At 42.0% G+C, this 72089-nt stretch overlaps 1 protein-coding gene and 2 long non-coding RNA genes across 3 annotated transcripts; all 3 read left to right on the forward strand.

The window, feature by feature from the left end:
• The first annotated feature begins 907 nt into the window (after window positions 1-907).
• LOC308296166 lies at window positions 908-13319 on the forward strand. Its single transcript, XR_013962607.1, has 4 exons — window positions 908-1194; window positions 10126-10239; window positions 10575-10627; window positions 12296-13319. It is a non-coding gene; the product is annotated as an uncharacterized lncRNA (long non-coding RNA).
• Window positions 13320-15088: 1769 nt separating this feature from the next.
• LOC308296165 lies at window positions 15089-20402 on the forward strand. Its single transcript, XR_013962606.1, has 3 exons — window positions 15089-16637; window positions 19493-19616; window positions 19826-20402. It is a non-coding gene; the product is annotated as an uncharacterized lncRNA (long non-coding RNA).
• A 4411-nt stretch (window positions 20403-24813) lies between these two features.
• On the forward strand, window positions 24814-30160 carry LOC308296162 (C-C motif chemokine 20-like). The gene is made up of 4 exons (XM_080739317.1): window positions 24814-24944; window positions 26451-26574; window positions 27963-28077; window positions 28692-30160. The coding sequence occupies exons 1-4, from the start codon at window positions 24881-24883 to the stop codon at window positions 28722-28724; spliced, it is 336 nt and encodes a 111-aa protein (XP_080595443.1). The 5' UTR covers window positions 24814-24880; the 3' UTR covers window positions 28725-30160.
• Window positions 30161-72089: the final 41929 nt, after the last annotated feature.

The raw sequence follows: 72089 nt of genomic DNA on the forward strand, positions 1-72089 counted from the left end.
TTACATTTTTGCACAAACAACACAACAAAAGCCCATGCCACAATGTAGTCACAGCAGTTAGGGCCTCAACCTAGGGACGCTTCCCAGCACACAGTGACCTCTCTGGCCTGGGCCTCGGGGCATAGCTCTCTATAGGAACCAGCTGTATTTTCTCTGACACACACGGCACCCCAGCACACATCCCAGTTTAGGTTCGTGCGCACCGGTCAAAAAGGAGACACCCTATAGACACACGTTAGTGCATGCACGCGCATGAATTCTCGCGCACTATAAGGCGCACGTACTGTAGCTCACACCCGATACCCGAGCAAAACATGTTATTGGGTCCCTCTACACATGTGGTTCGAATCTCGGCACATGTCGAACGTAAACAACTCACCTATGTATTACTGGTAGACCAGTTGGTACCGGTTGTTCGCAGAGATGGGAAGTAACGAAGTACAAATACTTCGTTACTGTAACGAAGTACATTTTTCAGTACTTTGTACTTTACTGAGTATTTATTTTTCTGGGTACTTTTTACTTTTATCCGTTACATTTTCACACAAGTATCTGTACTTTTACTCCGTTACATTTTCAAAACAGGCTCGCTACTTTGGTTTTAAATGAATGTTGTGCCGCTGCACGGCAGATGAAACGAAACAATAAAATACTCAAGTAGAAATACCAGTAGCATTGTCGTAAGCGGATCCATGCTGGAGTTCAGGGAACTCCAGCATGTTATGCTATGTTCAGTCGTAAGACGGTGGTGCGCATCGAAAATAGCAGATCTATAAGCTCACAGCGCTGCTAACCGCGACGCATTGTGAATTTGTAAGTCTGCTGCAGGTCTGCTGACACCATTTCCGCATACAACGTCTCACAGCCAATCAATGACTCCTATTTCACGCATCCCTCTCTGTGATTGGATGGGATACTGTCCGGCTGTTGTTGTTGTTATTCAACGTGAAGAAAGTTGGGTGAAAACAGTGGCTATTTATTACGTTTCTGTTGGGAAATAAAAGCCAATAATCTGATTTAGGAACGCTGTATCTGCCTTTGATTACAATGGCAGCACTGATAAGTTTAACACCAACAAATAGGTTCAGTGGCGATTATGGAATATTTACAACATCTGAAAGGAAAACTGCACACAACACAAGGCAGAAGGAGATATGCATGATGAAGGCTTACACACGCTATTTCTACAAAACGGTAAGCAAAAGGCAGTCCTTATAAAGTGGCTTGTTTAAGCCATTGGTTCTCAAAGTGGGGTCCGGGGACCTACAGGCGTCCTTGAGGGAGTTCCAACCCAGGGGGTCCCCAGCTAAATGATAGTTAAGAAACCAAATGGACCCTTATGGATCTGTAGAGTGTACACAATTGAAATGCACCCCCTTGCAGCTAAATGCTAGTTTGGAAACAAATGTACAATGGGTCTGTAACTCTCACAGTGTACACTCCCAGAGTTAAATTAACATTGATTTTACCCAATAAATGGGGGTCCGTAGCCTAATGCATGTCAAACTGGGGGTCCTTGGAATTAAAATGGTTGAGCAGTGATGCTTGGTGGTCCATGGGCTAAGTAATAAGTGTCATTTTGGGCAGGGCCGTGCTTAGCGATTTGGAGGCCCCAGGCAAACCCCAGTTTGAGGCCCCTGGGTCGGGAGCCATATGCGGGTCGCGGACCAATTTCTAGGGGTCGCGAATAAATACTCCCTTATGTTTTGTTTCCTATATTTTAGCTTTTAATTATTTGAAAATATATATATATATTTTTTTTTTAATAACACAAGTTTAATAGCCTATAAACTCTAGCACTTTTTCAAAAGAATTCCAGAGAAAATAATAACAGGAGGAGGGAGAAAACAGGGGTTGGGTGTTTTACTCAGGGACACTGCAACACATTGCTAACCTGGCCTGGAATCGTACCTGTGACAACCAGGGATCTGGTTCCCTTGGCAGGCTCACTAACCACTCAGCTATGGATGGCCACAATGTTTGACATATAGAACATAAAGAATGAGCTTCAACTTCTCTCACCAGAAGCAACTTACACAGGACAGGTAAAGTAATAAGAATAAGAATACTGAGTTAAACATTACATTACATGACCATGTTAACAGCCTTTTGTTAAGGGCCCTTTTACTATTTATATATGAGGGTATTGAGAGCTTGAGTTTGAGAGCTGGTGGGGCACCAAATGAATTTGGGGGCCATCAAAACGTTAAATATAAATATATACAGTATAAATCTTGTTTATATTTTTAAGGAGACTAAAGTAACTTGTGACATTAAAGCTCTTTTCAGATAATCAGAGCCCATTGTTGCAGCGACAGGCCAACTTCTTTCAGGTGGTAATTAGCTGCATGTCTGTGGCAGAAATGTCATCTAAGGATGGTTGCTTCATGTTAAATAACACACTTCAGCTCAAGTTTCATACACTATTAAACCTATGAATTGAATCAGTGTTATTACTTATAGTGTTTTAAAAAAAAACGTAATTTTAATAAGAATAAGAATAACTTTTAAGTGCATGTTTTGCAGTGGTTTTCAAAGACAAAGTTTGTCTCACAGGACAGTCAGTGGGTTAAGGCTATACATATCCATTCGAAGTTAAACACATACATTACATGACTATGTTAAGGGCCTTTTTACTGTTTATTTATATTTGACGATAACTCATGGAGCCCCCTGGGTGTTTCTGTTTGAGGCGACCGAGTATTTCCCGGTGAATCTGTGCGCAACGGTGGGGGCTTGGGAGTGTGGGGGACACGAATCACTGACTATTGCTGATGATGGAGAGGTTATATAGCTTAGCTTTTATGTATTATGTTATGTAATGTAATCTTGCCGATTTAGTAAGAGACTCGTCGCCAATTGCAAGATATTTAAAAGTTATTTGGGGCCATGATGATATCCATTCTTCCCACAACAAGGATTTATATTGTCTGTGTTATTGTTTACAACCACAATTATTCACGTGTGGCAAGATCGCGGTTCACTAGTTTTAGTAGGCTATAGACTCGAGGTGGGTGAAGCCTTTTCAGAAGTTAATTTAATGTTTTCCATTTAATGATTTCCTTTATCCTCATCTAATCTTGCGCTAATGCACGCAACTGTTTTTGCCATGTTTTAAGGCCGTGTATGCTTTTCAGAAGTTAATTTAATGTTTTCCATTAAAGGATTTCCTTTATCGTCATCTTCCGCTAATGCACGCAACTGTTTTCGCCAGGTTTTAAGGTCTTATTTTAGTTGTTTCTCATAAGCTCGCAACCCTCCTTGCCCATCGGCCCCCACCTTTGCGCACAGATTCACCGGGAAATACTCGGTCGCCTGTTTGAGAGATTGAGAGGCCCCAAATGGATATATTTGGGCCCCTCAAAATGTTAAATATAAATAAACAGTATACAAACTATGCGTGCCATCTTTAAGAAGCCCCAGTAAACCCTGTGAAAGTATTTCAAGTTAAACATCACATTTCATGTTAAGGCCCTTTTTACCCTTCTTTTATATTGATCTCATCCCGGGCCCCACTTCAAACTATCTGGGGCCCCCAAAATGAAATGGAATTGATACACATATATTATATGTATATATAAATATGGGGGCCCTCAAAACTTTTTTTAAATATAAATATATACACACACTTTAGAAATAATGTATCCATTCCCTGCATCGATCCTTCTTAAAGTTAAAGTAATGTACGTGACATCACAGAACAGACACAAAAGAACCGCTTGGGTAATCAGGACCATTGTTCTCTGGTCACACCTTTGAGAGCCACACTCTTTTCAGATTCTAATGAGCTAATGTTAACCCTCACCCTCACTTCAACTGTTCTCTGTCTCACAGTTGAGAGCTCAACTGGGGCCCCCTGATGGCCATGTTGGTTAAAAAATAAAATAATAATAATAATCTCATGAGGCCCCCAGGCTGTGAGGGGGCCCCAGGCGGCTGCCTAGTTTGCCTGTATGGTAAGCACGGCCCTGATTTTGGGTGTCCTTGACATGAAAAAGGGGTGTAACTTGGTGGGCGCTGGTGCTTCTCACTTGTTTAGCCTCGGATCAAGACAGTCTTGTATCGAGGCTGGTTATGGATTGTTATGAGTAAAACGTGATTTTATTTATTTTTTGATGGGAGAACGGAAGCTGGTCGTTCTCAGCAATACATCTATTTCTTATATATGCCTACAGTACAGTATATGTACATTATACATTTGGCCATTGCTTAAAAAGTACCAGTCATTTGGATATAAAGCTATTAGTTTTTCTTTATTTTGTTAGTAGGAATACTTTTGCCTTCTGTGTACTGTGCCTGTCTATGAATAGGATGGGGAAGGTGTACGCTATACTGTATTTTAACATGGTGGTACTTGGAGAGACAAATATTTTCTGAGTGGTACTGGTAAAAAAAATAAGGTTGAGAAACTGATCTAACCTATTATATTTTCTGAACATGCAGTAGTTTGTGTGAATTACAGTATGTGTACAAGTGGACTATTGTGTTATACAGTATGTGATTCTTTAAAATTAGATATTTTATGATAAAACTGTTAACAGTCATCATAAATTGACTAACTGAAAGTAAATAGTAGTTACTTTTAAAATTGCAGTAATCGAATTGCGTTACTGACTACAATTTTTTGGGATCGTGGGATATGTATAGGCCTATATATTTTTTATATAAGTGGTACTCAGTCTAAAAAGGTAGAAAACCTTTGCTGTATTTAGATTTCACATCATAGTTTGGAAACCAATCCTGGGCCAGTTTTTGGTGGGGATCTTTTAAGTTTATTATCCTTCAAATTCTATTGGCTTTGCACAGAAACATACGGTAAAAATACTTTTACTTTTACTTTAAAAGTACTTTTCAAAGCCTGTACTTTTTACTTTTTACTTGAGTAATTATCTGAATGGAGTACTTTTACTTTTACCAAAGTCGTTTTTTTCACAAGTACTTTTACTTCTACTTAAGTACGGAATGCGAGTACTTTTCCCATCTCTGGTTGTTCGTGCACGACATGTATGCGCATTAACTGCGAGGAACCGCTGACCTCACCGGTGCACTGATTCTGTACCCCACACACACGAATATGACAACAGGGGAGACATGTATGCGCGCCGCTCAGCGTGCGCCCGATGTGCCCAGGCGTAGACACAAGTTACAGAATACAGTATAAAAGAGAGGTGCATGCATTGGTCTGGGCCTTTTTCTTGACAAACTCTCGCCACATCGAAGCTTGAAGAATTTGTGCCCGCCAACTGACTGTAACTGCTTGATTTTGTAATAAACCAGACTTTGTCCATTTGGCAAGGGAAGCTGGACCACTCTGTTTCTCTCATCTGTCTCAGCCGCCGGGGAAAGCAAGACTTCTACCACTCATAATATACTACAACAACAAGCCCACATAATATATATTATTGTTTTACATATTAACCTGTTATCAGTTCACTTTGACAAACATTCACGTCAAGTTGCATACCTATTTAAAGCTACAGGTCTTGTGGTTACAGAACTGCAAACCATGTGTTTGTAGCATCGAAACTCGCTATAATATCAACGTTGCAGTCCGACATACACAAACAAAGAAATGTTCATAAAGTTGCAGCTGCTACTCACGTTTGTTCAAAGCTGGATTCTAGTCCACCTACACGATCTATTTCCACAATAATGATATATATATTCCTTTGGCTTTGTTATTCCTTCTCCATGCTGTTTTGTTTTGACGCACTGTCTGTGACGCACGGGGAGAGAGTCGTCATATGGGCTACATTGAGAGAGCTATTTCCTCCTTCCTCTCAAAGGTGCCGGTGCGCATTTCAAAACAAGAGTCTATTTTATTTTCAATTATACTATTGATCATTCAACACACGTTTTATTTTGAAATTATACCGGAAATAGTAGTAGTAGTTGAGACTGCTTCATGCTCGGGACAGGGAGGTAGAAAAAAGGAACCTGCTGACTGAAATGTAATTATCAATCAGCCCAGCAGGGGGCCCCCTCTGCCCGGGGGCTCTACGCAGGTGCGTAGTGTGCGTAGAGCAAATGACCGCCGCTGTGTGTTCCTTTAAGAAACCTTTCCCCTGTGCCTACGTGTGAGATTGGGAGCGTGGACTGATAGGGTAACTCGTTGGCCGCGGTGGCCAATACAGAGACACTGATGTCATTGCCAGCCAATGAGTGACTGGCGGAGCGGAGGGGCGGCCCTCTTAAGCCGAGAGGGGCTCATTCTAAGGTTGAACGGCAAGGAGAGCAGACGTACGGTGTGGCGCTCTGTGAGAGCAGGTTGAGGCAGAGCAGCAGGACAGTTAACGGCTCGTGGCGCCGGCTAACTGTGTAGCCTCAGAGCAACGAAACTGAACTTGAATGAACTTTATACTGAACTTGAGCTAGACTCTATACTACAGAACAGCGATTCCAGATCGTGATCGGGGTGTCCAGGAGTGCCAGCGGTGTCAGCCATCCACCTTCGGGACCAGGCGGTGCCAGCCGAGGGGGTCCGCAGGCGAGCGAACCAGTCTACCCAGGCCGACGAGAGGGGTCCGCAGTGGCTTTGGTAGTGTCGTGCGAAACTCTCGCAACGGCAGGCCAAAAGCCTGCCTGTCTGTGAGTATTGATTCCTGGACACTACTATTATTATAGTCACTGACCTAGAAGTTGAGCGTTCCATTGGAAGCGACAGAGATACTGGCGTCTTTTCTGTATTCACAGAACGGTGGCCAGAAGAAGCAGACGGGCGGAAGATTGGCTGTGTCCCGCTGTGTGCATCCCATACCTGCTGTAGACGTTATCCATTGTTATCCATTATTATCCATACCTGCTTAATTACCGTTGCTTATTACTTAGATATTATACGCATTCTCCTTGCCAAGTATTAATTATAGTATCTATGTCCACTATAAGTTAAGGCTGTCACAGGCCGGGGAGGGCTAACGTAAAACAAGTGCACTTTAACTGTTGCAACGAATGTGATAAAGGGGGGTTAAAGAAGGTTTTATTGTTATTTTAGGTTTTTAGCTTAGTGGCGCCGTAGGATTGTTAGGGTTTATTTCTTTTATTTTAACTATTGTGTTTTATGGCGTATAGAAGCCCCTGTAATTGGCAAATAAAGAATGTTCATACTTTTCTAACTTGGTGTCCGGGTCCATTCTCTCCACAATATATTGCTCTGGTACTCCGAAAATACGAACCTGTGTGTCTTATAAGGTGTCACCGATTTAGTGCACCTTTTTCTCTTTTCCTCTTTAACAGAGGTGGCGTTGTCGGAAGTCTTGTAATGATAACATGCTAATGGTAATACTTAAATAATACACTATAATTCAAAAGGGTATAAATACAATTATTTATTAGCAAGTGAAGATATAAGGTGTTGACAAGGGTACCAGTTTTAACACTGGCTGTTAATGTGAGTGGGCCAGCGTCACATACACAGGAAGTCAGATTTTAAAGGAGAATTTCTGGGAAAAAACGGCTTTCCTACCTTTTTAAAAGTATCTATCTTTTTTTAAGAAGCAATATGCCTTTATTCCATTTTGGATCACATGTCCATACAGGACCGCACGTTAAATTGTTAATCCGGTTATTTTGGTCGCTTGAAAGTCCATTTTTCACTACATGTCTGTGGCATATTGCCTAGAGCCTGTTTGTTTACATGCAGCTCTGCCATTATTGACGTAAAGCTTTCATGGGACTTCCGTTGTAATGCAAGGGAATGGGGGTGTAACGATATAGTAACTGTATCGAAATATCGTTTTTGAGCGGTGGTCCCGCCGCTCCTGTGATTCGCTTTCAAGATGTTACTGGCTGGCTGGCTGGCTGGCTGGATGGCCGGCCGTGTATGTCTGTCGCCTGACTCGCCTGCCATACCTCTCCTGACCACACACACAGACCACACACACACACGTTAAAGGAGGGGCGCTATTGAGCAGGGCACGCAGACAACACACTCTCTCTCTCTCTCTCTCTCTCTCTCTCTCACACACACGCGCACACACACACACACACACACACACACACACACACACACACACACACACACACACACACACACACACACACACACACAGGCAGTGATGGGCAGTAGCGACCCTACATAGCTTAACTACATTTGTCAGTAGCGTCACGGTAGCGCAGCTCCTTTTGAACCAGCGTAGCTGTAGCGTAGCGTAGCTATTTTTAGACTCCAGTAGTGACGTAGCGTGCAACAAACGCTACACGTTACCATCCCGGCGAAATTTGACTGCTAAATAAAGTTTGTGAGGAAAATAATTCCCAACAGATCCCCAAACATGTTGTTCTGCACAGCGCTGCTTTCACTTCATTTCAACGAACCTCCTCTGTGTTGAGAAGCGACAGCGTAAAGCGAGACACTTCACCCTGCAACTAGAGGGATTTATGGCTCTTTGAAGTGAGACCGAGCCAAGGATCTGTCTCACTATGCGCTCTCTACTTCGCACTCTCTACTGCGCGAACCGGATCCCATCGTTCACTTCAAAGAACCGTTCAAAAGATTCGATTCGTTCGCGAACGTCCCACCTCTGCCTGCACCGTGTTCAGGGAACGTCTGAGAACAACTGACATACAAGCTCACATCGCGTTGCAAATGCCAACATTGTGAGCTTGTACATCTCCGGGGGCGGAGTATAAATCAGGCTTCAGCCAGAGATGGACAGTAGGCTACTCGACCCAAGTACTTGAGTAAGAGTACAGAGTACTCCTGGTCAAACTCCAATCCACAGTAAACTCAGTCAAAATGTTACAAGTAAGAGTAAAAAAAAAGTAGGCCTACTTAATTATATTCACTTGTAAACCTTTTGTAATAAATATCATTGCATTTATTTTGTGCTGAAGTCTCTTTTAAGTTGAAATATTAATGAAAGAACAATTGTTTGCCATAACCTTACTGTCTCTGTATCACACTCACCTTGCTTTTGGCCCCACTGCTATACCAGCACCATTTACTTCCAACATCTGGCTGACCTATACCTTCAAGTGCCTCTGTTGAGCAATCTTGAAATGCATTTATTTGACCCATAAGTACTGCAACCCCCGCTGCACCCACCCAGTAATGCTGTTGCGCAGCCTCCACAACCACCGCTCACTTCACACGGGTGTGATTTTATTAACTTAAAAAATCGAAGTATATCGAAATGAAAACAGCTAAAATCGAATCGTATCGTTTTATTTTGTATCGTATCGAATCGGCAGTGCAAAGAATCGATTGTATCGATACTACCTACTTGTCCAATGTATTTAGCATTTTTAAGAAGAAAAAATTAAAAGGGGTGGTTTAATTACTTTTCCTTTCCATATAGCTACTCTGGTCTATCGATAAATGTGTGTAATCTCTGGGTTCATGTCAAGGTGCGGGTTTGTCAATATACAATGTCCATGTATTTGGCAGATAATTACTTATTTATATTCATAATAATACATGTTTCCCTTAAAAACCTGCACTATCCACATCTTTCACACAGATTTAATTTCTTTGCTAAATAGTTACTATATCGATTTTAAATCATCGAATCGTATTGTATCGCCATGAATGAACCAATATCGTCCATGTATCGTATCGTCAACCATGTATCGTGATATGTATCGAACCGCTATTAAAATGTATCGTTACACCCCTACAAGGGAACAGGCTCTGTATGCCATATACCACAGGCATGTAGTGAAAAATGGACTTTCGAGTGAGATAAATAACCGGATTAACAGTTCAGAGCAGCGGTCCTGTATGGAGCCCGGGACATTCAATCCAAAATGGAATATATTGCTTCTTTTGAAGAAAAAAAAATGAAAAAAACAACTGCTGGAGCATCATTTTGATGACAAAAAAGATACTTTTAAAAGGTAGGAAATATGTTTTTCCCCAGAAATTCTCCTTTAACTGAAGCTGCCTTAATGCGGATGGAATGAGAATAGAAGACAAACTGGATTAAAAGCAAGATTGTGTCTGGATTTTGTTTTGTTTTGTATAGGAAATGAAAACCATCTAACTGTGGAAGTACATGACCCTTTGGATTGGTCAAGATAAATATATTCATGTCATCAGGAGGGTCTGGAGTTTTTATTTCAGAGAATTTCAAATGCTCCATGCAGTGACCATTCTAAACATTGAACTGTTCCTTATCTTCCTGTCAGGGTTGACCAGCAGAGAGCAGAGTCTCCTGAACCCAGCTGTGTCTCCATGAAGAGTGACCACTCCAAGGGAGGACAACATGATTTCAAAGATGAACACCACTCTACTGATCAGAGGTCAGTATGTAAAACTATCAGAAAACAACACATTTAGATTCATTAAACTCTACTTATCAAAGGTCAGAAGTCCTGAGATTATTGGACCCACTCTTTATATTCTTGACATTTCTTTTAGTCTTACACTGTGATTCTGCCTGAGGCGAGTCGTCTATAAGAGTAGACGACTGGCAACTGGAGTGTAGTCCACAGAATATGTTACTTGTTACTTATATGAGTGTGTGTGTGTGTGTGTGTGTGTGTGTGTGTGTGTGTGTGTGTGTGTGTGTGTGTGTGTGTGTGTGTGTGTGTGTGTGTGCGCACGCGCGCACACGTGCATGCGTGATATATGTCAGAGGTCCGTCCGACCATGGTGGAGAGAGCAGGCTGACACCAGGAGTGAAGAAGTGTAAGTGTTTATTCTGTTTTATCCCATCCCATCCCAGCACAACAACTGGGTAATGTTCGCCCATTCCGGACACATCGGTCGTGTAGGAAGTCACCCATTACGCAGAAAAATCTATAATCATGATATAAATTGAATCGGCGAAAGGGCGGATATCATTCACCCATATTTGGGTGAACGTGATGACGTCTCTCAACGAACAGTGCTCACTCAGAAGGAGGGAAGTCAAACATGGGCTAATGTCCACTCATCAATATTGACATAATACATGACATAGTCGATTGTTGAAAATTGATGTTTTTCCCCTTTAATCCCCAGACATTTTACACAATAAACGTTGTGTAAACGTGCATTTCTTTTTTACGATATATATTTCTTTTATATACAAATATATAGGTCATGACCTAATAGAAGGCTACAATGCAATGCAAGATTTCGGAGCATTTAAAAGCAATGAATAGATGAAGAACTATGACTGTTTTTAATTTTTCTCAGCAGACTGTTCTGAGACCAACGCTACTGCATCAAATAGATATACTGTATAATATCTAGTAGTAGCTTGTGGCAGCAAGACACAATACATAAATAATAGTAAAGAGAATAGAGAAAAGACTCCGGCAATGGCCTGATAATTGCACAGTAAGCGTTTTTTTTAGCTACAGCACGGGTCCCACAACGTTACTCTGGTCTAGCCAGTATGAGAGTGAGACAGATAGATTAAATGAACTACTCACATTATGCTGCGGGATTCCAAAAGTTTAACGTAGGGTACTGGGTACTTCCAAAGTCGCAGATGTTGTTTTCAAGTCACAGATGCATAGTGTTGTCTAGAATCTTGTGTTTAATCCATTTGGGTCCTTGTTTACATAGTTAAACTAGCGTTTTCATCATCATTACAACTTGTCGTATGTAAACATGCGTCATGGCAGCTGGATTACAGTTATAATAGATACGTACTTCCTCTAAAACCGGCGGATTTCAAAATAAGATCCACTCGTAATGATTAGTTACCACCAGTTTTATTTCTAAGTCTACTTACAGGAAGTATGTGCAGTCCGTGCAGTACTTGGAAACAGAGTTAGTATAAAAAAAAGAGGGAGGTAGTGCGCGAGGCGCTTCATTCCGTCTTATCTGCGACGCAACATTATTTTGACCACTTGCGCACCAGTTATGGGCACCCCTAGATAGGCCATATTTAGGCCAGATGTAGACCACACTTCAGTTTACTTAAGCCCCGAACATTTTTGCACACGTCTTTCCCATCATTTTTGGACCGGACAAAGAGTGTTGGAAAAATGTTGAATCATTTTAAATTTCTTAACATAAACCTTGTCTACAGATGGTGGTCCGTGGCCAAATATAAATTTGGGGGCATGAAAAAGATTGGGAACCATGCACTGAATTTTGATTACCAACACTTAACATGTGAAATTCACTATTTCACATCCTACTCCGAAGGAAAATGATAATAACCATAATGTTAGACTAATACAGTATGTGATATTAACAAAAGGATACCTCTAAGCACTAATCTACGCACACACACACACACACACACACACACACACACACACACACACACACACACACACACACACACACACAGAGTAGTTGTTGTTATTATGTGTGATTTTAAACTGGTTCTGTATTGTATGTTGTTCCTTCCCTCAGATTTGTGTGAACTCACACTGGATCCAAACACCGCACACAGAGAGCTCTCTCTGTCTGAGAACAATAAGAAAGTGACATGTTTGTTGTGTGAGGATCAGAATTATCCTGGCCATCCAGACAGATTTGAGGACACGCACCAGGTGATGTGTAGAGAGAGTCTGACTGAACGTTGTTACTGGGAGGTAGAGTGGAGTAGATTTGTTAATATAGCAGTGACATACAAAGGAATCAACAGACAGGGTGATGACAGTTGGTTTGGAGACAATAACATTTCCTGGAGTCTGGACTGTGATGGTGTCAGTAATAGCAGTTACACTGTGTATCACAATAAGAAGAAAACTCTCCTCCCTGTCAGTCCCTCCTCCAACAGAGTAGCAGTGTATGTAGACTGTCCTGCTGGGACTCTGTCCTTCTATGAAGTGTCCTCTGACACACTGACACACCTGTACACCTTCCAGTCCTCATTCACTGAACCTCTCTATGCTGGGTTCTGCTGCTTGTGGCATGACTCCTCAGTGTCTCTGTGTGTCTGATGAGGAGGAGGACGACAACAACAACACATGCGTTGTAAGGACACACATTGTGAATCTGCAAATTTCACTTTATTCAATTTACATTTGAGACTTAACACCATTTGCATTGAAGTTAAGCAAATTATATGTTTTATGCATATTGTTCTGAACACCTCAGTGCATTTTGTAAATGAAAAGTGTAATTTAGTTTCAGGACAGTGACCAATTAGGCCATCAGACCCCCATAAGTCTGATAGTATACAAATGGAACCAAATGGACCCGTTACAGTCCTTGGTTCCATAAAATGTTGTACACTCTGAGTTGGTTCACAACTATTGCTTTGCTGGGAAACCTCTGCAACCCCCTCAAGGACCCCTCTTTGAAAACCCCTCTTGTAAAATACACTTCTGTTTGGAGAAATATGCTCAAGCAAAAAAAAAAAAAAAAAAGTTTTATTAAAAAATGTAATTTAATTTTCTTTTATGTTCATTGTTTTGTAACAGCTTTTTACTGTGGTGTAAGAAGTACTCAGATTGTTATTGTTATTATAAAAAAAATACTATTATTGTTACTATAAAGGCATTCCCATATGAAGTCCTTTTAGATATGAGCTTAATATTGATGACATCAGGGATATCCATATATGGGCATAAAAGGGATTCTGTTAGTGTGGTTCCCCTGACATCAGAGTGATGTCAGTTTTTATCCACACGGGGGTGCTACTGTACCATGTAATGTAGCATGGGTATAGTCAATGGGAGGCTCAGGCTGTAATAAAACTGCAGATATTCTCAGAGTTTCCTTATGATTGGGCCTTATGGGCCAGAATGAAACCATTTGTGGAGGTATAATTGCATAAGCCAACAGATTGAGGGTTGGTCATGTTTGTGTAGCTTGATGCCTTTTAATTGAATGTGCATGTGACAGCCTCAGAGCAATATGTAAACACTGCATCTTAAACGTACTGTACACATTGTACCTTACCTGGGGGAGCCTGGTCTGAAAAGCCAGTTTTGTGCACAGAACAGGACTATTAACCCATTAAGAGTTGAGGTTGATTCTGCAAATGCCCTCTAAATCGATATTGGCTAAAAAAAAACATGGCAAGGTTAACCTGATGGCATCAATACAAGCAAACACTACAGATCCATCTACAAACATATATATTGTGTAAAAGTAAATTTTCTTCTGTAATGTTTTAATTTAGATTTTTATCTATCCAAATCCATATCCCAAAATATAGAATATTACTTATAATGTATGCACTCAGTACTTGGTCCTTTGAACAAATGTCTCCATCAATGGGGCGTGACATGAAGGTGGTCAGCCTGTGGTGGTACTGCTGAGGTGTTATGGAAGCCCAGGTTTGCTTTGATAGAGGCCTTAAGCTCATCTGTGTAGTTGAGTCTGGTGTCTCTCATATATTCTTCTTGACAACGCAACACAGAACCCCTGTGGGGTTCAGATCAGGCCAGTTTGCTGGTCAGATAAGCCCAGTAATACAATGGTCAGGTCAGTACACCAGTTACTAGTTACTAAAGAAAATCATCATCTCCATAAAGCTTGTCAACCTATGGAAGCACAAAGTGCTCTAAAATCCCAGTAGTCGGGGGCGTTAGGGAGATGACATGGTAATTTCAAATCTTGCACAGATGTAGCCCAGGTTATGCTCTAATGATTTAGCTAGGGCGCCCGAGTCTGCGACATTCGGGGTCGCCACAGCGGCCAAATCAAGTTGGACTCAATGTTCCCTCTAAACTGCGCGCATGCGCGCCCGCGCGCAACTCAGGACGCTGTCGCGCACGACAAATCTTTGTAGCGCACGGCAGATTAACACCAATAGATTTGTGAAACGCAGCAGTTGATTATTTTGTGTACTCAGACTCTGTCTGCAGTGCCTGCATATGCATAGGCATAGGCAGCGCTAGGTCTCTCTCTCCCTCTCCCTCTCTCTCTCTCTCTCTCTCTCTCTCTCTCTCTCTCTCTCTCTTTCGGTGCCTCGGCTGCCTCCCCCCTCTCGCCAAATTATCTCCCTCTCGCTCTCTGTCTCCGTCTCTCGAGTCGATTCTCGCTCGCCTCCCCCCTCCTCTCTATCTCTCTCTCTCACACACACACGCACGCAGGCACGTGTGGTAAACAGAGACTTCTTCGCCTCGGACTAAATTGTTTTATTGCCGTCATAAAAATTACATTTTCAATGTGTTGATTGACTGACTGATTGATTGATTGATTGATTGATTGATTGATTGATTGATTTTATTAGAGGGTTGCATAGGAAAAAGTACAGTTTCATGACTGTACAGTTCACTGCTACAGGCTCAACTAAAAGGAGATCATGGTAAGCTCATTTATACAGGATCCCTTTATGTATCTCATATAACATTTAAAGACAGACGGATAAAATGCAATACTTTGCATAGGATATCTTCAATGACAAAAAAGAAAGAAGCAGTTAAGAAGAAGATAAAAAAAAAGATAAAAATAAAGATAAGGATGGGCTTAGTCAATTACAGGTTTTGAGTTACAGCCGTCTGTAGGTGACTTTTCAGGTCGATTTTGAAGGAAGCTAGGGATTTGCACTCCTTTAGGGCCTGCGGTAGGACGAATTAGAGCCTTTTTTAGAGTCAAATCTGGATTGAACGTGATTTGTGGAGCTGCCTATGTCGTAATTGTGGACATCCTTGATGTTTAGGAAGTATTTTGTCAGGTACATAGGTATCTTGGTGGAGTAGTGTATCTTGTACACCAGGCCCATTAGAAGATGCTGTATACTGTCAGCTACTGTGAGCCACCCCACGCTTTTATAGTGATAAGCGGTGAGGTGGGCCCGAGAAGGAAGGCCAAGCAGGACCCTAATCAGTTTATTTTGGGCTGTTTGGAGTTTTGACTTTAAGGCAATTGGGGCATCGCGATACCATATGAGGACTCCAGAGTCAAGGAAGGGAAGAATAAGTACTCCTGTTAGAGTTTTCCGTGTTTTGCTATTGATCAGTGGGGCGACCCTCTGCAAGAAACAAATTCGTTGGTTGACTTTTTTGATTACCGTGGTAGTCATTTTCTCACTGGAAAGGTTTGCCTCTAGGATGCAACCCAGGTGTTAGATTTGTTCTTGTTATCACAGTATCACCTACTTTCATTGTGAAGCTATCGACTTTGCTGAGTTTATGCCTAGACCCAAAGATGATGGATTGCAGGGGTACAGCCATGAGAAATGCAACTCTGTATTGATTGATTGATTCAATTATTTATTAGCAGTTTGTATAGGAAAAGTCATGACAGTTCAGATATGAGGTCTACTAATAGGATTTAAACCCAAGAAAGCACTATGACTTGTTTACATTGGGGTCCTTTGTATGCAATTCATTGAGAATGTACATTTTATAAATATTCTTCACTAAACCCATTCATCGTTACCACCATAGCTTTTTGACTAGTGAAATGAGGCCAACAATGGAACGCTGATCCCAAAACTCTTCAGGAATAACACAGAGATTGATATTGATGGCCTAGGGGGGAATAATTCTGGCATACAAACGGGAGGTATACTGGCAGAGGTGGGTACGTGGGTTTGGTTTTACGGGATAAAGGTAGAGAATTACACATAGTGAAACTGAAACTTTGCAACTGCCATACGGGCTGATAGGGCTGTACCTGATGAAATCCAGTATAAATACAGGGGACTCAGACCTACTTTCTCCACACAACACCTCTCTCTCACTCTCAAACACACCTGCAGGAGACAAGCAGCAGATCTCACCTACAAGACATGACATCCAAAATAGCAGGACTCCTTCTGGTGGCAGTTGTCTGCATCAGCTTTGCATGCAAAGTAAGGAGCAACCATGCACCGTGCACACACACACACACACACACACACACACACACACACACACACACACACACACACACACACACACACACACACACACACACACACACACACAGAAAATCAGAGACATAGGCCTATTTGTAATTGTTGTTAGTCATGGCTCATGGTTGATGATGCTTACAAGGTCTAACCTCAGACTACAGGTGTATGGTTTGCATCTCTCATTTTGTAACAGAATCCACTGTACACTTCACGTTAATATTGAGCCTTAATATTTTCGCTCTTCAGTAGATAGGCCTTCCTTTTATTTCCATATCTCAGAGTAATAATATTAAGTAACGAATATAGTATAGGTATATTAGATAAAATAATCTACCATTCAACCGTTCTATATGTGGGTGGGTGACGTGACGTAACGTTTTCGCTGTCCTCGGTGTCAAACATGTATAAATAAACAATATATTTGTCAAAAACCTTCTGAATATTGTGCAGGACATTAAGCTTTATGTGAACTTACTCAAGATTAAAGCATTTCATTCCTCATTTCTTCAGAATGTTCAACCAAACATGGCAAAACTCATATGGTGTGACTGTCCTGACCTTGTTTCTCAAAGTGGGAACTTGAATAAAACTAAGAAAAAGAATTGCTAAAAATCATTTGAAAATGAATTTAGGCTAAAAAAATGTCTATTTGTGAGCCTATATCTTTTCAAAGTCAAAGCATAATGTTTTCAGTCATTTCTGATCAAAAACATTTTGTCCCCCAAACCAAAATCATTTGGTGTGACACTAGTTTGGACAAATTAAACAGGCAATTATTTGGACACCTATTGGCTAGAGAGGTCCTTCTTCTGTAAGGCTATTCAGCACTCCCAGCACAACTGCAAGACAGGTGTCTGAGGTGAGTTATGATTTTAACATTTTCATGAAATGCCATCTTGTTGAAACTTTGACAAACTCACCACTTTGGATGTCTGTTGGTGTGACACCTTTTCATTAAAAAAAGCTTAAGTTATTTGAAGTTTTGGTCATATTTCCATGTAGATCTAGGTTGCTTTGTTATAGCTAGCATGCTGTTAGCATGCTAATGTGTACATAGTAGCCTCAAGGTAAACCTAAATGCAGAAAAACGTAATATGGTGTGACACTTAATCATAATGGTGTGACATCTGCTTGTCACGCCATATGACTTGATTGTCACACCATATGATTTATACTGTATTTAACTACAGATATAACAATAAATAACAAAGTTCCATGTTTCTTTTGTACATTTAAACATTTGTTTTAAACATTTCTACATAAAATGTAATTTAGCTTCATTCAGTGATACTTCAAATTCATCAGACAGAGCAGAAACCCCTTCACAGAAACCTTAACATATTGTTTCAATCTAAACAATATTTTCTCTTTGTCTTAAACTATACATTCCATTTTCTTTAGTCAGCTGGAAAATGACAAGTGCTGAGAGAACGAGAAAGTACAGGGAGAAACTAAACAATGACCCAGCAAGGAGAGAGGAGCCAAAGGGGCGAGACTGCATTTTCTACGAAGAGCAGGAGGTTGTCTGTGGCATAGCAGAACCGCAACAAGGCAGCCGGTTTGCTACCCTCACCAAATACGACTGGCTGATGTACAATACAGTCTAAATGTATAATCTAATCTGATCTAATACTTTTGTACTTTCACTCACTGGACTGGACAGTGGACAGTGTTAAGGTAGGACCCGAGACAAAACTAGCGAAAATAGCTGATCTACAAGCTCTCAACACGTTGTGCTGCGAGAGCTTGTAGATCAGCTATTTTTGGAGTTGCGCAACCCAGCACTCTTTAGCTAGTGGAGATGTGGTGTAATGTCATGATTCCTAATTACATTTGTTCAACACAAAATGCTGTGTTCAAGTTCAGGAGACTTCGGAAAAAAGCAATTTACCTGAATGCTGAGTTCTGTTTCCACTAATTGGTGTTAATAAAATGTTGCCTTGGCTCCAAGTGTGGCTATGCGCCTTATTGTCTCTTTAGGATCCTTCTGCCGTGGGCCGGCAGAAGACTATGTGCGTAGCATTCCTGTGCACATCCTCATCATCCATCTACTACTACAATTCTTTCTTATCCCATGTTAAAGCCCTACAATAATATCCTGTTCAGAAATATTAAGGCCATGTTATCCTGGGTAATTGTTTAATCAATCAGTAAAGTTCAGTACTCACTAATAGGTAGGTTAAAACACAGTTTGCTTTGACACATGAAGATATGATCATACGGTGTGACACTAAATAATTTGGTGTGACATTCCAAATAGTGAAAAATCATACCTTTATTAATGATTAAACCAAAAAAATGTTTATGGATTACATAGAGAATATTATCAGGAAGAGTCACAAATATTTGTGTAATTTTAGACAAAGTTTTGACAGAATACATTTAAAATATGTTGTAAGATCATGAACATGGGCCTCACACAGAGTGTCGATTATGAAAAAAATATACAGATATAATTAATTTTCAAAAAACTATAGTGGATCACTGGTTAGTTATGATAAAGGACTTTGATAAAGTGAGTAACTTAAGAAAGATGTACTCCATTTTCATTTTATAAACAATTATTTTCATGTCACACCATATGACGATTTTAGGCACAAGTACAACAAACTGCTGAATAAAGTCTGATTCCAATAAAATATCTAAAAACAAAATGTATTTCCATAAGGTTGAGAGTGAGTAGAACAAAAGTAAATCACTTTTATGCCTGCATTTTAAAGTTTTTTTAAAAACAAATTTTTTGGGGCGTCACGTCACTGACCCACGTATAATGGTGTCCTTTGTCTCTCTCTCTCTCTCTCTTTCTCTTGCAGCTCAAATGGACCCTCTTTTTGATTGCTGTCCTGAGAGAACAGACAAGCCCCCTGGTCGTGGATTCAACCCCAAGTCCTACACCATCATCGAGGCGGGGGAAGGCTGCAAAGAAGGCGCCACTGTGTATGTGACACATTTTCCACTAAATATTTGTCATGGAACTGTTTCTTGCTACTTGCTAGTGATGTTACTACATGTACATCCTAGCTACTTGCAAAACAATCCAAATAAGAGTGAAATAATAAGTCTTCACAGTTACATGAAAATGTTAAATGTCCCTGGATTTGGACACTTGTCATTAACAGCTGCTCTCTTGGTTGTCTTGCTTGCAGGAGGGAAAAAACACACAACTGAGGCAGATCATTTCAAAAGTGTGACCACTGAAGATAAGGATGAATCTATGACCACCCTCGTGCCTGCAAGGAACACTGTACATCCACAGCATTCATTTGAGTGTACTTTGAATACTAGTCATATGAAAGCTACTATCTGCATAATGGAGCCAATATGATGCATTATTAAGTTATATCTATAAGTTGCTATTAAATTATGTGTTTGCTGTCGGTTGTGTGGTAAAGCAGTTCCTTTGCAAGAGTACACTATATGTAGCATACTCAGTCTTTTAAGCTCATATTTTTACTACATCAATGTACTGTATTTGTCTTCCTTTTGCCAGGGATTACATGTTTTTTTTTTTTGTTTTTTTTAACTTTGTTTATTTGATTTTCAAATGAAGCATTTAAGGCAATGAAGTGGTACAATAATAAGAGTAGCAGCTTCTTTTTGTACAAACATCAAATATACAACAGTACATGTTTTTAATGTTTATAACTGTACTGTATGTATGTGTTGTGTATACATTTCAGGAAACTATTGTCAAAATTGTTGTTTTATTTTTTATTTTTTTACTTTGATATTCAGTTTTAAAAGATGAACCTATTAAGTGAGTCTGTGGTGAGTGTTGCCTTGTACTTGAAAAATAAAATGATATAAAAAAGATGAATATCTTATTTTTTTTTAATCACAAGCACGTATTGCACAAATGTATAATGTCCAAAAGTAATGAGACTATGATAGGAAATATGCACATGATTCATGATAGCAAATATGAAATATTCTTGAAATGAAATATGAAATATATACTAGCATGTATGATTTCATCATGCAAAAGCATGCAGTTCACCTGTACTAGCATCTCATGGTGTGCAGAACAGACAGGTTTTGATGACAGTGTTTTGATGACAGAGGTTTCCTTATTATACAGGATAGGATATGATATTGATTATTAATATGAATAATTCATTAAAGATTTTTTTTTTATAGATATTTTAAATAGCAATTGTTGCTACACCATCTAGGCATTTTTAGAGCATCCAGGCGAGCACCAGCAGGATATTTGACAGCTTAAAACAAAGCAGATGTACATGCTCGTAGCGCGGCACAGAGTGCTGCGCTACGAGCTTGTAGATCTGCTATTTTTGAAAAACTTGAAAATGTTTCAAATCTGAATATATATATATATTCTTTTAAGTGTAACGCAGATCTTTCTTTCTCTGGGTCCCTGGAATAACATATTTTTGAGATGGGGTCCGCAGTCAAATACATATAATTCTAGGGGTCCTTGATATTAGGTTTGAGCACCACTTATGATAGAAACATGAGTTTTTCAAAAACCTTAGAATGATTTAGAAGACATTTAGAGAATTGTGTCAAAATATTCAAAGACGTGCACAAATTGTCATGATTTTTCAAAAATAGCAGATCTACAAGATTTTACAAGCTCACAGTGCGGCCACGCTGTTAATAGCTAAAGCATACAATAATGGTTCAAGTAATAATGGGTCCAGGTCTTAATGGGTTTTAAACTGCATTCATTCACGTTCTAGTGAGCATGCCATGAATAGATGATAAACCAGTGTTGGTCGTTGCCCCTCATGTCCAACTTCAGGCATCATTTGGATGTGCTCAGGTGACTATTTATTTACACTGTTTCTAAATAGTAATAAATACAAATGCAGCTACATGTGTACACAAGGCATAAATATTTCTAGTTTCTAGAGGAAACACTCTTCAGTTTTTTCCCCTCCTTTCTGTGTAAAATGTGGCCCTTTTTTTGGGAACTCTTGATCTCGGTATTAAACACCGGTTTCCCAAGTTCAACACTTACTGTAAATCAGGGGTCTTCAAAGTTTTACTGGTCAAGGACCCCTTAGCTGGGGACCAGCTCAGTGGCCTTGCGGTTAGAGTGTCCGCCCTGAGACTGGGAGGTCGGGGTTCGATCAGGTTATACAAAGACTCTGAAAAATGGGACCCAGTGCCTCCCTTGGCGCTCAGCATCAAGGGTTGGATTGGGGGCAACTGGGCAAGACCCTGTGACATACTAGCTTCATGTCCAAGGGGTGTACCTTTACATCAAGCTGCCTCACACTATAGATACATGAGATGGGCTCCTGCCCTGTGGGCCTCATGGCTCGGCAAGGCTTACAGTACTACCACTTAGCTGAGAGAGAAATTTAGATAGAATTGGGTTGCAGATCAAATCATAGACTTGTTTGACAGCACTATCGTTGTATAGTGTTGTGTTGTGTTCATGTTCATGTTAATGTGTATTTTCAGACAGTTAGCCACTTAGCAAATACTTTACTTGGCCTTCAAAACTACACACTAAGTGGACAATGATATTAAAGAGGTGGGGCCATAGTTTTGTACGTTTTGTATGTGGAGTTAACATTTCTCCAATAGACCCCCTGGTGAATATGCAAATATCTCTTCCCTGCGTATTTTTGGTTACTTCATGAAAGCTTCATAAAAATGTATACATCATAAAATCATCCCCTCCCCTCTTTACCATGCAGCAACACTGTGGGTGCGGCTAACTTCAGCTGGGTCGCTACACACACCTGAAAGCCAGGTATACTTAAATAGGTGGGTGTGGCCACATAAAACAATATTTTAACAATTTCTGTACACTTTTTTGAAAAATAAATCTTCCTCCAAGTATAATCATAATACCTGATGATTATGTTGAAGGGGGGAACACAAATCCCGGCACCCTGCCTTTAACAGAAACACATAAAGAGATAGCCCTGAATGACCATGTTCAAATGGAAACAAATGGACCCGCAAATAAAATGTTTGAGAAGCACTGTCCTAGTGGACTCATAATGTGCCATAGTGGCGCAAACCTGGAGACTTGACATTCAGTAATTGGGGATTATGATCAAAATAACATTATAAAGTTGTGTAAAACAGAAAATTCCAACGGACAAGGCCAAATACGGACATTGATTATGACCCCTGATTATGACGTATGATAAGGACGCTAGGGTTCATGTGGTTAAGGAGACTGAACCCATGGGGTTTCAGGTCCAAGGTTCAACAACATTTTATCACTCTGCTCCAGCAGTTTTTTTAATGATGTTGGCTCCGTGCCAGTCTGATACTCATCTCTGGCACTGGTTGTACGTATTTCCTATTTTGTTTGCTCATCATGAACGGTAAACACAGTGGGGAAAATCCTAAAAGGAAATAACTGAAACCTATCGCGCATGATTTACAAGAAAACAAATCTTCATCTGTAACATGCACCTTGTGTAGGCCTATTTTGCAACGTCCAGCCACTTCAAAGCTCCATTTACCACCTAGTCAAATATTTGCACAACATGCCTATTTAAATATTTAGCTCCTGTTATCCTCCTAAAGTAAGTTGTTTGTAGGCACAAATAATTATGTCAATAGAAGCTCAGATCCTGTTTAATTTATAATAATAATTAACTTAAGTGAGGCTGGCAGTGACCACGGACCGTTCCAGTAAATTCAGAGGTTTCAATTTTAGTTTCTTATCAATCCTCCACACTAGACTCTTATGAGAATTCATAGTAATGCATTATGCAGTGTTTCCCAAACAATGGGTCACGGCCAATTTTGACTCGCAGACCCTTTATGGTCTAAAGAATTCCATACATCTCAAAAAAAAAACATTTAAGAAATAGTGTAGCAGATGTACAAGCTCACAACACGTCATATCGCAATGTGACAGCTATTTTCACTATATTAAATAGGGCTTAAGTGGTTAGTTAATTCAGAATGTGTTATTGTACGTTTAGGTCCCGGGGTAGACTGACAAAGTTTGGGAACCCCTGGCATGATGTGTGGAAGTGTTTGGCTTGTCTGTTTTGCAGTAGTTTGGAAAACTGAATGGCAGCAAATAAGTATGAGCAAAATGCGTGGCAAACTGTCAATCAGTCATATGAAACACTTAAGCCCTAGAATAATTTGTTAGCTCTGATATGCAATCGTCCTCCTCGAACAAATCAAATATCGGTTATAATATTGGTTTTACGTCAATAGACGCTCATGTCATGTCAACGTCAGAGTGGCTGACCACGAACAGTTCCAGTAAATCCAGTGGTTTCAATTTGTTTTTCTTACTAATCCTCCGCTCAAGACTCACGTGAGAATCCATAGTAAGGCAATATGCAGTGTTTTCCAATGTACTTCGTTTGGGGTCTGTACTGGGCCTCTCAGTTTCTCCCTCTACAGTCTATACCAAATCTCTTCGGCTCACGCCCCCTCATTTGTGAGCTTGTATCATTCGTTAAAGTTTCTGCATTATAAAATACTCATAAAGACAGTATAGTGCTTTATGAGTGTGTGTGTGTGTGTGTGTGCGTGCGTGCGTGCGTGCGTGTGTGCGTGTGCGTGTGTGTGTGTATGGGTGTGTGTGTGTGCTGGTATTCAGACGGTAGCATTGTGCCGATGGGGCCCCTGGGGCCCCTGGCTGTGGGCCACACGTGAACCCTGGTGTGACTATTCTCCAGTGTTGGAAAAAAGTACTCATATTTCTTACTTAAATAAAAGTATCAATACTGCAGTATAGAAATACTGTTATACTTGAGCTGAGTAAAAGTTGATCATCTCTTTTCAAATAGCCTAGGTCTAAAATAGAACTAAAGTGATTAATGTACGTTTTCTAATAGTATAATCTATATCTTCAAAGTAACTAGTAACTAAAGTTTTCAAATAGTTGTAGTGGAGTAAACATACAATATTACTGTACTGAAAACTGGGAATATACCTCAAAATTGTACTTACAGTAAGTACAGTACTTAACCATTCTCATCACAGTGTTTGTGCCAAATGTGGTGTATTTTGTTTGTAACTCCCCCCTCCAGCACCCCCCCCAGCCTCCTTGGAAGTCCCCTGAGGAGTGTAATTCCTTGAAAGAGGAGTGTCACTTATGGCAAATAAAAGAAGGCTAAAGCCTTTATAAGCGGTGTTGCACCAGCTGCAGGCAGCATCCCTCTGGTCAGACCTTTAACTGTACACTGTTGAGTGCAGGACGACAGGCAGCATCACAGACATTCATTCCACCTCGTTCAGCAGCCATGGCTCTCGGACCCCCTACCAAGACACTGCTGTGTCTCCTGGTCGTGTACTGCTGCGCCGCAGGTGAGTTCTCTCACACAGTTCTCTCTCAAGATATGGACGCCCGAGTACATTTTTACAGGCTTTCAAAAAATGCTGTGCTCCAGTGTTTTCATTTATATGTTATATCTTTGACATTAAGACTTGCATCTTGTGAATGGAAGTATTTCTTGCAGACAGTTGATTCTAATGTTTATATCGAATATGCAATTAAGAATTCGTATTATAATTCAATTTACTTTATATTCATTATATGCCATTTATAGTGTATTTTAATGCTGTACCTTACTTGATGATGAGACACATTTTGTCAGATGAAACTGAGCAGAACTTGTGACTTGTGAGTCCGGGCCCGATTCATCAATCTGGTCGTACATTTAGTGTAAACAAAGTGACTAAATCTGGTTTATAATTCTGTTTTACATTCAAAATCCCTTCAAAGATCAAAATATGGGTGTAATTTGTCTGTAAAGTGCTTGATTAATCGGGTGCAGTGTCCTTACAATACTGTTATTGCGGATGCACGTTGTGGGCGCTTAGTACTGTTAGTGTTTGTTGAAGAAAAGTGTTGTTTAATACTGGACCACTGCCAATATGCCTTCTCTTCAGCCATGTGTGATGCCTGGTGTAATTTGTTAATGTTTAACAAATCATCAGAATAGCTATTCCACTTGTATGCAACCGTTTTTCTCTCTCTCTCTCTCTCTCTCTCTCTCTCTCTCTCTCTCTCTCTCTCTCTCTCTCTCTCTCTCTCTCTCTCTCTCTCTCTCTCTCTCTCTCTCTCTCTCTCTCTCTCTCTCTCTCTCTCTCTCTCTCTCTCTCTCACTTGACCCCATGGGCTGGAACATGTCTTGACTGTTCTGTATCAGGCAAGCCAAAGTAATCTGAAGCAAATTGACACTCCTTCTAAATGTTTAGAGTTACAGCAAAGGACATATTGTGTTCCATATTATGTTTCTAAATCTCACCGGCCACATGTTGGAACACTGTGGTGACATACAGTACCGGTACTGAAATTCAGCTTTTGAAAGCGAAACAATCAGTCATTCACTCACTCATGGTCTTGTGTGATTGAGCACACGCATGCACACTAAGGAATGGGTTGATATCTCTGTCAACAACTACAACAATGATAATAATAACAACAACAATAATAATAATGCCATTGACGAATGCTTTGTTAAAAACAAATCTCTTTAACCTGCTTATGGATTGACTTGATGCTATATGTGCCAATTTGTCTTATGAATACATATGGTATTCATAAGACAATATGTGTAACACCCGGAATCCGAACCCGTGTGGAAGTCCAATATCTTAACCACTAGACCAAAGGAATATCCTTATAGACTGCGGGAGACGTTAGACTTTTAATTCATCAGGCTGAGGCAGTGAGTCACTCTGCTACATATACAGTATAGTCTATTAACAATGAGTGTTTGATAGAATAAATGCATAGCCGATCAATCAGTCAATCAGTATTTCAGTAAGTAATCAGCTATTTCTGTCTCATCATGTGTCTTTTCACAGTGACAGAAGGCGAACAACTGATTGACTGCTGTACAAAGGTCGGGGACAAGCAGATTGGCAAACGATTGGTTAAAGACTACAGACACCAGGTTGCCGGACAGGGCTGTGACAGAGATGCCACCATGTACGTATTTTACTAATACATACAGTTTTAAGATAATGGTAAACTCGTAAGACACCTCAGGGTGACATGAGACCTGCCCTAAAGGGCGAGGTCGCGCCAATTCTTGGCCATCTGGCCAGTGATGTATATTGGACCAGTTACCCATATATGGAGACCCCTGCATGATAGTCAACAATGTGATGTCAGAACATGCCCTTATATGGGCATTAACAAATATGGCCATTCCCAGATATGCCCTTAATATTGATGACATCGGGACAGGGATCTCCATAATGGGCATAAAAGGGACATCAAGTCAGAGCGTGATGTCAGAGCGACAAACCCATACTGTTAAGAGTGGTTACCCTGACATCACAGTGACATTAAAGCATGATATTAGAGCGACAAACCCATAGAACCACAGACAAACCCATAGAACCACAGTGTCAGATGTGACGTACAGAGATACGTGGACAAGATGTGTCGTTTTCATAGTTAACTTGTGACCTATGGTCGCAATAATCACACAATTGGCCTTCGGGTGGCGCAATCTCTGCCCACCAGCGTGAAGGTTGTGGGTTCAAATCCACCATGGTGCATCCGGCTTTGTCAGGTGTCTACACAAACACAATTGGAAACCGCGTTCAGGCCTCCCCTGAACGCGGGTGGGGAGGAGGGTGATAATTGTCACTGCGGTACTGCTACAGGCTGGGCGGCACCTGTCAGCGAGGGAGTGTTGGGCGGGAGGAGTAGGACGAAGGCTCTGCGTCCTCCCGGTGGGGGCTCCTCACTGGCAGGTGAGCCAGTAGGATGCATCAGCAGACAACACAGAAAGGAGGAATCAATTGGCATAAGGACTAAATTCGAGAAAAATAATTGGTTACTCTTAAAAAAAAAAAAAACTAACCCCAATGGTCTAAATGTGCCCTTAAATTCCAATTGTCATACTCGCTGATGATTAACTGTAATTATAGCCCCGGCTGGGAAGCAAACCCGGGACCTAAGAATCCAATGGCTCGTAATGTATGTTACAACTCGACTAAAGAGCCTGGCTCGCTAGTGAGCAGCAACGCTCACACCGTATAGCCTACAGTTGCGTCCACGTGCGGCAGGCAGGAGCTAGGCTCGACTGACCGGGCGGACCTCCGCAACTAGGCAAGTAACGCGCTGTCGACTACCAGGCTTTAGGTCTACAACGCCCGAGGAACTGACAGGGTACTCCGACAGAACCTATTTGTACCACTGCCACCAATGTAGCCTCAGCCAGGAGGTGAACTGAGGACCTAATGTATCCGATGGCGTGTACGGTACATTACCACTCGACTAAAGAGCCAGGCTCGCTAGTGAGCAGCAACACACATATTGTATAGACTATAATTAACACTGATGATTGTGATGACTGTCCTCAGCTTCACGACCAGAAGGGACTTAGTGCTGTGTGCACCACCAAATGAGACTTGGGTCCACGAGCTGATGAAGCACGTGGACGCGCTGAAGATAAAGTGCACCAACAACAACTACAAGGTATTAATGGTTTAAATGTGACGTATAACATTACAGAGGCGTAGTTGTTAACTGACCTTTCAATTCAATATGTTCCTGAAACAGGAGCTTCACTGTGGCTAACGTGTCATTCGCAGCTTTGGTTTAGGCCCCTATGTACCATTTGTAGGGACTATAGGGAGTGAAGCAAAACCCTGCTATACAGAAATGACATAATGATGCTGGGGCTTCTAGATGTAGTCACAAAATACCCCAGTGTAGTGTGAGATGCTTCCTATATTATGCAAGTCGGATTCCACTCATTTATGTTTGTCCGTTTCAGCACAGTTTCCTCTGACACAGTTTGCACTAAATTCTCAATTATGCGCATCAATTGGCGCATTGTGAGCTTGTAGATGTAGAACTGCTATTTCCGCTATTTGGGGAAAATGGCAAAAATCTTTCAATGTGGAAACGATACGGACGGTCATTCAAAACAATTGTGATTATCTCAAATAATTGCGATTATGTAATAATTGTAACAGACATAATGTAATTCATGTGGGACAAACTCAGATAATGAGAGAAAAGAGAAAGAAGCGGTAGTAGAAAAGTAAAATTATATATTGAACCACCTCCTCTCTCTCTGCCTGCAGGGTAAAGCGTGCCACGGACTGAAGCCCAACTGAAGTGAAACTGATCCACCATCATTGTCCAGTTCACCATAACTACAGAGTCTCACATAGTGATTTGATTGCAGATATAGCCTAAAGGCAAATGCAGAAGGGCACCTTTTTCTATTATCTATTTATTTTCTATCTATCTATTTTCCTTGAATCGGGAATGGCAAACATTAGACATTGTTAATAACTACCACTCTGACTAGTACATTTCCAGCTGTTTGAAGTTTATTTTCTTTCCACATGGGAGCGCTATACTGTACAATGTAATGTAGCACATGCATATCGGCGTTGTCGGGTGGAAACCTTGTAGGATATGTCCAAAACCGTTTGTTTTGCATTTATCATTTTAAAAATTATTTAAACTAGTGAAAACAGCCGATCTACAAGTGCGAGGCGTTGTGTGCTTTAGATCTGCTGTTTTCACTACTTTTGTGCGACGGCCTTGTATGATGAAGCAGGGCTTTACTTTGCGAAAAAACGTACAAAACTTCGGGATACAAGGTTTTCTACCTCCGTGAAGTTGGCACCCCATATGTTGAAAACATATATAAAAATGGTGTCATTATTTAGTGCTGGATTTGTGCTGAATTGTGCCTTAAATTTTATAATTTGTGCTGCTATCATTATTGAGATATTCTACAAAACACCACTGTTCTGCTCCTATCTTCTACCATGAAACACTGCTGCTCTACACCGCCCTCTGTAGGTCAATCAGTATACTGCTGCTAAATCTGCTAATTCAACCATATAAATATGTATATATATAAATATATATAAAAGCACATTTGATGATTTCAATGGCACAAATTAGAGCACATCCAGCACTAAAGATTGAGCCCATTTTTTTCCCGATTTGGAGCCAAAAAATTCGGGGTGCAAGCCTCAGCAAGACTATAACTTTTTAAATTTTTAACTTTACGGCACAATTCAGCACAAATCCAGCACTAAATAATGACACCATTTTTATATATGTTTTCAACATATGGGGTGCCAACTTCACGGAGGTAAGGTAGCCTTCCTGCTCGACAGCGACGATATGTGAGGCCGTAATAAAACTGCAAATATTTTCAGGGTTTACTTATGATTGAGCCAGAATTAAAAATGTCCTATCCATCTTGGAAATAAACATTGGACATTTTGTAAAACAATTCTCCAATCATTGATCTGTCCAAATCACTGCCCAAGTATTAAACACGGGACATGCAACATAACAATTAATCAGGGTGACTTACACTGCAATGCTTAGCTCCAAGAACCTGCTTGTGAACTAAACGATAATAGTTTCAGTTTACCTGTTTTCAGACAGCTTTTGTCTCCACCAGGCCGAAGGCATGGGGAGAATATGTTTTCGCCCCTGTCCGTCCGTGCGTGTGTCCGTCAGTCTGTTCGTGTGTCCGTCCGTCCGTCCGTCTGTTACCAGCTAATCTCCGGCCCGGTCGCTGCCAAACTGTGCAGACACACTCCCTGGATGCCAATTCAGAACCTCATCTTCATTATTCGGTCGATCGAGGCCTATTTGTGACCCTCAAATAAAAGTCATAGCAATTTGTAGCTTGTCTTCTTTTTGTTGTGCTGGGAAAAATAAAATGGAAAAAGTGATTTTCAAAAGAACATAATGGCACAAATAACCAAAGAATAAATTAGGGCTTAAGTGGTCAATGATCAATAATCACATAACATGATGTAGGCCTATATATGATTCTGACATTCTGTATAATGAGTACTTTTACTTTTGCTACTTTTAGTAGGCTACATTTCTGTGCTAATGCTTTTGGCACTTTCTTTTATACTTCTAACAAAAACTGTGGTAGGCCTAAATCGGCTACTTTTTACTTTAAGTCCACAATCTGAGTACCTCTTCCAGTGCTGCTGTTGGTGTCATGGTCAAGGTTCCAAGAAAGTTGAACGGCACTGGTTCTTGAACCAAGGTTCTTTTGGTGGAAAAGGCCCCAGAGAGTGTACACATTTGTACACTCTCTGGTGTACATAGTGCATCATTCATAGTGCTAGTAGTGTACAGTCAAACACACATTTTCACCTCAGAATTGTGTCCAGAGTTGGAGTCAAACTAAAGAGATTACAGGCTGAGTAACCAGATGCTTTCATTCCACTAGGTGGTGGTGTTGACTTGGTATTGAGAACTGTTTGAGCGCCCCAAGGTGAACTAATCTATTTACTATAAAAGTAATGGTTTGAAATTATGCAACTCTAATGATAAATGGCAGTAGTCATCAATACCATAGATACCAGAAATGTGTGAACAAGTGTGGAAAAATAGTAGTACAATTGAAAAGTATGGAATAGATGTAGTTTTGTGATTTTTGTGAATAAAAAGTTTAAAGGCACAGATAACACAATGAACCTTATTCAAACACATTGAACATAAGTCTTTGGATTCATGATTTCAAAAGCACAAATGCTCATCATCATCATCATTTAAAATTGTTAGAACTCATTGTGCTGCTCATTGCAATACGTTTTCATCTTCAATTAAGAGGTCTGAATGAATCTACTGTATGAGACAACTAAAATGTTGTCAGGGGTTGGCACTGTAGCCTACTATGGGAATGTGCAATGTGCATGCATTAAGTGAATGGCAAATCGAGTAGCAAAGTGAGTGGCTAAGTGAATTAATGCTGTTTAACGTTAACGGATGCAACCAGATAGGACTTTTCTGTTTGGATGTATGAGCTGTCAAGGCCAGAAAGCCATTTTTGGAGCTGTGTGGAACACAAGCTCCCTATACGTGGCCGTGTGTGTGGGTCTCCGTCCGTCCGTCCGTCCGTCCGTCCGTCCGTGTCTGTATGTAGCATAAACTTCGGCACGCTACTAGTCCCGCACCATTTACGCCACCCCCGCAATATATACATCAAAACGTGCGGCCGGGAATGGTGTGCTAGTAACTTTCTTTCCGATCCGCCTTACAATGGCGACATAATCGGCAAAAAACGACGCTGAATTGTCCCCATTGACTTATAATGGGACAATGCAAGACATCACATTCAAGTATTTTTCTCTCGCAAAGCATAGGAGCTACAGTTTCAAACCTCGGAGAGGAGATTCATAATGATTTTAAGAATGAATCGAAAAATAATTACATCACTCGGCCTCATGGTGGCGCTATAACGGCCCACTTTGCGTTTTGCCCCGTAACTCTTGAACCGTAGAACGGAAAATGAAAATTATTTTTTCCCTGGATTCCTTGGGTCAAGACGCATCTCCCCATATAGGCCTAAACCCTAACCCTTGCGCCAGGATAGATTTTCCGCCATCTTGAATTTTCTCCAAAACACACTTTTTGCTCCTTTTCCTACATATTTTCTTCAAATGTCACAAAAATCGGTACACATGATCCTGGGTGACCAGAGAGGTGCTGTTGAGTCTAGCCTGCCCTGAGCATCAACTGCAATACACACACACACACACACACACACACACACACACACACACACACACACACACACACACACACACACACACACACACACACACACACACACACACACACACACACACACACACACACACACACAGCTCCACTTCGAACAGAGGTTCGATTTTTTTAACCACTTATGCCTCATTCACATACAGAAAAGCCAAGCTAATGGTTTGCTTGGTTATTCAATGTATTCTCTATGCAAACCAGCTTTTAAAATTTTCAAGCTGGAAAAAAAAGCTTGGACATTTTTAAAGATGGTTTGCATAGAGAATACATTGAACTAGAAAAATATTGTTCCTTCGAAACAATTGTGGGCTCGCTTCAAGCCAGAAAACAATGGCTATAAAAGTACAAAATGTCAAGATCGCAGGCAGTGCTCTCTTTGACGTTACTGACGTCAAAGATTGGTCCATTTTGTTCCAAAAATGTGTTGTGCAAAAGTTGACCCGCTGGTGGCGCTATAACAGGCCAATGTAAGAAGGGTGGTATCCGTTCCTTGACCTATTGGGAATGTGCTTGCAAGATTTCACGCACATTGCAGGCTGTGTTCATGATTTGAGGTGTTTTTGGCTTTGGCCACTTTATCGCTGCTTGCAGCTATATTCATTATTATTTATTTTTTTGTGTGTGTGCACTTCATAGGCATATTAGATAAAGGTCCTTAGATTGTGTGTAGAATGTTTCATGCAAATTGCAAAAAAAAATCCGGGTTTAAGCGTTTCACAAACTGCTCAAAATGATATAGCGCCCCCCTTTGGCCAATTGGGGTAAGATTGGTTTTAGTGATATTTGGACTAACACTCTACATCTTTGCCAAATGCCATGAACATGTTACTTTGCATGTATGATTTAGAGGCAGAAGAATAATTTGCATAAAACTGCAATATTCATTGAATTTATTTAAAAAAGCATGTTTCAATTTTAAAGAAATCCGATCTGACAGATCTTTAGATATCGGTCCAAAGTTCACGTAAAAAAAGTTTTGTGCACGTGGAGCGAAAATTCCAGAATAAAAGCGGGTTTACGCGTTTTACAAACTGCTCAAAATGGCGGAAAATCGAAGGGCGGAGCTTACTTAACAAAGACACAGATGTCTTCCGCTCGAGTCAAAGCACGCGTGTAACAAGTTGCATGTCTTCAAACGAAACGAGGCATGACTTATGCCCGTTTAAAGTTTGAATTTTCAAACGCTTCGTATAGCGCCCCCCTTTGGCCGATTGGAATAAAATTGGTTTCAGTGATACTTTGACTAACCCTCCACATCTTTGCCAAATGCCATGAACGTGTAACTTTGCATGTATGATTTAGAGGCCGAAGAATAATTTGCATAAAACCGCAATATTGATTGAATTATTAAAAAATTATATTTCACTTTAAAAGAAATCCGACCAGACAGTCTGACCGTATTGGTCCAAAGTTCATGTGAAAAAAGTTTTGTGCACTTGACGCAAAAATCCCAGGAGGAGATAGATTTTTACTGTTTTTCATATAATTCCGAATTGTGGGAGACCTAAAGGTCAGAGGTCAAAAGTTAGAGGGTAAAAGTTGTTCGGCATGAGGAGACGCATACGTCTATACAGGTTTCATGGCTGTATGTATAACACAGCATGAGCTATAACTGTTCAAAGATCGCACTTTCGAAGGCTTCCTACAGCGCCACCATTTGGCCGATTGCTTTAAAAAATAATAGCACACTTCGCCACTGTAAACCGAACACATTGATGTTTTTATTTTCATTTTCTCACTAAGTATGTAGGAGTAGAAAGGAACCGAAGTTTTGAGGAGAACTTGATATAGTATAGCATAGTATAGAAACTAGAAAATATTGTTCCTTCGAAACAATTGTGGGCTCGCTTCAAGCCAGAAAACAATGGCTATAAAAGTACAAAATGTCAAGATCGCAGGCAGAGCTCTCTTTGACGTTACTGATGTCAAAGATTGGTCCATTTTGTTCCAAAAATGTGTTGTGAAAAAGTTGACCCGCTGGTGGCGCTATAACAGGCCAATGTGAGAAGGGTGGTATCTGTTCCTTGACCTATTGGGAATGTGCTTGCAAGATTTCACGAACATTGCAGGCTGTGTTCATGATTTGAGGTGTTTTTGGCTTTGGCCACTTTTTCGCTGCTTGCAGCTATATTTATTATTATTATTATTATTTTTTGTGTGTGTGCACTTCATAGGCATATTAGATAAAGGTCCTTAGATTGTGTGTAGAATGTTTCATGCAAATTGTAAAAAAAAAAAACGGGTTTAAGCGTTTCACAAACTGCTCAAAATTATATAGCGCCCCCCTTTGGCCAATTGGAGTAAGATTGGTTTTAGTGATATTTGGACTAACACTCTACATCTTTGCCAAATGCCATGAACATGTTACTTTGCATGTATGATTTAGAGGCAGAAGAATAATTTGCATAAAACTGCAATATTCATTGAATTATTAAAAAAGCATGTTTCAATTTAAAAAAAGAAATCCGATCTGACAGATCTTTAGATATTGGTCCAAAGTTCATGTAAAAAAAGTTTTGTGGACGTGACGCGAAAATTCCAGAATAAAAGCGGGTTTAAGCGTTTTACAAACTGCTCAAAATGGCGGAAAATATAAGGGCGGAGCTTACTTAACAAAGACACAGATGTCTTCCGCTTGAGTCAAAGCACGCGTGTAAGCAAGTTGCATGTCTTCAAACGAAACGAGTCATGTCATATGCCCGTTTGAAGTTTGAATTTTCAAACGCTTTGTATAGCGCCCCCCTTTGGCCGATTGGAATAAAATTGGTTTCAGTGATACTTTGACTAACCCTCTACATCTTTGCCAAATGCCATGAACGTGTAACTTTGCATGCATGATTTAGAGGCAGAAGAATAATTTGCATAAAACCGCAATATTTATTGAATTATTAAAAAATAATGTTTCACTTTAAAAGAAATCCGACCAGACAGTTTGACCGTATTGGTCCAAAGTTCCTGTGAAAAAAGTTTTGTGCGCGTCACACAAAAATCCCAGGAGGAGATAGATTTTGACTGTTTTTCATATACTTCCAAATTTTGGGGGATCTAAAGGTCAGAGGTCAAAAGTCAGAGCGTAAAAGTTGTTCGGCATGAGGAGACACATACGTGTATACAGGTTTCATGGCTGTACTTATAACAGAGCATGAGCTCTACCTGTTCAAAGTTCGCACTTTTGAAGGCTTCCTACAGCGCCCCCCTTTGGCCGATTGGAATAAAATTGGCTTCAGTGATACTTTGACTAACCCTCTACATCTTTGCCAAATGCCATGAACGTGTAACTTTGCATGTATGATTTAGAGGCCGAAGAATAATTTGCATAAAACCGCAATATCGATTGAATTATTAAAAAATTATATTTCACTTTAAAAGAAATCCGACCAGACAGTTTGACCGTATTGGTCCAAAGTTCATGTGAAAAAGGTTTTGTGCACGTAACGCGAATATCCCAGGAGGAGATAGATTTTTACTGTTTCTCATATAATTCCAAATTGTGGGAGATCTAAAGGTCAAAGGTCAAAAGTTAGAGCGTAAAAGTTGTTTGGCATGAGGAGACGCATACGTGTATACAAGTTTCATGGCTGTACCTCAAACACAGCATGAGCTATATCTGTTCAAAGTTCGCACTTTCGAAGGCTTCCTACAGCGCCACCATTTGGCCGATTGCTGTATAAAGTAATAGCACACGTCGCCACTGTAAGCTGAACACATTGATGTGTTTATTTTCATTTTCTCACTAAGTATGTAGGAGTAGAAAGGAACCGAAGTTTTGAGGAGAATCTTGATATGTATAGTATAGTATAGAAATAAACTAGAATTGACAGAGTCAATTTTTACAAGTGTGCCTGCAGCTCGCTAAATGCGCGACCTTGTGTAGCGGTTTGGACTGTGAGACCATCCGCCAAGTCGTCTGCGTTTCGTTGTGAGAGGGTCGTTCCCCGTGAAAAACGCGTTCTGGCACGAAACGGTTACGTTTTGCGCGTTTGTGACGCCCCCTAGGGGTCGAAGTGGAAATGCTTTTGGGGATTCGTTGAGTATGCCACCCCCGACCAGTGGTTGAAATTCAGTGTTGACTCGACCTATTGTTTGTGATTTATGGCTATTGTTTGCGAAACGTGCCCCTCCCGCTAACTTTGGAAACGCGTTACGAACGAATGGTACGGACTATCGAAATATCCTTTGACTATGTTTATCGCATGGCTTCATAGATCATGTGTACCGGTTTTTAAGACATTTGAAGAAAATATGTAGGAAAAGGAGCAAAAAGTGTGTTTTGGAGAAAATTCAAGATGGTGAAAAATCTTCCCATGTGCAAATTGGCGTGTCCTATATGGAGAGATGCGTCGTGACCCAAGGAATCCAGGGAAAAAAGAATTTTAATTCTCCGACCTACGGTTCAAGAGTTACGAGGCAAGTGGTCCGTTATAGCGCCACCATGTGGCCAAGTGGAAATGCTTTTGGGGATTCGTTGAGTATGCCACCCGCTACTTGTGTTTAAAATTCAGTGTTGACTCGACGATTTGTTTGTGATTTATGGCTATTGTTTGGGAAACGGGCCCCTCCTGCTAACTTTAGAAGCGCGTTACGAACGAACGGTATGGACTATCAAAATATCCCTTGAGTATGTTCATTGCGTGGGTTCCTAGATCACGTGTACCGCTTTTTGTGAGATTTGAAGAAAATATGTGGGAAAAGGAGCAAAAAGTGTGTTTTGGAGAAAATTCAAGATGGCGGAAAATCTATCCTGGCGCAAATGGGCGTGGCCTGTATCGGGTGATGCGTCTTGACCCAAGGAATCCAGGGAAAAAAGAATTTTAATTTTCCGACCTACGGTTCAACAGTTACAGGCCAAAACGTAAACTGGGCTGTTATAGCGCCACCATGAGGCCAAATGAAACTATTATTTTTTTATTTAATCCTTGAAATCATTATGAACCTCCTCTCCAAGTCTTGAAACTGTAGCCCCTATGGTTTGCGAGAGAAAAATAATTGAATGTGAGTTTTTGCGATTCCCATTATAAGTCAATGGGGAAAATTAATTCACTAATAAATTAATATCAATTAAACTATAGAACCTTTCTCTTAGCAAGTTAATAGCACACGATTCCCGAGTAAGCCGGTCGATTTGACATATGGCGCGAGTGTGTGGTGCAAAAACTGTGGGAGGAGTAGCGTGCCAAACTTTGGGGAAAAGTATGGACAGAAAGAAAGACTGACTTAAATAAATATGAGCGATAACAATAAGTTGCCCATGCTATGCATAGGCACACTTAATAATGACAACATCTAGAGTGTGCTCGCCTTACAGGCGAGCCCACAACTAGAAAATATTGTTCCTTCGAAACAATTGTGGGCTCGCTTCAAGCCAGAAAACAATGGCTATAAAAGTACAAAATGTCAAGATCGCAGGCGGTGCTCTCTTTGACGTTACTGACGTCAAAGATTGGTCCATTTTGTTCCAAAAATGTGTTGTGCAAAAGTTGACCCGCTGGTGGCGCTATAACAGGCCAATGTGAGAAGGGTGGTATCTGGTCCTTACCTATTGGGAATGTGCTTGCAAGATTTCACGCACATTGCAGGCTGTGTTCATGATTTGAGGTGTTTTTGGCTTTGGCCACTTTATCGCTGCTTGCAGCTATATTCATTATTATTTTTGTGTGTGTGTGTGTGTGTGTGTGCACTTCATAGGCATATTAGATAAAGGTCCTTAGATTGTGTGTAGAATGTTTCATGCAAATTGCAAAAAAAAAATCCTAACGGGTTTAAGCGTTTCACAAACTGCTCAAAATGATATAGCGCCCCCCTTTGGCCAATTGGAGTAAGATTGGTTTTAGTGATATTTGGACTAACACTCTACATCTTTGCCAAATGCCATGAACATGTTATTTTGCATGTATGATTTAGAGGCAGAAGAATAATTTGCATAAAACTGCTAAGATTGGTCAGATCGGATTTTTTTTTTAAATTAAAAATGCATGTTTCAATTTAAAAAAAAAATCCGATCTGACAGATCTTTAGATATTGGTCCAAAGTTCATGTAAAAAAAGTTTTGTGGACGTGACGCGAAAATTCCAGAATAAAAGCGGGTTTAAGCGTTTTACAAACTGCTCAAAATGGCGGAAAATCTAAGGGCGGAGCTTACTCAACAAAGACACAGATGTCTTCCGCTTGAGTCAAAGCACGCGTGTAAGCAAGTTGCTTGTCTTCAAACGAAACGAGTCATGACTTATGCCCGTTTGAAGTTTGAATTTTCAAATGCTTCGTATAGCGCCCCCCTTTGGCCGATTGGAATAAGATTGCATGTATGATTTAGAGGCAGAAGAATAATTTGCATAAAACCGCAATATTTATTGAATTATTAAAAAATAATCTTTCGCTTTAAAAGAAATCCGACAGTTTGACCGTATTGGTCCAAAGTTCATGTGAAAAAAGCTTTGTGTGCCTAACGCAAAAATCCCAGGAGGAGATAGATTTTTACAGTTTTTCATATAATTCAAAATTCTGGGGGATCTAAAGGTCAGAGGTTAAAAGTCAGAGCGTAACAGTTGTTCGGCATGAGGAGACGTATACGTGTATACAGGTTTCATGGCTGTACTTAAAACAGAGCATGATCTATACCTTCGCACTTTCGAAGGCTTCCTACAGCGCCACCATTTGGCCGATTGCTGTACAAAGTAATAGCACACGTCGCCACTGTAAGCTGAACACATTGATGTTTTTATTTTCATTTTCTGTCGAAGTATACAGGAGTAGAAAGGTGCCAAAATATTGAGGAGAACTGTCTGACTGACCTACTAGATAAATAAATAATGACAATATCTAAATTGTGCTCGCCTTACAGGTGAGCCCACAAATACTGTTCCTACGAAACAGTGTGGGCTCGCATGCAACACCATGTATGGGCACAAAGATCTACCCTTTACATCATTTTGAGGAGAACTTGATTGACATATTACGTCATTTTGAGGAGAACTTGACTGATAGATTTCCGACTTATTTCCGATTGGAAATGCATTGGATGCTTAAAGTTAAATATTTCAAAAACTACAAAAGATTTCATGTGGGTGTTGTTATTTATCTCAGGTCGCACTTGTTGGTGGTGATGTCACCAAGAACGCTGCTACCTCATTGGCTAAACCTTGTACTGTCGGCCAGTTTTGAGGAGAATAACCTTACTATATAAATATTTGGGAGAACATACTGGTCTCGCTTTCAGCGGGCCCACAATTAAAGAGAATTAGATCACAATATATTAAAGGTCATTAGTGCTATGGTTATTCTGATATTCCTTGTGTTACAGCAGATCAGTGGTCCAAGGTACAGCAACACCATCTCATACTGTATGTTGTCGTTAAAATGGCCTGTCTTGGTTTAAAGCCCACTCACCACGACAAGGTTCAGGCCGAGAGTGGGGGACACACGGGGGAGAGGGGACACAGGACAGAACACATGGGGAGGGGTGACAAGACAAGACAAACTCTGGCGAGACAACATGAAACAGATATGTATACAACATGGTTACAATAAGATACATATTTACACATATCCATCCAAACATTCATGTACATGAGATTTCAAGGAAGGTGCATGAGACAAACAATACAAACAATTAACTTAAGTGGCTGTCTCACAGATGAGGCACATCTTGTCAAAGGATCTTTCCAGTGTGGTTTGTCTTTGTATTATCCTGCACACATCTGACACGCCCCTTTGCATCAGGTATCATCTGTGTGACTACTCTGTCTCTTCCAAAACAAGTCAGCAAGACACTTCACTTGCTTCCAACTTTAGCGTGCATCCTTTGTGAACATTCCAAGCGGCATGACAGTCTGTTCCTTCATTAGCAATAGTTAGAAGTCAATGGCTCAAGATCTGTTGGATGATCTGATGACTTGGTAAGTGGTCTGCCATTTAATATTGATTCCACTACGCAAAACAATGTTCATAAACGTTCATTGTCGATGCTTTGCTCCTTCAGAACATACTATTATTTTCCTCTCAGAACAAATCTGTCTCTCCCAGATCCCTCCAAAGTGATACCTGGCAGGTGGATTGAACACAGAAGAGCTGGCAGGAGGATTGAATAGCCACTGTATTGCTTTTTGCATCATGAGTGTGTCCTGGATCTTCTGCTGGTTCCACTGATGAAGGGTTTCTCGCAGCTCACACTCGGTATTGATTAGTTTGATTATCAGAAAGCATGATGGATACTTACCTTGTCTGCACAGAAAGTGACGGATAGCGTTCAGGCAAGAATCAGCGTGCAATGTGTGCACTACTTCCAGATGTCCTGCTCTGGCCGAGAGGCATGTCAAAAGAACTCTGCACCCTTTCACAGTACCGTGACGTTGCTTCACATCTAACGGTCCAAAATAGTCCACCTCCATGTTTGTGAACGGTGACATGCAGGTAATAATGTGTCTTGAGGTATGTTTGCCATATTCAATCCTAGTGCCTTGCCTTTGATTATTCTCCAGGTAATACATCCTGGTTGCCGGAACCTCCTCACTACAGAGTTTGCTGAGGGGGACATATATCTCTGACACAGTTGTGAGAGCATAAAAGTTAGTTCCTTACCTAAAGTCTGATTTTCTCATGGATGTCTTGCAGAATTAGCATTGTGATGTGCAAGTCTTTCGGAATGATAGCTGGATGCTTTCTATGTTGGCATGGCATATGCATGGAGACGGTCTCCAACTCTCAATACTCCATCTTGTATTATTAGACCAAGCTCCGTCAATGGATGACTCTACGCATGACTTCCTCTTTTCGAACTTGAGTCAAACAAAGTGTAAGAGCATTTTTTCAGGGCTGACTGGTCACGTCTTTTCTCCATCAGAGTTGTCTTTTGAAAGCTGGGATCTGTCTGAACATCTCCATGATTCTGCAACATTGTAGAAGTAGACCCAAGACATAGAATCCAGGCCACAGCTCTCAACAGGCATCAACTGGAGTAATGGTTGATGAGCTTGCTCATAACATCCGTCTTCAGCTGCATGTGTGACATGTATGTAGGCCTATTGTCTCAGCTTGTGGTCATCTTCAATTTGAACTTGTCAGGTCTATTTGGCCACCAACTCTCTGGTTCCTGCAGGATCAGTCCTCTTGGTGCACAGTCAGATGGATTTTCGGAGGTAATGACGTATTTCCGTCTTGGTTGGTATGGGTGTTACATCGTGCAGTGAAGAAGCTTGGGAGCTCTTTTGGGTCAAACAGCCTCTAGAAGCCCATTGGCTCTGTGTCTCTACATTTGCTGATGTTTGGCTGAAACACAAATCCTTGTGTTGGCAGTTGAAGTCTCCTGCATAGATGGCAGGTGCAGGTACCAGTGGGAGTGGCGAGTTCACATTGTCATGTGTCTTCTACAGACCATCTTCATCCACCTCCTTCTAAGACCTCATGGAAAGAGGAGTTAGGAGGTGTTAGGAGGTGGTGTTAGAAGGTGGTGTTAGAAAGAGGTGTTAGGAGGGGGTGGTGTTAGAAAGAGGTGTTAGAAGGAGGTGGTTTTAGAAAGAGGGGTTAGAAGGTGGTTGTGGAAGGTGATCTGTAGAAGACACATGACAATGACAAGTTCAGCCAAACATCAGCAAATGTAGAGAAAACAAAATAACAGCATTATCTATTCAATCTTCTTTTGCGTAACGTCAGAGGTCCAACTCTGTGTTGCATAGCCATGCCCGCATCTCAGGTCCTAGGTTGATGAGGCTTGCTTCCAAGGGTGGTCTGTATAAGGGGCATGTGGTGATTATATGGTCGGCAGTTTGCTCAGGGTCACCGCACTCGCATGCCGCACTCTCCGCCAGGCCCCACTTCATTGATGTTTTAAAGCGACCAACCCCAGTTCGTAGGCAGTTCAGTGTGGTTCATTTCCGGCGTGGTAGGTCGTCTCCTCCTATGGCGCCACCTCCTAGGTCCCTGATGTAGCGATGGATGCGGGAGGGCCCGGCTGGCTCCCACTCCTGCTTCCAAGCTGCTGCCAACCATGCATCTCTGGATATGTCCCCAGAGGTGGAGTTGAGCATCTCATGTCTAATGATCTTTACAGAATGACGCACAAACAACCTTCATCATGAAAACAATCAACTTAAGTGTCTGTCACACAGATGAGGCATAGCTTATAAACAAGTCCTTCCAGTGTGCTGTCGTTGGCTTGTCCTGTACAAATCTGACAAGCTGCTTTGCATCAGGTTTCATCGGTTCACTTTCATGCGTTGCACCTCCCTTGTTCACACACAGTCTATTAAGTGACTTCCAGACTGTCCAGCCAAGGTTGTGGCCACTATAGCGAGGCTTTCCATTGGTGTGATTCCCCTGTCCAACCATTCAGGAGCTTGTGTGTCGTTGACTTGCCAGTCATCTTCCCAGATGTTGGCCCTTGCTTCTTCTTTGATTGTCTGGAGGGCAGGACTGTCTGCATAAAACTGAGCCTGCGTGGGGGGGCTACCTGGTAATGCAAGGCGTGTATAATACCCCTCTCCTGTGTTCTTCCTTCATCTTGAGCAATATGCATTCTTCTGATGTGTGGGGGAGAGATGCCAGCTATTCCCAACCGGCCCTTCTTCACGCAAAATGCAAAAAAAGAAAGAAAATAAATGAATAATTTGTTCAAATTGCATGGGGGGTTGAATTCATAAGGCCGGATGACTCTTGAGGTCTTCTAAGTCCACTGTATGTGCAATGTATTCTTCCAGACTTCCTCAACCTTGAGGTTTGAGATCCATACCGTCTGTCGGATATCTATGGACATGTTCATTCCTGTAGGTCATTCAGGGGTCAAAGCAGTAGGGATCCATGGTCAAAGAGGAATATATGCCAGTAAAGCATTGTTTGATATTATTTGCGATTTGAGATTAACATAAAGCCAGTAGGTCAGTCAGGGGGTCAAACGTATTCGCTGACAGCTTCCACAGGTGGTTCTTCTTCGACTTTGAGTTTTAGTCATGGCATGGCTTACGATTCAAAGCAGTAGGGATCTATGGCCAAAGAGGAATACATGCTAGTAAATTATTGTTTAATATTATTTGTGATTTGAGGTTAACATAAAGCCAGGTAGTCTTCAATTCAATTCAATTTGCACTTGTCAGGTCAATTTGGCCAGCTCAGGATATTCAATAAGTGAGAAGGCATCAGTCTTCTTGATGCACAGTCAGATTAATTATCTGAGATGCCAACATATTCCCTTTGCTGACGGCATATGCCAGGTCTGGGTTGGTGTGGGTGTTACATTGTGCAGTGAAGAAGCTTGGGGGCTCTTTTGTGTCAAACAACAGCCGCTAGAAGCCCATGGGCTCTGTATCTCTACATTTGATGTTTAGCTGTAACCCCAATCCTTGTGTTAGCAGTTGAAGTGCCCTGCATAGATGGCAGGTGCAGGTACCAGTGAGAGTGGCGAGTTCACATTGTCATGCGTTTTCTACAGATCAGCTTCCACCACAACCACTAAGACCTCATGGAAAGAGGTGGTGTTAGGAGGTGGTGTTAGAAGGTGGTGTTAGAAAGAGTGGTTAGAAGAGGTGTTCGAAGGAGGTGTTAGAAGATTTGGGGTTAGAAAGAGGTGTTAGAAAGAGGTGGTGGAAGCTGATCTGGAGAAGACACATGCCAATGTGAACTCCCCACTCCCTCTGGTACCTGCACCTGCCATCTATGCAGGGAACTTCAACCGTTAACACAAGGATTGGGGTTACAGCTAAACATCAAATGTAGAGAAACAGAGCCCATGGGCCTCTAGAGGCTGTTGTTTGAACCAAAAGAGCCCCCAAGCTTCTTCACTGCACAATGTAACACCCATTCCAAAGAGTAATATATGCCAGTAAAGCGTTGTTTGATATTATTTGCGATTTAAGCTTCTCTTCTTCTTTCGTGTATCATCCTCAAATGTCCAACTCAGTATTGTGTAGCCACGCCCTTGTCTCTGGTCCCACTTGGAAGAGGCCGGCCTCAGAAGGTGGTCTGTACAAGGGGCAGGTGTTAATTATGTGCTTTGCAGACTGCTCAGGCTCGCCACACTTGCATGCTGCACTGTCTGCCAAGCGCCACTTCTTCACAGCTGATTTGAAGCAGCCGACTCCAGTGCGCAGGCAGTTCAATAGAGTCCATTGCCGGTGTGGTAGGTACTCTCCTTCAACGCCTGCTCCCGGATCCCAGATGTAGTGGTGATGATGTGGACAAGTCCTCCAGGATGGAGCGAAGCAGCTCTTGTGCAGCCTTGTTGTAAAGGTGGCAGGACTTGTCTGTTTGGAGGCTTTGTATCCACTTTAGTGTTGTGCAGGATATGCCAGTTGTGTATCTGGGCTTTCCTTGCCAGCGGGAGGGTAGCGTCCTCTCGTCTGAGGTGGCAATTCCTGCAAGGACTGGCAGGTAGGACACAGGAGTAGGCTTCAGGCGGCCAGTTATGGTTCAGAGAGAGTTGTTGATTACAGTGTCAACCTTTTTGACATGTGGGATTTAAGCTTAACATAAAGCCAGTCCAAGGTCTGTTGTGCCAAATGCATTGCAGGAGTCAAATTGGATTTGATTACGGGTTTGAAAGATGGAATGAAGATGGTTCTTCTTCGACTTTGAGTTCTAGTCATCTCATGGCTTAAGAGGCAAAGCAGTAGGGGTCTAACTTCACCTCCATCTTGGTTGTTGTTCTCATAAGCCCATGATGTTCTCTGGGCATTGAAGTCGCAGATGCTGATGTGAAATTTCCTCTTGCATCTTTCTGGTAGTTCTGTGTACAGAAAGGGGGTTGCGGGTGATGTGAGAGATTTGGGAGGGCAACCGTGATGGTTTCCATGTGCACTTCCATAGTTTGAGTCCAGACCTCCTCAAGCTTGAGGTTTGGTTTGCCGAGAACAGCTGATCCATACCGTCTCTGTCGGATATCTATGGCCATTGTCATTCCAGTAGGTCATTCAGGGGTCAAACGTTTTCGCTGACGGCTTCCACAGATGGTTCTTCTTCGACTTCGAGTTCTAGTCATCTTATGGCTTACGATGCAAAGCAGTAGGGATCAATGACCAGAGATGAATATATGCCAGTAAAGCATTGTTTGATATTATTTGCGATTTGAGGTTTAACAAAGCCAGTCCAATGTCTGCTGTGCCAAATGACACTGCAGGAGTCAAATTGGATTTGATTACAGGTTTGAAAGATGACAGGATCTTACTGCATACTCCAGACAAGACTTACTTATGAATGAACCCGTCATGCAAATTGATTCCTGAAAGAGAAATCTCATGGATACCCCCCACCCCCAATCAACACCAACAAACAACTGATTTAGAAAGCAACACATTTGCACTGCTTTTCATATCAAATAAAAGCTGCACAACGCACTGCTTTCCTCAGCTTCAGCTAGACAAATTTTGAACGCAATTGCGCAGTTGCACAACCGCAAAACATTGTTCACTAAGTAATGGAGGCCTAAAATGACTAAAATGCCACTTACACAGTTGCGCAATGGCTGGTAGGTGAGGGCTAACAGTTAAATTACCTCAGCTACACAAATTATTTCCTTTGCTGACACGGCATAGGCCAGGTCTGGATTGGTATGGGTGTTACATTGTGCTGTGAAGAAGCTTGGGGGCTCTTTTGGGTCAAACAACAGCCGCTAGATGCCCATGGTCTCTGTTTCTCTACATTTGATGTTTAGCTGTGACCCCAATCCTTGTGTTAGCAGTTGAAGTCCCCTGCCTAGATGGCAAGTGCAGGTACCAGTGGGAGTGGCAGGTCACATTGTCATGTGTCTTCTACAGACCATCTTCCACCACCACCACTAAGACCTCATGGAAAGAGGTGGTGTTAGAAGGTGGTGTTAGAAGGTGGTGTTAGAAAGAGTGGTTAGAAGGAGTTGGGATTAGAAAGAGGTGTTAGAAGGAGGTGTTAGAAGGAGGTGGTGGAAGCCGATCTGTTGAAGACATGACAATGTGAACTCGCCACTCCCACTCGTACCTGCACCTGCCATCTATGCAGGGAACTTCAACTGCAAACACAAGGATTGTGGTTACAGCTAAACATCAAATGTAGAGAAACAGAGCCCATGGGCCTCTAGCAGCTGTTGTTTGTCCCAGAAGAGCCACACAAGCTTCTTCACTGCACAATGTAACACCCATACCAAAGAGTAATATTATGCCAGTAAAGCATTATTTGATATTGATATATTGATATTTTTATATGATGCCAATGTAATGGAGGCCTAAAATGACTAAAATGCCTCTTGCACAGGCTGGTAGGTGAGGGCTAACACTTAAATTCCCTCAGCTACACAAATTTAGAATGCATTTGCACAGTTGAGCAAACGCAAAAGCAATGGAAGCCTAAAATGACTAAACTGCCTCTTGCACAGTTGCGCAATGGCTGGTAGCTGAGGGCTAACCGTTAAATATAATGTACTTTTAAAAAAGACCCGTCTTCCATTTGTTAAAATTGCATGACGGGTTGAATTCATAGGGCCGGATGATTCTTGAGGTCTTCTAAGTACACTGTGTATGTATGTATGTACAATGTATTCTTCCAGACGGCGTCATGCAATTCTGCAAGATCAAAAAGGCCAACAAGCGGCAATCCTATGCATAGAGTTATAAGAAGAATAGAGAGGACACAATTGTATTCTATAAGCGCGAGGAGGCGACGCCGGGTCCCGTCGTTGTCCACTACGGAGGCGGCCGCGGGGAGAGGCTGGTCGAGAGCCTTGCGAGAAACGTCAATTCAGACGTCATAATTGTGACAGCCCTAAATGGGGGTCCTACCAAGAGCCGTGTTCAGAAGAAACCCCCGGCGGGCACCAAGGTCAACGGGCACGAAACCACCGAAGACCAGACCGGCGGCACAGAGGAATCCTCCACTCCTCCCACGCAGACCAATCCACGGTTGGAGAGAGATCTCCAGATCTCCATCTCTAAGGGCATCCTCGGGTGTAGTGGATAAATCTTATTCGCTCTGTAGTGGCACATCCTCCTTGCTCTGGCTGCGGCCACTCAGTAGGATTTGTAAAGAGTGGATCTCTGCTTTGTACAGATGCAATTCCTGCCGTACCTTTGAACTTTGACTATTGAGCGGCTGATGGGAGGGCTCAACAAAGTGCCAGTTCTTATACCGGCATTTAGGTCTGTCCCATTGGTTAGTGTCTATCACTGCCGGGTGACAGTTGAGTGACAGTTGAGCAGTGCTGTATTGTCCTCTCGTCTGAGGTGGCAATTCCTGCAAGGACTGGCAGGTAGGACACAGGAGTAGGCTTCAGGCGGCCAGTTATGGTTCAGAGAGAGTTGTTGATTACAGTGTCAACCTTTTTGACATGTGGGATTTAAGCTTAACATAAAGCCAGTCCAAGGTCTGTTGTGCCAAATGCATTGCAGGAGTCAAATTGGATTTGATTACGGGTTTGAAAGATGGAATGAAGATGGTTCTTCTTCGACTTTGAGTTCTAGTCATCTCATGGCTTAAGAGGCAAAGCAGTAGGGGTCTAACTTCACCTCCATCTTGGTTGTTGTTCTCATAAGCCCATGATGTTCTCTGGGCATTGAAGTCGCAGATGCTGATGTGAAATTTCCTCTTGCATCTTTCTGGTAGTTCTGTGTACAGAAAGGGGGTTGCGGGTGATGTGAGAGATTTGGGAGGGCAACCGTGATGGTTTCCATGTGCACTTCCATAGTTTGAGTCCAGACCTCCTCAAGCTTGAGGTTTGGTTTGCCGAGAACAGCTGATCCATACCGTCTCTGTCGGATATCTATGGCCATTGTCATTCCAGTAGGTCATTCAGGGGTCAAACGTTTTCGCTGACGGCTTCCACAGATGGTTCTTCTTCGACTTCGAGTTCTAGTCATCTTATGGCTTACGATGCAAAGCAGTAGGGATCAATGACCAGAGATGAATATATGCCAGTAAAGCATTGTTTGATATTATTTGCGATTTGAGGTTTAACAAAGCCAGTCCAATGTCTGCTGTGCCAAATGACACTGCAGGAGTCAAATTGGATTTGATTACAGGTTTGAAAGATGACAGGATCTTACTGCATACTCCAGACAAGACTTACTTATGAATGAACCCGTCATGCAAATTGATTCCTGAAAGAGAAATCTCATGGATACCCCCCACCCCCAATCAACACCAACAAACAACTGATTTAGAAAGCAACACATTTGCACTGCTTTTCATATCAAATAAAAGCTGCACAACGCACTGCTTTCCTCAGCTTCAGCTAGACAAATTTTGAACGCAATTGCGCAGTTGCACAACCGCAAAACATTGTTCACTAAGTAATGGAGGCCTAAAATGACTAAAATGCCACTTACACAGTTGCGCAATGGCTGGTAGGTGAGGGCTAACAGTTAAATTACCTCAGCTACACAAATTATTTCCTTTGCTGACACGGCATAGGCCAGGTCTGGATTGGTATGGGTGTTACATTGTGCTGTGAAGAAGCTTGGGGGCTCTTTTGGGTCAAACAACAGCCGCTAGATGCCCATGGTCTCTGTTTCTCTACATTTGATGTTTAGCTGTGACCCCAATCCTTGTGTTAGCAGTTGAAGTCCCCTGCCTAGATGGCAAGTGCAGGTACCAGTGGGAGTGGCAGGTCACATTGTCATGTGTCTTCTACAGACCATCTTCCACCACCACCACTAAGACCTCATGGAAAGAGGTGGTGTTAGAAGGTGGTGTTAGAAGGTGGTGTTAGAAAGAGTGGTTAGAAGGAGTTGGGATTAGAAAGAGGTGTTAGAAGGAGGTGTTAGAAGGAGGTGGTGGAAGCCGATCTGTTGAAGACATGACAATGTGAACTCGCCACTCCCACTCGTACCTGCACCTGCCATCTATGCAGGGAACTTCAACTGCAAACACAAGGATTGTGGTTACAGCTAAACATCAAATGTAGAGAAACAGAGCCCATGGGCCTCTAGCAGCTGTTGTTTGTCCCAGAAGAGCCACACAAGCTTCTTCACTGCACAATGTAACACCCATACCAAAGAGTAATATTATGCCAGTAAAGCATTATTTGATATTGATATATTGATATTTTTATATGATGCCAATGTAATGGAGGCCTAAAATGACTAAAATGCCTCTTGCACAGGCTGGTAGGTGAGGGCTAACACTTAAATTCCCTCAGCTACACAAATTTAGAATGCATTTGCACAGTTGAGCAAACGCAAAAGCAATGGAAGCCTAAAATGACTAAACTGCCTCTTGCACAGTTGCGCAATGGCTGGTAGCTGAGGGCTAACCGTTAAATATAATGTACTTTTAAAAAAGACCCGTCTTCCATTTGTTAAAATTGCATGACGGGTTGAATTCATAGGGCCGGATGATTCTTGAGGTCTTCTAAGTACACTGTGTATGTATGTATGTACAATGTATTCTTCCAGACGGCGTCATGCAATTCTGCAAGATCAAAAAGGCCAACAAGCGGCAATCCTATGCATAGAGTTATAAGAAGAATAGAGAGGACACAATTGTATTCTATAAGCGCGAGGAGGCGACGCCGGGTCCCGTCGTTGTCCACTACGGAGGCGGCCGCGGGGAGAGGCTGGTCGAGAGCCTTGCGAGAAACGTCAATTCAGACGTCATAATTGTGACAGCCCTAAATGGGGGTCCTACCAAGAGCCGTGTTCAGAAGAAACCCCCGGCGGGCACCAAGGTCAACGGGCACGAAACCACCGAAGACCAGACCGGCGGCACAGAGGAATCCTCCACTCCTCCCACGCAGACCAATCCACGGTTGGAGAGAGATCTCCAGATCTCCATCTCTAAGGGCATCCTCGGGTGTAGTGGATAAATCTTATTCGCTCTGTAGTGGCACATCCTCCTTGCTCTGGCTGCGGCCACTCAGTAGGATTTGTAAAGAGTGGATCTCTGCTTTGTACAGATGCAATTCCTGCCGTACCTTTGAACTTTGACTATTGAGCGGCTGATGGGAGGGCTCAACAAAGTGCCAGTTCTTATACCGGCATTTAGGTCTGTCCCATTGGTTAGTGTCTATCACTGCCGGGTGACAGTTGAGTGACAGTTGAGCAGTGCTGTATTGTCCTCTCGTCTGAGGTGGCAATTCCTGCAAGGACTGGCAGGTAGGACACAGGAGTAGGCTTCAGGCGGCCAGTTATGGTTCAGAGAGAGTTGTTGATTACAGTGTCAACCTTTTTGACATGTGGGATTTAAGCTTAACATAAAGCCAGTCCAAGGTCTGTTGTGCCAAATGCATTGCAGGAGTCAAATTGGATTTGATTACGGGTTTGAAAGATGGAATGAAGATGGTTCTTCTTCGACTTTGAGTTCTAGTCATCTCATGGCTTAAGAGGCAAAGCAGTAGGGGTCTAACTTCACCTCCATCTTGGTTGTTGTTCTCATAAGCCCATGATGTTCTCTGGGCATTGAAGTCGCAGATGCTGATGTGAAATTTCCTCTTGCATCTTTCTGGTAGTTCTGTGTACAGAAAGGGGGTTGCGGGTGATGTGAGAGATTTGGGAGGGCAACCGTGATGGTTTCCATGTGCACTTCCATAGTTTGAGTCCAGACTTCCTCAAGCTTGAGGTTTGGTTTGCCGAGAACAGCTGATCCATACCGTCTCTGTCGGATATCTATGGCCATTGTCATTCCAGTAGGTCATTCAGGGGTCAAACATTTTCGCTGACGGCTTCCACAGATGGTTCTTCTTCGACTTCGAGTTCTAGTCATCTTATGGCTTACGATGCAAAGCAGTAGGGATCAATGACCAGAGATGAATATATGCCAGTAAAGCATTGTTTGATATTATTTGCGATTTGAGGTTTAACAAAGCCAGTCCAATGTCTGCTGTGCCAAATGACACTGCAGGAGTCAAATTGGATTTGATTACAGGTTTGAAAGATGACAGGATCTTACTGCATACTCCAGACAAGACTTACTTATGAATGAACCCGTCATGCAAATTGATTCCTGAAAGAGAAATCTCATGGATACCCCCCACCCCCAATCAACACCAACAAACAACTAATTTAGAAAGCAACACATTTGCACTGCTTTTCATATCAAATAAAAGCTGCACAACGCACTGCTTTCCTCAGCTTCAGCTAGACAAATTTTGAACGCAATTGCACAACCGCAAAACATTGTTCACTAAGTAATGGAGGCCTAAAATGACTAAAATGCCACTTACACAGTTGCGCAATGGCTGGTAGGTGAGGGCTAACAGTTAAATTACCTCAGCTACACAAATTATTTCCTTTGCTGACACGGCATAGGCCAGGTCTGGATTGGTATGGGTGTTACATTGTGCTGTGAAGAAGCTTGGGGGCTCTTTTGGGTCAAACAACAGCCGCTAGATGCCCATGGTCTCTGTTTCTCTACATTTGATGTTTAGCTGTGACCCCAATCCTTGTGTTAGCAGTTGAAGTCCCCTGCCTAGATGGCAAGTGCAGGTACCAGTGGGAGTGGCAGGTCACATTGTCATGTGTCTTCTACAGACCATCTTCCACCACCACCACTAAGACCTCATGGAAAGAGGTGGTGTTAGAAGGTGGTGTTAGAAGGTGGTGTTAGAAAGAGTGGTTAGAAGGAGTTGGGATTAGAAAGAGGTGTTAGAAGGAGGTGTTAGAAGGAGGTGGTGGAAGCCAATCTGTTGAAGACATGACAATGTGAACTCGCCACTCCCACTCGTACCTGCACCTGCCATCTATGCAGGGAACTTCAACTGCAAACACAAGGATTGTGGTTACAGCTAAACATCAAATGTAGAGAAACAGAGCCCATGGGCCTCTAGCAGCTGTTGTTTGTCCCAGAAGAGCCACACAAGCTTCTTCACTGCACAATGTAACACCCATACCAAAGAGTAATATTATGCCAGTAAAGCATTATTTGATATTGATATATTGATATTTTTATATGATGCCAATGTAATGGAGGCCTAAAATGACTAAAATGCCTCTTGCACAGGCTGGTAGGTGAGGGCTAACACTTAAATTCCCTCAGCTACACAAATTTAGAATGCATTTGCACAGTTGAGCAAACGCAAAAGCAATGGAAGCCTAAAATGACTAAACTGCCTCTTGCACAGTTGCGCAATGGCTGGTAGCTGAGGGCTAACCGTTAAATATAATGTACTTTTAAAAAAGACCCGTCTTCCATTTGTTAAAATTGCATGACGGGTTGAATTCATAGGGCCGGATGATTCTTGAGGTCTTCTAAGTACACTGTGTATGTATGTATGTACAATGTATTCTTCCAGACGGCGTCATGCAATTCTGCAAGATCAAAAAGGCCAACAAGCGGCAATCCTATGCATAGAGTTATAAGAAGAATAGAGAGGACACAATTGTATTCTATAAGCGCGAGGAGGCGACGCCGGGTCCCGTTGTTGTCCACTACGGAGGCGGCCGCGGGGAGAGGCTGGTCGAGAGCCTTGCGAGAAACGTCAATTCAGACGTCATAATTGTGACAGCCCTAAATGGGGGTCCTACCAAGAGCCGTGTTCAGAAGAAACCCCCGGCGGGCACCAAGGTCAACGGGCACGAAACCACCGAAGACCAGACCGGCGGCACAGAGGAATCCTCCACTCCTCCCACGCAGACCAATCCACGGTTGGAGAGAGATCTCCAGATCTCCATCTCTAAGGGCATCCTCGGGTGTAGTGGATAAATCTTATTCGCTCTGTAGTGGCACATCCTCCTTGCTCTGGCTGCGGCCACTCAGTAGGATTTGTAAAGAGTGGATCTCTGCTTTGTACAGATGCAATTCCTGCCGTACCTTTGAACTTTGACTATTGAGCGGCTGATGGGAGGGCTCAACAAAGTGCCAGTTCTTATACCGGCATTTAGGTCTGTCCCATTGGTTAGTGTCTATCACTGCCGGGTGACAGTTGAGTGACAGTTGAGCAGTGCTGTATTGTCCTCTCGTCTGAGGTGGCAATTCCTGCAAGGACTGGCAGGTAGGACACAGGAGTAGGCTTCAGGCGGCCAGTTATGGTTCAGAGAGAGTTGTTGATTACAGTGTCAACCTTTTTGACATGTGGGATTTAAGCTTAACATAAAGCCAGTCCAAGGTCTGTTGTGCCAAATGCATTGCAGGAGTCAAATTGGATTTGATTACGGGTTTGAAAGATGGAATGAAGATGGTTCTTCTTCGACTTTGAGTTCTAGTCATCTCATGGCTTAAGAGGCAAAGCAGTAGGGGTCTAACTTCACCTCCATCTTGGTTGTTGTTCTCATAAGCCCATGATGTTCTCTGGGCATTGAAGTCGCAGATGCTGATGTGAAATTTCCTCTTGCATCTTTCTGGTAGTTCTGTGTACAGAAAGGGGGTTGCGGGTGATGTGAGAGATTTGGGAGGGCAACCATGATGGTTTCCATGTGCACTTCCATAGTTTGAGTCCAGACTTCCTCAAGCTTGAGGTTTGGTTTGCCGAGAACAGCTGATCCATACCGTCTCTGTCGGATATCTATGGCCATTGTCATTCCAGTAGGTCATTCAGGGGTCAAACATTTTCGCTGACGGCTTCCACAGATGGTTCTTCTTCGACTTCGAGTTCTAGTCATCTTATGGCTTACGATGCAAAGCAGTAGGGATCAATGACCAGAGATGAATATATGCCAGTAAAGCATTGTTTGATATTATTTGCGATTTGAGGTTTAACAAAGCCAGTCCAATGTCTGCTGTGCCAAATGACACTGCAGGAGTCAAATTGGATTTGATTACAGGTTTGAAAGATGACAGGATCTTACTGCATACTCCAGACAAGACTTACTTATGAATGAACCCGTCATGCAAATTGATTCCTGAAAGAGAAATCTCATGGATACCCCCCACCCCCAATCAACACCAACAAACAACTAATTTAGAAAGCAACACATTTGCACTGCTTTTCATATCAAATAAAAGCTGCACAACGCACTGCTTTCCTCAGCTTCAGCTAGACAAATTTTGAACGCAATTGCACAACCGCAAAACATTGTTCACTAAGTAATGGAAGCCTAAAATGACTAAAATGCCACTTACACAGTTGCGCAATGGCTGGTAGGTGAGGGCTAACAGTTAAATTACCTCAGCTACACAAATTATTTCCTTTGCTGACACGGCATAGGCCAGGTCTGGATTGGTATGGGTGTTACATTGTGCTGTGAAGAAGCTTGGGGGCTCTTTTGGGTCAAACAACAGCCGCTAGATGCCCATGGTCTCTGTTTCTCTACATTTGATGTTTAGCTGTGACCCCAATCCTTGTGTTAGCAGTTGAAGTCCCCTGCCTAGATGGCAAGTGCAGGTACCAGTGGGAGTGGCAGGTCACATTGTCATGTGTCTTCTACAGACCATCTTCCACCACCACCACTAAGACCTCATGGAAAGAGGTGGTGTTAGAAGGTGGTGTTAGAAAGAGTGGTTAGAAGGAGTTGGGATTAGAAAGACGTGTTAGAAGGAGGTGTTAGAAGGAGGTGGTGGAAGCCGATCTGTTGAAGACATGACAATGTGAACTCGCCACTCCCACTCGTACCTGCACCTGCCATCTATGCAGGGAACTTCAACTGCAAACACAAGGATTGTGGTTACAGCTAAACATCAAATGTAGAGAAACAGAGCCCATGGGCCTCTAGCGGCTGTCGTTTGTCCCAGAAGAGCCACACAAGCTTCTTCACTGCACAATGTAACACCCATACCAAAGAGTAATATTATGCCAGTAAAGCATTATTTGATATTGATATATTGATATTTTTATATGATGCCAATGTAATGGAGGCCTAAAATGACTAAAATGCCTCTTGCACAGGCTGGTAGGTGAGGGCTAACACTTAAATTCCCTCAGCTACACAAATTTAGAATGCATTTGCACAGTTGAGCAAACGCAAAAGCAATGGAAGCCTAAAATGACTAAACTGCCTCTTGCACAGTTGCGCAATGGCTGGTAGCTGAGGGCTAACCGTTAAATATAATGTACTTTTAAAAAAGACCCGTCTTCCATTTGTTAAAATTGCATGACGGGTTGAATTCATAGGGCCGGATGATTCTTGAGGTCTTCTAAGTACACTGTATGTATGTATGTATGTACAATGTATTCTTCCAGACGGCGTCATGCAATTCTGCAAGATCAAAAAGGCCAACAAGCGGCAATCCTATGCATAGAGTTATAAGAAGAATAGAGAGGACACAATTATATTCTATAAGCGCGAGGAGGCGACGCCGGGTCCCGTCGTTGTCCACTACGGAGGCGGCCGCGGGGAGAGGCTGGTCGAGAGCCTTGCGAGAAACGTCAATTCAGACGTCATAATTGTGACAGCCCTAAATGGGGGTCCTACCAAGAGCCGTGTTCAGAAGAAACCCCCGGCGGGCACCAAGGTCAACGGGCACGAAACCACCGAAGACCAGACCGGCGGCACAGAGGAATCCTCCACTCCTCCCACGCAGACCAATCCACGGTTGGAGAGAGATCTCCAGATCTCCATCTCTAAGGGCATCCTCGGTTGGAGAGAGATCTCCAGATCTCCATCTTTAAGGGCATCCTCGGTTGGAGAGAGATCTCCATCTCTAAGGGCATCCTCGGGTGTAGTGGATAAATCTTATTCGCTCTGTAGTGGCACATCCTCCTTGCTCTGGCTGCGGCCACTCAGTAGGATTTGTAAAGAGTGGATCTCTGCTTTGTACAGATGCAATTCCTGCCCTACCTTTGAACTTTGACTATTGAGCGGCTGATGGGAGGGCTCAACAAAGTGCCAGTTCTTATACCGGCATTTAGGTCTGTCCCATTGGTTAGTGTCTATCACTGCCGGGTGAAAGTTGAGTGACAGTTGAGCAGTGCTGTATTGAACCCTTGTGTATGTGGACCAGAGTTGGGATCCGTTACTCAAAAAAGTAGTGCACTACATATTACATATTACCTTTGAAAAAAGTAGTGCCTTACACTACTTCATTACTCCATGGAGAAAGTAACTAGTTACACTACTCGTTACACTACTTTTGCGTTACTCCATAAAAAAAGTCTGAGATGCATTGCCAACATATATTAGACATATTAATATTTATTAGATATAATAATATCTAATACAATGCATTATATTGTTCAATGAATTGAGTCCCAGGGCTTACTGGTGGTCATTTGAATGAGTTTAATTATAATAATAATAATAATAAAAACAATAAATAAAAATGATAATGTAATTATTTCGGAGCCTCTGGTGCCTTGTTGTAATTTAGGACTCCCATTGTGCAGCAAAAAAAAACAGCTGCCATACATTCATCAGTTTATTCATTTATCCACCTGACATTATATAGCCTATATATGGTTCTGTTCCGTTTGTCAATTGTCAGTAAGTTTAAGCAGATTTCATTCCATTTGGCTCCTATGTATTTTACAGGCCAGGGGGGGTGCACCCTCATTTTGGCGAGGGAGCACCCCCACCTCTCAGTAATTCCCGAAATTTACATTATAAATTATACAGTAGATCAGCATTGGCTGGCCACAACAGGTTTGGCACACACTCCCATTGGTATGCAAATTTAGCCTTTTGTTTTCACCTGGCCGATTTGAGATGGGTAGTCTATCCTTCACTTAAAACATAGCACCCTCAGCCATTGTGGGCACCCTCAGCCATTGTGGTCTGCCGCCGGCCCTGACCTAACCACTGCGCAGCACAGCAGCTGGGGAGAATGACCAACGAGGCGATTGATTTACTGTGTAGGCCTACACTCAAATAGTTCAAACAGTATCAAACTGATTGTATAGCTGCTGAAACTTCATGCTTAAAAAAGCGATATCACCGACGTTTTTTGCATAAGGATTAAGGATTATATTTATTCCGTCATCACAAGGACATCATGTCAGAGTGAGTTCACTTGTCGTGTCGTCAGAGACAGAGTTCTCTCTTTCCCTCTCTCTCTAGGCTATCTCTCTCAGCCTACATGGATTAGTAGGCTAATTCATTCCTTTGGCTTGCTTATTTCGGGGTTTTGGGTTATTGTATCACATGTAGGATATTAATCTAGGTTGTTAAAGCAACTGTCGGGTTTGCGCACCGTATTATGCGCTGCCTGCTGTGTGACTTTTTTTCCCCTCTTCTCTCTCTCTTTCTCTCTCTCTCTTCCTAAAGTAGGCTAATTCATTTCTTAGATTGATGTTATAAATATCCTTAGTTGGGGTTTTTGTTGTATTTAGTCTTTTTATTAATCTATAAGGGTGACTGTTATCAAATGTCGCGTGCCTGCTGGCTGCTGCTGTTGATTGCAGGCAAGTCGCCGTGACCTGCTGCACTGACTGACTTGTGTTTGATTACCTTTTCTCTGGATAGTTATTTTAGTGAAATGACAGTTCCAATGTTCTAAAAGACAAGTGGTGATGTTTACAATCGGTTCCTGCTGAAGGCATGAAGCAGGAGCACGAAAGTAGCGAGTAGCGAGTAACGCAACCAGGCAGTATTTGTAGTGTTATTACTATTTCGGAGGAGTAGTACCGTTACACTACTCGTTACTGGAAAAAGTAGTATTATTACAGTAACGCGTTACTTTGTAACGCGTTACACCCAACTCTGATGTGGACCCTGTAACAGCACAACGACGCTCCGGTCGTCATCCTAACACCACTTCCTGGTTATCTCCACCGCACAGATGACTTCTTCTTGTCAACTTCATGTTCTGTAAAGAAAAAAAAGAAAGAAGATCTTAGTAGCTTAATGACTAGTATGTAGTATTAAAATGTATATATTTTTTTATGTCCAATGTATTTGTATTTAGGTTCATAAAGATAACATGAGTATATAACTAAAAACGTTTGAAATGAAAACAAAAGGTTAGATTTCAGGATTACTGTTCAAAAATAAAAATAAATATTCAGGATTCCAATTCAAAAGAAGCAAAAATAGCCGATCTACAAGCTCAAAACGCACCGCAGCGCGATGCGTTTTGAGCTTGTAGATCTGCTATTTTTGCCTTGTTTGTATAAGATACTAGAATGACAAAGTAGAACGTAGCAATGTGGCCCTCTGGAGTGAAGGTGGAAATATAGTGGCCCTCGCCATCATCAAAGTTGCCCACCCCTGAATTAAAGGGTGATGTCATAATATTGAGGCATACAATATATAAGGGCCATGAGAGGGGCCGTCTATGCCCACGATAACAAGGTATATATGGGGAGATTGTGATGTCTTATTGGCTGAAGGGTTACAAGGGATGATGAGTAAAAACGCAGGGAACAATAGTGTGTTGCCCACACTAATAAACACATGTTATCTTCATTATTTATCTATCAGTCAAGTTCTCCTCGACAGTACAAAGGCAGGGCCCTTAGCCAATGAGGTGCAGCCAAAGGGTAGATCTTTGTGCCCATACATGGTGTTACATGTGAGCCCACACTGTTTCGTAGGAACAGTATTTCTGGTGGCAGGTCACATTGTCATGTGTCTTCTACAGACCATCTTCCACCACCACCACTAAGACCTCATGGAAAGAGGTGGTGTTAGAAGGTGGTGTTAGAAGGTGGTGTTAGAAAGAGTGGTTAGAAGGAGTTGGGATTAGAAAGAGGTGTTAGGAGGAGGTGTTAGAAGGAGGTGGTGGAAGCCGATCTGTTGAAGACATGACAATGTGAACTCGCCACTCCCACTCGTACCTGCACCTGCCATCTATGCAGGGAACTTCAACTGCAAACACAAGGATTGTGGTTACAGCTAAACATCAAATGTAGAGAAACAGAGCCCATGGGCCTCTAGCGGCTGTTGTTTGTCCCAGAAGAGCCACACAAGCTTCTTCACTGCACAATGTAACACCCATACCAAAGAGTAATATTATGCCAGTAAAGCATTATTTGATATTGATATATTGATATTTTTATATGATGCCAATGTAATGGAGGCCTAAAATGACTAAAATGCCTCTTGCACAGGCTGGTAGGTGAGGGCTAACACTTAAATTCCCTCAGCTACACAAATTTAGAATGCATTTGCACAGTTGAGCAAACGCAAAAGCAATGGAAGCCTAAAGAGCAGTGCTGTATTGAACCCTTGTGTATGTGGACCCTGTAACAGCACAACGACGCTCCGGTCGACATCCTAACACCACTTCCTGGTTATCTCCACCGCACAGATGACTTCTTCTTGTCAACTTCATGTTCTGTAAAGACAAAAAAGAAAGAAGATCTTAGTAGCTTAATGACTAGTATGTAGTATTAAAATGTATATATTTTTTTATGTCCAATGTATTTGTATTTAGGTTCATAAAGATAACATGAGTATATAACTAAAAACGTTTGAAATGAAAACAAAAGGTTAGATTTCAGGATTACTGTTCAAAAATAAAAAAAAATATTCAGGATTCCAATTCAAAAGAAGCAAAAATAGCCGATCTACAAGCTCAAAACGCACCGCAGCGCGATGCGTTTTGAGCTTGTAGATCTGCTATTTTTGCTTCTTTTGTATAAGATACTAGAATGACAAAGTAGAACGTAGCAATGTGGCCCTCTGGAGTGAAGGTGGAAATATAGTGGCCCTCGCCATCATCAAAGTTGCCCACCCCTGAATTAAAGGGTGATGTCTTAATATTGAGGCATACAATATATAAGTGCCATGAGAGGGGCCGTCTATGCCCACGATAACAAGGTATATATGGGGAGAGTGTGATGTCTTATTGGCTGAAGGGTTACAAGGGATGATGAGTAAAAACGCAGGGAACAATAGTGTGTTGCCCACACTAATAAACACATGTTATCTTCATTATTTATCTATATCAGTCAAGTTCTCCTCGACAGTACAAAGGCAGGGCCCTTAGCCAATGAGGTGCAGCCAAAGGGTAGATCTTTGTGCCCATACATGGTGTTACATGTGAGCCCACACTGTTTCGTAGGAACAGTATTTCTGGTTAGAAAGTTGCAATTCTGGGAAATTGCAAGTGTGGTTGCCTGACCAACAGCTTAACTTTTCTGTGCAGCCTTACAACCTGGTTAACATTACTCAAAATGTTTACAAAAAAAATCACACCCAACGTGAAGTGAGCGGTGGTCGTGCTTGCATAACGTCTTCATACTAGGATTTGAGTCAAGGATGTACAGGCTATGCTACACACACACGTTTTGCTATGGCAAAACGCTGAGGAAAAAGGCTACAGACATACGACACATGACATCACTAGACAAACATGATGCTACGTACACACATTTTGCTATGGCAAAACGCTGAGGAAAAAGGCTACATACACATGCACAGCCACTCTATGGAGCGGTTTACCACCGCTCAAAAACAGTTTTCACGTTGCTGGCAGGAGGAATCTAAAATCAAATATCGTTTTAAACGGTCAATTAAATGAAGTCACCTAATTTGCAACAAATTACATCTTGCATATAATTCTACATTGACTCAAATTCTGAACTTTGACATGCGGAGGGAGTCGGGGAGATAGGTGGGTTATTGCTAATTGAGTCTAATGATCATTATAACAATGTCCTGACAATCAAAATATGTCTGAATATTTGATGGGGTGTCATTAAAATCTATGTTGACAATGACGTGGCACACTGCCTATCTACAAAATAAAAACATGGCACTTCATTTCAAAAAGGTTGCTGACCCCTGCAATAGTGTGTTGCCCATAGCAACCACACTATCTAACTATAAACTAAAAAAATCACACCCAATGTGAAGTGAGCGGTGGTCGTGCTTGCATAACATCTTCAGACTAGGATTTGAGTCTAGGATGTACAGGCTATGCTACACACACACGTTTTGCTATGGCAAAACGCTGAGGAAAAAGGCTACAGACATACGACATATCATATGACATCACTAGACAAACATGATGCTACGCACACACATTTTGCTATGGCAAAACGCTGAGGAAAAAGGCTACGGACACACGCACAGCTACGGACACACACACATTTTGCTATGGCAAAACGCTGAGGAAAAAGGCTTAAGACATAGCCTACGACATATGACATCACTAGACAAACATGATGCTACGCACACACATTTATATGGCAAAACGCTGAGAAAAAAGGCTACAGACATACGACATATGACATCACTAGACAAACATGATGCTACGCACACACATTTTACTATGGCAAAACGCTGAGGAAAAAGGCTACGGACACACGCACAGCCACTTATAGGAGCGTTTTGCACCGCTCAAAAATACTGTTCCTATGAAACAGTGTGGGCACGCATGTAACACCATGTATGGGCACAAAGATCTGCCCTTTGCAAGTGTGGTTGCTGACGTGACTTCTGCAGCGTGCTGTCATGCGAAGCTCAACCAATACTCCAGCTACCACCACTCCCAGATGTTTTCCCACCAATTTCCAATTGCACCTCATTGGCTAAGGGCCCTGCCTTTGTACTGTCGGGGAGAACTTGATAGATACACAAATAAATAAATAATGAAGATAACATACTGGTCTCGCCTTTCAGGCTAGCCCACAATTAGCCAAATCTATGTCCGTCTGTGTGTCTGTCTGTCTGCGCTTACACCCATCCAATGGGTTAAACCCCTGAACGCAGAGTGACGTCATTCAATGGGACCAGCATTGCGGTTCTTGGTGACGTCACCATCAACAAGTGCGGCCTGATATAAATTACAAGGCCCGCTCTGCTGGAGCATAAGCAGGTCATACAAATCTATGCATGTCTGTGTGTGTTTTAGGGCATTAACAAAAAAGTCGACAAGTTGACTCAAGCCTGTATCAGAGTCGGGTCCGCGGTGGATAGCGGTGTAGTGCGGTGTAGTCTTTTTGAGTCATAAAACTACAACGTTAACGCTCAAAAAGACTACACCGCACTCCACCGCGGACCCGACTCTGATACGGGCTTCAGTCGTCTTCATTACATAAGTCGAAAGTCAAAGTAAAAAAATAAAAACATTCCATTGTGAAAATAGCAGATCTACATGCTCACAACGTTGTGAGCATGTAGATCTGCTATTTTCACAATTTCTGCCTCTATATATTTGACAATTTGGACAATGTTTAATTTGTCATTTTAGAGGTATTAAAAAGTCCTTAAAAGTCCTTAAATTGTCACTTTAGAAATGAGCAGATACCCTTTTATACACTTAAACTTTATGTTGGTTTGTTTACTGTTGAGTGAGAAAAAAATGTTGCACATTAAGTTAATCATCTGGGGACCCCCCAAAATAATTGGGGGGGGGGTCGTGTGTGATGTGATGACATCATCAAACGATAAAGTCGGCTTCAACTCAACTTTTTACTGAGTCGAGTCGACTTGCAAAAATCACAAGTCGTTAATGCCCTAGTGTGTTTATGCCTGTGCGTAGCCAATCATCAAGCTACAGCTGACAGCCTTTAAAGCAATGACTGTAAATAAGGACAGTAAAGAGTTTTAAATGTGATGTAAAGTGTCATGAATGAAACACTCATCTAAAGTGCTGTTCCACTCATTTTGGAGCTGCACCCTCTAGCGGACTCAAATACAACAAAATACCAAAACATACCCAGTCAATGTATTCAAGGCTGCCACTGGAATCAAACACCTCATGCTTCCAGGTTCACAACAAACATTCAAAACTTCTGGCCAAACAGTATGGCTGACAAAATGGCCTGCCTCTTGTATGGCCTGCCTCTTGTATGGACTACCCTTAAAGGGCCAGCGCAGGCAGCGCTACAGGTCTGTCAATGGTAGAGCAGGGACGTGCAGAGAATGTTATAGAGGCAGGGGCTGCCATTTCTAAAAGGGCCTTTTGGTGGAAATATCGAAAATAGCAGACCTCCAGGCTTGGAGGTGGGCTATTTTGGGTGCTTGATACCACACTGAACTAAGCATATATACAGGAGTCAATACTAGAGTCCATACTGGCATAGAGCATGGATTTCTACAAAGACAGGGCAATTATTTAAAGATTGTTTGGACAAGGCAATTCACTTGAATGCTGCCTTCAGGTATGGCATGGAAAGAGGGGCATTTGCATTTATTTCACCATACTAAAAACTGCATTCATGATGTGGAGAGGGTACTTTTTTACAGAAAGATAAAAGGGCAGGGGCTCAAGCCCCCTTTGGTGTCTATGTGTGCACATGCCTGATGGTATGTGTTGCAAAACTAAATTCAACATATTAAAAACAAAAGAAGAAACTTGAGTTGCAATGTGAGGCTTTTAACCCATTTAGAACGGGTACACATTATTGTGTATCATTATTTTATGCTTTAACTATTGAAAAATAGCAGATATACAAGCTCACAGCGCGGCACCGAGTGCCGCTGCGTTTCTATGTCAGCAATCTGGCCAGCCATCGTCAAAGAAAAGGTCCTTTTCACTTAAATGGAGCTCAGTTAGTCTGTTCTTGAGAGACTATATGTCAGTGGTTCTCAAACCTTTTCTTGTTAAGGACCCCCTAAATGATATTTATTTGGCCACGGACCCCCCATCTCAAAATATTTATTTCCAGGGACCACCCAGAAGCAAAATTTGAGTTACAAACGTTCGCTTTGAAAATACATAATATTATCATGACTTTGTCAAAAATAGCAGATCTGCAGATCTGCTAAATAGCAGATCTGCTATTTTTCACTGGTTAAAGCATATGTGTTTGTGTTCAATGACAGTTCAATGACAGTCTGTTTCACTCTATGTTGTGGTATTGATACGAGGTGTGAGTAGCCTACTTGTTCCACCACTGTGTGGAGCTCTTATTGCAAAAGGCCCGTATTTTTCTTTTAACCCAGGGGTCTTCAACAGGGGGTCCGGGACCCCTAGGGGGTCCCCAGAGTTACTACAGGGCGTCCTCCAAATCTTTGAGTGATAGAAACTTTATTTCCTTCCTTTTTTATTTGCGACTGTCAGGTCGCAGTTACTATCAAAACCTCGACCAGCTGTCCGTCAGTCCGTCTGTCCATCAGTCCGTCAGTCCTCAATTCTCACTTGACCCTCTTCTAGCGTTGTGAGCTTGTGGATCGGCTATTTTTGGCAAAGAGGTTTGGTGTATAGGGGAAGAAGTGCAGACTAATCACAGAGTGAAAGGTGAAGTTTTGACGGTTCAAGTGGTTAAATAACTGAAAACTCAAATTGACATGAATCCAAAATACACTGATGATTGTGCTGTCAAACAATGAAACTATATTGAATCTATGAAGAGGTTGTGGGGGGTCCCTGCTTCATCTCTCGTCTCCTCTCAACTAAGGGGTCCTTGACCTGAAAACGTTGAAGACCCCTGTTTTAACCCATTAAGACCTGTAATTATTTTATACTTTAGCCATTGAAAAATAGCAGATATACAAGCTCACAGCGGGCCACCGAGTGCCACGCTTGTAGATCTGCTATTTTTTTTTTTAAATCATGAAAATATTAGCAAATCTTTGAATGTATATTTTTCAAAGCAAACTTCTGTAACTCAAATCTCTGCCTCTGGGGGCTCCCTGGAACAACATGTTTATTCATGACCACATGAAGAGAAGTACAAGAATGCCTCGTAGGCCTACAAAAGACATAAACAATGCCAGTGCAGTCAGTTGATTAGGGAAACAGCCAAGTGCATGTAGGACACAACAATTACATACAATACTGATAACATAGGCCTACATGTCAAACACAGCAGACACTTTCACAAAAACATAATTTCATGCTTTTACACTGATTAGTGTAAAAGCAAAATATTTACCTAATGCCCTGCATGACAATAATAAGTTGACGTTTTTTTAACGTTTCTTAGTTTGTCATAACATATTTAAATTTGACATGTCATAAACCTAGAGGTCCCCCTAAACATTGGTCTTCTGAATATTTCCAGCGAAAATGTGTAGCCCCAACGGTTTACAAGATAAAGCCATGTTGGAAGTTGTGGTCATTTTTAAAAGGGTGTGGTCATTCTGGGTATTTTGTCCCGGATAAAGAATCTTCTCACAGTTTACAGTTTAGCAGACGCTTTGAATCCAAAGCGACTTACAACAAGCAGGTAATGCATCACTATAATAAGCAAGTCAACAATGCAACAAATGCATAGGAATATCAATCTAGAAAAACAATAACATAGGTAGACCATGCACCCAATCAGTAAAAACGTTTCTAAAACCTAAAAATGCTCCCTAGATTCATGTGTGGTCACCGAAGGAAGGGAAGTGTTACAGTAGTTGTAACGCTCCGGCTTAGGGGAAACCAGAGCACCACATAATATGGTGTGGAACACCGACCTTCCCAACTCCCAAGAACCAGTTTACTTTCGACTTTTGAAGTATTTTTATTACATTTTCTCGGATTGACAGACCTCCGGGGTGGAGGACAGGGTACAACAAAACCAAAACTAGAACCGAAAAATATCTTACCTATCCAGAACAAACAAAAGACAAAATACTTCCCCTCCTTAACTGAAAAACAAAGTATATAACAAGAACCGAAATAATCAAAAGAAAAACCCAGCCCCCTCCCCTTTAGCTGAGAACAATAGATCGAGAGGTGTTAAACAGCGGCAATCGCTCAAGTGGAATCAAGTGTTTGTTCGAGCTCACGTACGACTATCTGTTCCGGCTTCACATGCACAAATGGCTAATACAACAGCGAACAGGCAGACAGACGGGTTGGGAGTCAGGAAGGCACGGGTTCGCTGACGCCGGCTCACTGACAGCCTTTTAAAGATGGCGCTGTCCTCTGGGCACCAATCCGGACTGGCTGCTGGGAACTCCCCTCCTATGATCATCCAATCAGGCTCCACGCTCTCATATACGCACTCTACCACACACGCACACACAGACCCACGCAGCCACAGAGAGGAGAGAAACCTATCCGCGAGCATAACGCATAATCCCACCTTCAATATCATAACAGTAGTGCTTAGTTGGAGTTAGGGAGTGAGTCTGTAGACGCATTTCTGGTCCATGTTACACTGATAAGAACTAGATGCGTGCGCAGGTCGGTACCAAAATTAGCCAATGAAACCAGCGCTCCCCAAAACAACAGGTTTGGGGATTGGTGGGAATTGATTACATGATACAGTCACCTGTGCATTTAGTCTCAATGTTTGTAAACAAGAAACGGGTCTGTAGTTCTAATTCAGGGAGTTGGAAAGGGGGGGATACATTTTGGCTGGTTGAAGACCAGTCGTGCCGCGACATTTTGGATCAGTTGGAGAGGCTTAAGTGCACATGCTGGGAGGCCAGTGAGGAGTTCTTGCATTGTTCCTTGGGGTCATATTAGTCAAGAGCAGTTGAGATATTCTCTCCTAAATGAAGTGCATAGGCCTACATATCTTAGCCAGGTCCTAGACTACTATCTGACAATGCTTTTCAATGGGAAAGGAGTGTACAATGGATCTACAAGCTCACAATGGCTTTAACCTTAGCCTACAGTTGGCGGACCCCCTGTGGTATAACTCTGAGGACTCCCTGGGGGTCTGGGACCCCCTATTGAAGACCCCTGGGTTAGTATACGCAGCGTGAGAGCAGGTATTGCATAAGGTGGTGTTTTATGTAAGGCAGGGGCTTTAATAGCTGACTGGAGCACAGTCCTTTGAATTCCTATTAATGTCTGCTCAGCTGAGAGGAGTGGAGCCAACAATCTATGTGAATCACTTACCTGTCTGTCTGTCTGTCTGTCTGTCTGTCTGTCTGTCTGTCTGTCTGTCTGTCATTACAGGTAATGCAGTTTATGAACTGTATTAACTGTTTCAAATGATACATAAAAACTAATAAAACCAAGTCAAACCTAAACATATCCAAAGGAAGTGCAGGTATTTATTTCAGATTGACCAGAAGAAGGGATTGATTGATTGATTGATTGATTGATTGATTGATTGATTGATTGAATCATTTATTTAGACAAACATGAGTAACATGACAAGTACAGACAACACAAACACATATGCAGTGCAGCCCAGGCCGGTTAAAACATCCTGTCCAAAAAGGAACATCCCAAATAAGACCTTTTACGGCTATGTTTACGTTGGAAGTCCTTGGCATTCAATTCATCGCAAATAGTAACAAGAACAACATTTAATGCAATTATAAAAGACCATTATATGCACAGAGTAAAGAACTACATTCAATGCAATGATAAAATATAAATAAATAAACGGGGGGTGGGTGATGACTACCTTCGCCTCTGGCCTCCTGAAAGGTGGATTTTCAGAGCCCATTGACAAGAGATTTCAAAGGGGAGGGGATTTAAAATGTGAAATTCCCAATCACAAGAGATCTGGTGGGAGGGGTTGTGTTTGACTTGTGTACACAAAACATTCCCCCCTCCCCCTCCCCTCTATGACAGGCACCAAACAGGTAATTGTCTTTGATGTTTCATGGATTAGAGAGAAACACTAGAAAATATTGTTCCTTCGAAACAATTGTGGGCTCGCTTCAAGCCAGAAAACAATGGCTATAAAAGGACAAAATGTCAAGATCGCAGGCAGTTCTCTCTTTGACGTTACTGACGCAATCGGACGCTGCATGCATGATTTGAGGCATTTTGTTCCAAAAATGTGTTATGCAAAAGTTGACCCGCTGGTGGCGCTATAACAGGCCGATGTGAGAAGGGTGGCATCTGTTCCTTGACCTAGTGGGAATGTGCTTGCAAGATTTCACGCACATTGCAGGCTGTGTTCATGATTTGAGGTGACCTAACAATGGCTACTGTCTATGACGGTAGTCCCATATGACATGATGTACTAGACTATCTCCATATATAGTGTTATCCACATCTCCATGTTTAGGCCAAACATATTCGCTCCATTTCTCCATGTATAGGTCCAAATGCCCAACATTGAGCTTGACAACGAAACGTTCTTAACACAGCAGCCCCCATATTTACTTTAGAAAATATGTTAAATTCTAAGTACGTTTCGAGTACCGGTTTGATACAAGAATCATGTGCGTCGACTTAAAGTTGGATCCAGGCCTAATAACTTTATCTGGCCACCCCGTTGCCACCTCCTTGTTACATTTTCTTTTCTCCAGGTGGATGGACATTCTTTCATGGACATCCTTTCATAGGTGATCTAAGTCCAGCCGCCCGTATCAGATCAGAGGAGGATACCGCACATTGTACCTCATCCACCCTTTCTTCTCTCTCCTTTTGGTATCTTTATCCTCCTCCTTCTTTTTTTCTTTTTTATTCTTCTCTTTTTTTGTCTTTCTTAATCTTGTGTATCCTTCTCTTTTTTTTTTTTTGTCTTTCTTAGTCTTGTGTAGCCGCCCCGTACAGGAAGAGATGGGGACTTGAGGTCGCAAGTCAGGACTTGAACCTGTGACGCTGCAAAAGCTGGATTATCAGCCTAGATCTTTGGAACACTACCCTGTGTTCCAGAGCAGTTGATTTTCAGTACTGTGTGGTTCATTTGTTTCTCATTTTGGTATGTTGTCACCTTGACTTTGATTATGAAGACATGACTTGTTGAGATTACTTTATTCAATATGTCTTCAAATGCAATTTTGTCATTCTCTTTGAAATTTTTCAGTGATTCCTGAGTCATGTTGTGACCCAGCAGTACCTCAGCTGTTTCGTGGAAGCATGTCACCCATTGAACATCTCCAGATTCTTCAATTTTTACCTTCAGCCGAAGTCTGTATTTAACGTTTGGAGAGGTCTTTTCGCATTTGGGACAATAGTAGGATCCCTTTTCCAGGTCTCTAAGTTTCCTGTTGCATCTGTCAGTGGTACACGCTTCATATATGTCCTGTTCAATGTCAACATACCTTCTCCAAAAACATCAATATTGAACTCCATATGTATATGGATACATATATGGCATTTTTATTTTATTTTATCCTTTATTAATAAAAATACATGTATGTATCCATATACATATGGAGTTCAATATTGATGTTTTTGGAGAAGGTATGTTGTAAATGTATGCTACTTAGTAAGGGGCCTCGGGTTAGATACTCTTTGTATGGCCTCTGGAGGTCCTTGGCGTCGGTTAGTAGTATGCCCAGCACATAAGATGTGGGACGTCACAAAGCCTGCGGCCATGTAGCATTTTCCATCAGGCCTGTTGGTTTTCACGCTCCAGTGCGGCGTTCATGCGCTGCAAGTCCTTGTCCACAGCCCTACGGTCCTGGTGGCCCCTTGGTATTGTTGATATTCTGGAAACGCTGCCATTGACTTGCACCAATTTTGTGAGGATACCAGTAAGACTCCCTAATCGGGAGATAAGCGACCGTAGGTGGCTTATCTCCACAAATAGGGCAAAAATGTGTTTTTCCAAAATCTTCCTGATCCATGTTGATGACATGAGTGTAGACATGCTGTGTAGTGATATTCGTGATTTTAGGGCAAAAACTGTAGGAGCAGTGTCCAAAAATGTGTTTTAAAAATCGGCCTGAAGGTGGCGCTACAATAGGGCCATGTGAGAAATGAGGGGTGGGGTCTCCGCGTTGCCTTGGCGGACAAATAGGTACCGGCCCCGGCTCTCCCGGACGCTCCTAGCCCGAGTTACGGCATTTTATGTGCGCTGCAGTGGCAGGGGGTCCTCCACTGGGGGCGCCACCACTTTTGCATCCGTTCTGGAGCACCAGGAGCAAGCAGCGATAAAGTGGCCAAAGCCAAAAACACCTCAAATCATGAACACAGCCTGCAATGTGCGTGAAATTTTGCAAGCACATTCCCAATAGGTCAAGGAACAGATACCACCCTTCTTACATTGGCCTGTTATAGCGCCACCAGCGGGTCAACTTTTGCACAACACATTTTTGGAACAAAATGGACCAATCTTTGACGTCAGTAACGTCAAAGAGAGCACTGCCTGCGATCTTGACATTTTGTACTTTTATAGCCATTGTTTTCTGGCTTGAAGCGAGCCCACAATTTTTCTAGTCTATCAGTCAGACAGTTCTCCTCAAAACTTGGGTTCCTTTCTACTCCTACATACTTAGACAGAAAATGAAAATAAAAACATCAATGTGTTCAGCTTACAGTGGCGAAGTGTGCTATTACTTTTTACAGCAATCGGCCAAATGGTGGCGCTGTAGGAAGCCTTCGAAAGTGCGAACTTTGAACAGGTAGAGCTCATGCTCTGTTATACGTACAGCCTCTGACTTTTGACCTCTGACCTTTAGATCCCCCAGAATTTTGAATTATATGAAAAACAGTAAAAATCTATCTCCTCCTGGGATTTTTGCGTTACGCGCACGAAACCTTTTTCACATGAACTTTGGACCAATACGGTCAAACTGATCAACCAGATTTTTTTCAAAGTGAAACATTATTTTTTAATTATTCACTGAAGATTGCACTTTTATGCAAATTATTCTTTTGCCTCTAAATCATACATACAAAGTCACACATGGCATTTGGCAAAGATGTAGAGGGTTAGTCAAAATATCACTGAAACCAATCTTATTCAAATTGGCCAAAGGGGGGTGCTATACGAAGCGTTTGAAAATTCAAACTTCAAACGGGCATAAGTCATGACTCGTTTCGTTTGAAGACATGCAACTTGTTACACGCGTGCTTTGACTCAAGCGGAAGACATCTGTGTCGTTGTTAAGTAAGCCATTTTGAGCAGTTTGTAAAACGCGTAAACCCGACTTTAATTCTGGAATTTTCGGGTCACGTGCAAAAAACTATTTTTTACGTGAACTTTGGACCAATATCTAAAGATATGTCAGATCGGATTTCTTTAAAATTGAAACATACTTTTTTAATAATTCAATGAATATTGCAGTTTTATGCAAATTATTCTTCTGCCTCTAAATCATACATGCAAAGTAACATGTTCATGGCATTTGGCAAAGATGTAGAGTGTTAGTCCAAATATCACTAAAACCAATCTTACCCCAATTGGCCAAAGGGGGGCGCGTTGTGACATCACCTCCTGTACAGGGCGGCTACACGAAATGTGGATAACACTATATATGGAGATAGTCCAGTCCATCATGTCATATGGGACTACCGTCATAGAAAGTAGCCATTGTTAGGCCGGAGTCATTGGCTGTCTAAACATGGAGATGTGGATAACACTATATATGGAGATAGTCTAGTCCAATATGTCATATGGGACTACCGTCATAGACAGTAGCCATTGTTAATCCGGAGTCAATGGCTGACTGTCTGTACAGGAAGTGATGTCACATGACATACTTTTTATGCCCATATATGAGTCCTAACATGGAGATGTGGATAACACTATATATGGAGATAGTCTAGTCCAATATGTCATATGGAACTACCGTCATAGAAAGTAGCTATTGTTAGGTCGGAGTCAATGGCTGTCTGTCTGACTGTCTGTACAGGAAGTGATGTCACATGACATACTTTTTATGCCCATATATGAGTCCTTCTGTACCACATCTCCATGTTTAGGCAAACTCCACACAGAAAGGCCCTATCGCCAACCCTTACTAAGTAGCATACATTTACAACATACCTTCTCCAAAAACATCAATATTGAACTCCATATGTATATGGATACATACATGTATTTTTATTAATAAAGGATAAAATAAAATTAAAATGCCATAGATGGGCATTCCCAAAAGCAAAATCCCTTTATGCCCATATATGGGGATTTCTGATGTCATCAATCTCTGGCCCTAACTAGCTCAAAAGCCTGCTTTACTCTGATTTACACCCTACCTTTCCAGATGATGACCTATTGGGTATACACTCATGTCCAAATATAGAAATCCCAAGGCATCAAACCCAAGCTTGGCTTTACTAATTAACATACGTTTTATGCCCATATATGGAGATCCCTGTCCCAATGTTATCAATATTAAGGACATATCTGGAAATGCCCATATTTGGTAATGTCCACATATGGGCATGTTTTGACATAACATAGTCAGGGCCCTATCGCTCACACCCTAGGTTGGGTTGGCGTGTTCTCCCCGTGTCTCCTAGGGTTGATTGCGACCGTCAGGGAGCAGTTTACTATGAAAACCTCCACCGGCCGTCCGTCCGTCGGTCGGTCACACGTCACACGTCACACCTTTGCCCTGCTCATATCTCCGCATCAGTATATAGGGCTTGTTTGTTTATTGTATGACATCACGCCACATCATCAGCTGTGGACTCTGTGATGTCATCGTATCGCATCAGTATATAGGGCTTGTTTGTTTATTGTATGACATCACGCCACATCA

This window comes from Nannobrachium achirus (assembly GCF_963921795.1).
Source record: "Nannobrachium achirus genome assembly, chromosome: 12".
Taxonomy (NCBI): domain Eukaryota; kingdom Metazoa; phylum Chordata; class Actinopteri; order Myctophiformes; family Myctophidae; genus Nannobrachium; species Nannobrachium achirus.

Bases quoted from the DNA above. Each gene is read 5' to 3' on its own strand.
- LOC308296162 (XM_080739317.1), top strand. From the start codon at position 24,881: ATGGCTCTCGGACCCCCTACCAAGACACTGCTGTGTCTCCTGGTCGTG. The intron at 26,575-27,962 runs GTACGTATTTTA...GACTGTCCTCAG, and splicing joins TGTGACAGAGATGCCACCAT to CTTCACGACCAGAAGGGACT. The intron at 28,078-28,691 runs GTATTAATGGTT...CTCTGCCTGCAG, and splicing joins GCACCAACAACAACTACAAG to GGTAAAGCGTGCCACGGACT.